Consider the following 60,948-nt stretch of genomic DNA (forward strand, 5'->3'; position numbering starts at 1 on the left):
TCTACCCACACAGACTCCATATCATCTGACCCTATGTCGTTTAGTGCTATTGACTTAATTTCATTCCTAATTAACAAGGCAACCCCGCCCTCTCTGCCCACCTCTCTGTCTTTTCGATAGGCTGTGAATCCCTGGATGTTTAAATGCCAGTCCTGAACCCCCTGCAACCACGTCTCTGTGATGCCTACCACATCATACCTGCCAGTCGCACTCTGGGCCACAAGCTCATCTACCTTGTTCCGTACACTGCACACATTTAAATATAGCACCTTTAATTCTCTATTGACCGTCCCTTTTTGTTTTCATAGTGTGGTGGACCTTGGTTTACTGAGCCTTTCCATACACTGTGTCATATTTTGTGGGATGGGGACTATCGTAACCTCTCCTGTCTTTTCGTGCTTTTTTGTATTCCTAAGCAGCTGCGCTTCCCACTGATTACTTCACCTCTTGGTTCCCTGACTTTCCCTTCCCCCCCAATCTCTAGTTTAAAGTCCTATTGACCACCCTATTTACTCTTTTCGCCAGAACACTGGCCCCAGCTCGGTTCATGTGGAGACCATCCCAACGGTATAGGTCCCCCCTGTCCCAAAACTGATGCCAGTGTCCCATGAAAAGGAACCCCTCTTTCCCACACCACTCTTTCAGCTACTTGTTAACTTCCCTCATTCTTGCCTCCCGATGCCAATTTGCACGTGGCTCGGGCAGTAATCCGGAGATTATGACCGTTGAGGACCTGTTTTTTAATTTGAATCCTAGCTCTTTATAATCTCTAAACAGGTCCTCTTTTCTAGACTTGCCTATGTTGTTGGTACCGACATGGACCACAACAACTGGATCCTCCCCCTCCATCTCCAGTATCCTTTCAAGCCGGTCAGAGATGTCCCGCACCCTAGCACCGGGCAGGCAACATACCATGCGGGACATTTTATCCTGCTCACAAAGGATACTGTCTATCCCCCTGATAATAGAAACCCCTACAACTACATCTTGCCTATTTACTCCCTCCCCTTAAATGGCCTGCTGAACCATGGTGCCTTGGTCAGCTGACTCATCCTTCCTGCAGCCCTGTTCGCCATCCACACAGGGAGCAAGTGCCTCATACCTGTTGGACAGGGTCAAGGGCTGAGGCTCCTGAGTTCCTGACTGCTGTTCCCTTTACCTGCCTGACATACAGTCACACCCTGCTGTTCCTGGCCACTGGCAGGATTTAAACTACTTACTCTGACAGGTGTGACTGCCTCCTGAAACACAGTGTCCAGGTAAGTCTCCCCCTCCCAGATGTGCCTCAGTGTTTGAAGCTCAGACTCCAGCTCATCAACTCTGAGCCGGAGCTCTTCGAGCAGTCAACAGTTACTGCAGATGTGGTCGCTGCAGCTTGCAATGGGATCTGCCAGCTCCCACATCAAGCAGCTCAAGCACATCACCTGACCAGCCATCACTAATTAATTAATTAGTTTAATTTAAGTTTACGAGTTTAGCTGTGTTTTTTTTTAAATTTGGGGCAGATTTGCTATCAACCAATCAGACCACAGCTTCCCTCTGACATCACTTTTGGGGGGAAAAACTGGAAAACAGGAAGTTACCGTTAGGTTTTTATACTTACAGAGACTGCTCCTCCTCCTCCGAACGGCTCCCAAAATTAGACCTGAAGTAAGAGAGAGAACAAAACAGTCGGGAAAAAGCACCTGCTCCCACTCTTCACTGAATTACCTCACTGCACCAAATTACCAAATTCTCACTCTGTCTGTGTCTCACTCACTCAGGCTGTGTCTCCTTGACCAGCGCAATGCTTACTAAGTGCACTTTCTGTCTGTCTTTTATACAGACTTTAGGATGACTCACACTAAAACTTCAAAGAGAAGAATACAATGTGTACCTTTGTGCCCCTTAACAGGCCTCAGGTGACTGCCAGATAACTGCCTCTCAGCAATTAGGGTGGGGGCAGCTTCAGCCAATCAGACACTAATCTACACTGCACTTTTAACTGAAAAACAGCACAATTAGATTAACCACTTACCTTTCCTGGTTACCTCACTGCACCAAATTACCAAATTCTCACTCTGTCTGTGTCTCACTCACTCAGGCTGTGTCTCCTTGACCAGCGCAATGCTTCAGTCATGGTAGACTGAAATTTGTTCTTTATAAAGGATAGCTTTGAAAAATTCCTTTCTGCTTCACAGCTCGTGATAGGCATTGTCAAGTACAGCTTAAGCACAGTAGTAATATTGGGGAATATTGTTGCTCACAAATAAGCTGAAGAACTTCTGCGCATTGCATTTTAGAAGGCGTGTTTTCTTCTGTGTTCTGGGGTTTCCTTTGAACTGATAACACTCGTTTACTGATTTGTGGTCAATACCATCTTTGTAATACGATATTATAAGTTTAATACTGTCCTCATCAATTTCAGAATTGTTCACCAATTCTGAGAGGAACTTGAACCTTTTCGCAATCTGCTCATATGGGTCAATCCTCTTGCGTAACTGGATTATCAAGCAGTCATAGAGTTGATATAGAACTTCTATCCTAAATTTGTCAGCTCCTCTCAAAGAAGCAATACCACTTGTTCCATCTGAAAATTTCCTTGTAACAATGCATTTGGAAGCATCAGAATAACTTGAGGTGATATCTTCACACAAACCTTTTGCTTCTGATTCATAGTGTGCAATCCTATCGGCTGAATTTTCTCTGAGTTCTTTAAAAAACGAAAGTAAAGATGATAGCAGAAGATAACCTTCAAATACAACAAAACCAGGGGTTTGGAGTTTCTTACTTGTTTTGTTGAAACGCTCCAGCACTTCTTCCCAAACGACTGTTAAAATAGCATATTCCAGCTTTACCAACTTGTGGTATAAATTCTTTGCATCTCGTTTACATTCAGGCTTCTCTTCTGAGTCTTCAAAAATATGTTTGAGAGTTTGTAAAATACCCATATATCCATTTTTTATTGCCTGGACTGCTTCATAGTGTGCAGACCATCTAGTTACACTTAAGCTCTTTAGAGAAAAATGTAGAGTGCCCTGTGTGTTTAAAATGCCCCATCTCCGTAGAGACCCAGAAAAGAAAACATACAGCTCCTGCAAAATGCCAAAATAGTCAACAACTTCAGGTACAGTCGACACTGCCTTTTCTCCAACAAGGTTAAGTGAATGTTTTTAAAGAGTGCTTGCAGCCCTTTCTCCGAGCCCTTCATGTTAGATGCATTATCGTAGGACTGACCACGGATATTTTCAAGTGAAAGCTTATATTCACCCAGGACTTGTTGCATTTTGTTGAACAAGGTCGTGGATGAATGGTTTTCTATCGGTAAAAATGTTAAAAATCTCTCACAGGGTTTTCCATTATAGCAGTATCAAACTACAATTACCAGCTGGTTAACATGTGTCACGTCAGGCATAGAGTCAACAATAATAGAGTAGTATTTGGTGTCTCGGTTGTTGATTCACAATTTCATCTTGCACATGTTAATCAATTTGAGTCGTGCGACTATTGTCGCATGGTTTGAAAGGGAAAAAAATTAGGTCTACTTTCTGAGAAAGAGTTTTTTTAAAAACCCCTTCTCAGAAAGTAAAGCGTCGTTTTTTAAGATTTATAATAAATAATATAAATAGGCTAAACTAGGCTATGCTCAAAGGCTAGCCTAAGTTAGGCAAGACTAGGCCATCAAAACTCATAGGCTAAGGTAATGTAACACAATTTACCATTATTTGAACACTTTTCATGATAAACACCTGAAATTTAACACAAATTCACCCTTTTATTACTTTTTCATAAATACTACTTTGGGCAGCATGGTAGCCTTGTGGATAGCACAATTGCTTCACAGCTCCAGGGTCCCAGGTTCGATTCCAGCTTGGGTCACTGTCTGTGCGGAGTCTGCACATCCTCCCCGTGTGCGTGGGTTTCCTCCGGGTGCTCCGGTTTCCTCCCACAGTCCAAAGATGTGCAGGTTAGGTGGATTGGCCATGATAAATTGCCCTCAGTGTCCAAAATTGCCCTTAGTGTTGGGTGGGGTTACTGGGTTATGGGGATAGGGAGGCGGTGTTGACCTTGGGTAGGGTGCTCTTTCCAAGAGCCGGTGCAGACTCGATGGGCCAAATGGCCTCCTTCTGCACTGTAAATTCTATGAAAATTCTATCTACTTGTAATATAGTATTAGCCTAGGCTATGCGGCCGTAGTCTACCTTCCGTTCACCTCTTCATAAAAACAATAGGCTTAGGCTAATCTAACACTATTTCACCTTCATTACTTACCTTACTTTGACTTCCGGTTGCGGCGATGCGGAGCTAAGCCGCACATTTCGGCAGCTCCCGCTATAACAGACCTTTGGGCTCTCCAGAGGAGCCCCAATGGAAATCGAGCAGCATGGGGGCCGGACCAGCAGGAGTTCCTTAAGCGCTGTGTGGAGGAGCTTAAAAAGGAGGTGCTGGTGCCAATGCTGTTGGCGATCGAGGGGCTGAAGGAGACCTAGAGGGCCCAGGCGGTGGAGCGTCGTGAGCTGTGGGATAAAACAAATGAGAACGAGGATGAGATCCTGGGCCTGGCGATAAAAATGGAGGCGCACGAGGCGGTGCACAGGAGGTGGGCCGAGAGACTCGAGGTCCTGGAGAACTGGTCGAGGAGGAAGAATCTCCGGATTCTGGGTCTCCCCGAAGGAGTGGAGGGAGCTGATGCCGGGGCGTATGTGAGTACGATGCTCCATTCGCTGATGGGTGCGGAGGCCTCTCCGAGCCCCCTGGAGCTGGAAGGGGCTCACCGGGTCCTGGCGAGGAGACCCAAGGTTGATGAGCCGCCAAGGGCAATAGTGGCAAGGTTCCATCGCTTCGCGGACAAAGAAAGTGTTCTGAGATGGGCCAAGAAGGTGCGGAGCAGTAGATGGGAGAATGCGGTGATCCGAGTCTACCAGGATTGGAGCGCGGAGGTGGTAAGGAGGAGAGCTGGCTTCAATCGGGCCAAGGCGGTGCTGCACAAAAAAAGAGTCCGGTTCGGCATGCTGCAGCCTGCGCGACTGTGGGTCCCTTATCAGGACCGACATTATTTTGAAATGCCAGAAGAGGCTTGGACCTTTATCCAAACGGAAAAATTGGACTCGAACTGAGGGGCTGTGGTTGTGGGGGGATGTTGGTTGTATACGGGGTTGTAAATATGGGTAAAGAATACTTCATGGGTTGGATGATGGATGGGGATGTGGGTAGAGTTCTGGTTAAAATTCTTTTTTTTTTCCTGTAGACGAGATGGTGCGGAATGTGGGCGTCGGTGCTGGAGGGAGGTGAGACTCGGGGATGAGGGAACTGGGATAATGGCCGCAAAAGGAGCTGCGCCAGAGGGGGCGGGGCTGGCTCAGGAAAGCGCGGGCTTTTTCCCGCGCTGGGGGGGGGGAATGGAGGAAGGTAAGGAGGAAGGGAGACTCCCACACGGGGGAGATCAACGGGAAGGCGGGGGAAGCCGGGGTCAGCAGAAGTCAGCTGACTCACGGAAGTAATATGGGGGGAGCAAAAGTGCTGGATGCGGATCTAGCGGGGGGGGGGGAAGGGGGGAGAGGGGGGGACATTAGGGTTGCTGCTGCACTGTCCGAGGGGGAACTGAACATGGAAGAGATGGTCGGGGCGGGGGTTCCTCGTCTGTGGGACTGGAGGGTGCGGGAGGCGCCGGCACGGGACTGGCCTAAGATAGGAGATGGCTAGTCAGCGGGGCGGGGGGGGGGGGGGGGGGGGGGGGGTTAGCCCCCCAATCCGGCTGATCACGTGGAATGTGAGAGGCCTAAATGGGCCGGTTAAGAGGGCCCGAGTGTTTACGCACCTAAAGGGACTGAAGACAGACGTGGCCATGCTTCAGGAGACACATCTGAAGGTGGCAGATCAGGTCAGGTTAAGGAAGTGATGGGTAGGACAGGTGTTCCATTCGGGGCTGGATGCGAAGAATAGAGGGGTGGCAATATTGGTAGGGAAGCGGGTGTCGTTTGAGGCCAAGAACGTAGTAGCGGACAATGGAGGCCGATACGTGATGGTGAGCGGTAGGTTGCAGGGGACGGAGGTGGTATTGGTAAATGTATACGCCCCGAACTGGGACGATGCTGGATTCATGAAACGGATGTTGGGCGTATTCCAGACTTGGAGGGAGGGAGCTTGATAATGGGTGGGGATTTTAACACAGTGCTGGACCCAGCATTAGATCATTCCAGATCTAGTACAGGGAAGAGGCCGGCTGTGGCCAAGGTGCTTAGGGTGTTTATGGATCAAATGGGGGGAGTAGATCCGTGGAGATTTGCCAGGCCTTTGTCCAGAGAATTTTCCTTTTTCTCCCACGTACATAAGGCCTACTCCCGGATAGATTTTTTTGTTCTGGGCAGGGCATTGATCCCGAAAGTGGAGGGAACGGAGTATTCGGCCATAGCCATTTCAGACCATGCCCCGCATTGGGTGGAGCTAGAGCTGGGGGAGGAGAGGGACCAACGCCCGTTGTGGCGGTTGGATGTGGGACTGCTGGCAGACGAGGAAGTGTGTGGGAGGGTGCGGGGGTGCATCAAAAGGTATCTGGAGGCCAACGACAATGGGGAGGTGCAGGTGGGAGTAGTATGGGAGGCGGTGGTCAGGGGAGAGTTAATCTCCATCAGGGCTCATAGAGTGAAGAGTGAGGGCAGGGAAAGGGAGAGGTTAGTGGGGGAGATTTTAAGGGTGGACAGGAGATATGCAGAGGCTCCTGATGAGGGACTACTCAGGGAGAGACAAAGTCTCCAGACGGAGTTCGACCTGTTGACCACAGGGACGGCAGAGGCACAGTGGAGCAAGGCACAGGGGGCGATATATGAATATGGGGAGAAGGCGAATCGGATGCTGGCACATCAGCTCCGTAAGAGGATGGCAGCGAGGGAAATAGGTGGAGTCAAGGATGGCAGGGGAACTACGGTGCGGAGTGCGGTGCAAGTGAATGAGGCATTCAAGGCCTTTTATGAGGAGCTGTATAGGTCCCAGCCCCCAGGGAGAAAAGAGGGGATGCGACGATTCTTGGACCAACTGAGGTTCCCGAGGGTGGAGGAGCAGGAGGTGGCTGGTTTGGGGGCGCCAATTGGGGTGGAGGAGCTGGGTAAAAGACTGGGGAGCATGCAGGCAGGGAAGGCCCCGGGGCCGGATGGGTTCCCGGTGGCGTTTTATAGGAAATATGTAGACCTGTTAGCCCCGTTGCTGGTAAGGACATTCAATGAAGCAAGGGGGGGGGGGGGGGGGACCCTTCCCCCGACAATGTCGGAGGCGACGATCTCTTTGATCTTGAAGCGGGATAAGGACCCACTGCAATGTGGGTCGTATAGACCGATCTTGCCCCTCAACGTAGATGCTAAGTTGCTGGCAAAAATGTTGGCTACGAGGATTGAGGACTGTGTCCCGGGGGTGATTCACGAGGACCAGACGGGATTTGTAAAGGGTAGGCAGCTAAATACCAATGTGCGAAGGCTCCGAAATGTGATAATGATGCCATCGGTGGAGGGAGAGGCGGAGATAGTGGCAACCATGGACGTGGAGAAGGCCTTTGACCGAGTAGAGTGGGAGTATCTCTGGGAAGTGTTGAGGAGGTTTGGGTTCGAGGGAGGGTTTATTAGTTGGGTTAAGCTCCTGTACAGAGCCCCGGTGGCGAGTGTGGTCACGAACCGGCGGAGGTCGGAGTATTTCCGGCTGTATCGAGGGACGAGGCAGGGGTGCCCCCTGTCCCCTCTGCTGTTCGCATTAGCGAACCTTTGGCCATGGCGTTAAGGGAGTCGGGGAAATTGAAGGGGGTGGTCCGAGGGGGGAGAGGAACATCGAGTGTCGCTGTACACAGCCGACCTGTTGCTGTATGTGGCGGATCCAGTGGAGGGGATGGTTGAGGTCATGCAGATCCTAAGGGAGTTTGGAGACTTTTCGGGCTATAAGCTCAACGTGGGAAAGAGTGAGCTCTTTGTGGTGCATCCGGGGGATCAGGGAAGAGGGATAGACGACCTACCGTTGAGGAGGGCGGAAAGGAGCTTTCGATACTTGGGGATTCAGGTAGCTAGGAGCTGGGGGGCACTGCACAAACTTAATTTGACGTGGCTGGTGGAACAGATGGAGGAGGATTTTAAAAGTTGGGACATGTTGCCACTCTCACTGGCGGGCAGGGTACAGTCGATTAAAATGGTGGTCCTCCCAAGGTTTCTTTTTGTATTCCAATGTCCCCCAATTGTGATCACCAAGGCCTTCTTTAAGAGGGTAAGCAGGAGCATTATGGGATGGGTGGCTACTAATGGGCAGCCAACGTGGCGATGATCCGTAAGTGGGTGATGGAGGGAGAGGGGGCGGCGTGGAAGAGGTTGGAGATGCCATCCTGCAAAGGAACGAGCCTGGGGGCGCTGGTGACGGCACCGCTGCCGCTCTCGCTGACAAGGTACACCACGAGTCCGGTGGTGGCGGCAATGCTAAAGATCTGGGGGCAGTCAAGACGGCACAGGGGAGCGTTGGGAGCCTCGGTGTGGTCCCCGATTAGGGATAACCATCGGTTTGTCCCAGGAAGGATGGCCGGGGGGGTTTCAGAGCTGGCATCGGGCAGGGATTAGAAGAATGTGGGTGTTGATTCCCAAATTTCTTTCTCCGTCAGTCTGGCCTCAATAAAAGTCGAGATGGATTCGCACGTAAAAAGAAGTTATTTTATTCAGCTTGCAAGCTTGATTCATTTCACAGAAACATAAGAGACATCCAGTCTCCTACATCCCAGAAAGCGAATGAACAAAGAGACAAAGGAATCTCTGCAAATCAATTCAAATGGTATCAAGTTTCACATACTCGACGCCCATAGGTCAGCCTATATCCCTCCTGACCTGTTTGATCTATTCTGATTGGCTCACTTCCAATCCCTTTCTCTGGCCCCTATCAATGCAGCATCACTCTCGTAGACACACCTCTTCCTGCTTTCCCCATGTGGTCTAACATCCTTTGTCTCTGAACTAACCAGAGTCAAAGTGGCTTATTTCTACATTACATTAACTAATATCTCTAAAGTAACTATTTTATATCACATTCGTCATTCCCTCCTTTTATCATTCCATGATAACCGGACTATCCAATCCATAGCTACGGTTCCCCATCTAAAAAGATCCGTCGCTGCATTTCCAATTCCTGTCTTAGCCCCCCTTCATCTGCCTCACCCTCATGGATTTTAACAGTTAAGTTTTTAGGGGCGTTGATCTGATCCAGTGCACCCCGCATTCTACCCATCACACATTTAAGGATGGCCAGGCCCACAAAGATGCAGCCGATAGCTACCACTAGATACATGGCCATATTTATCAACCAGTCCTTCCATCCTCCAAATCCCCAGTTACCCCAAGAGCCAGGATCCTGCATCCCGTCCAAGTGATCCCGTATGCGATCCATAAATTTAGTGATGTTAGCGGTCAAGTCCTGAACTCCCATGATACACTTGCCCTGTACTATGGCGCATACCCCACCCTCACGGGCCAGAAGATAGTCAAGAGCATACCGGTTCTGCATTGCAAACAACCGTAGCTGAGACAACTCCTTAGTTATTGCCCCGAGGGCTCCCAAGGTTTAATTTCCCAAGATGGTAAGGCCGCAAATAAAATAATTCCGATCACTGACAGCCAAGAACCCCCACACCTCCCAGTGTCAATACGCTCAGAATGCCCCACCCGGCTGAGTGGCCCCGGTTGGGTGCAAGAACCTGAGGTTTTTTCCAGTTCTCGCAAAATTCAGCAGAGACTGCCCGGCGTGCTAACTGATTATGCAGGTTCCACGCCGAAGGGCAGGGGACTGTGGTAGGGACTAGAGTCCCTATAGCAATTCGGCGGGGAAATGGGGGTGACAAAACGTTGGTCGCTGTACCATTAAATAAAAAGTAGTATCCTTGTTCCGTGAGCAGGCTAGCATCACAATCAGCATATCGGTTGCGTAAGGACCCCCCAGTAGCCCAGTTTATCCAACTTTGAAATGCCCATTCGGGCCGCCCAGCAATGCGGAAAGCCCTAGTCCCAACAGTGATATGAGAGACATTCGCCCAGCCACAGAGGAGCTGGAGGCCGGCGTTCAATGGAACGCAAGTGGTGTTGTAAAAAAAGCATTGGCCAGACGCCTGGGTGATATGGCACCTCCTGTCCGTACAGGTGGGAAACAGACATGTTATATTTGTGTCCACCTCTACCAGCAAACAGCCATATCCTTCACTGCTGAAGCAATTCTCGTACGACCGGGAATCCCTATTGGGAGTGAAGTGGCTAGGTATGTACGCCCTCCACCGTCGCAGCCTATCGTACTGTGAATGGGAATTATCCCGAGGAAGGGGAAGGCAAATAGCCGGTGGTGCTGAACCCGGATCGTAAGGAACAGTGACCTGATCGGGCAGTGATTCGGAATGCTGACAATGAACCATCGTTTGGGGAGTGCCCCAAAGCGGTGAAACAGAAAATAACCTAGACACCGCTGCGGGGTTTGGGTAGCAGACAACCCGTCCCTGGCCATACAGACGGTGGTAAATCTGGTAGAAGAGATTCATACTACCCGGGTTTTCCTCAGTTTGGCCTTTAATTAACTTAAGTGTATCTCCCGGTAACCTACGTTCTAGCTGTACTTCCCTTCTCATACGCCCCGTCCTCTCTCTAGTCCCTTTCTCTTTCTCATAGCCTCTTCCTACACTCTTCTGACAGCCTGATTTTACCTTTATTGTACCACTCTTAACACATCCAAAATCAAATTTACATGTATTCCAAAAACAAGGCAATGTCCATATAATGTTCCCTTCCCATCGCCGGGACCGGTGCAACTGCTTCATGACTCCTGCATTCTCCTTAACTTTGATGACCTTCCATGAGTCGATACCATGTCCTCGTATATGGGGGCAGCGAAGAACATCACCTTTGCATAGGTGATGTATCCTTGTAGATTGGTTGGGCCTACACAGATACATAATATTCCCCTTTTCCATGTCCATCGCCAATAACACGCCAAGCGAAGTGAGGCCAAATATCAGACAGACGATGCGTAGCCACTCCATCATGCTCCACACCTGTAAAATAGCACTGGAGAAGGGAGGCAGGTTAGTATCCGACCTTTTACAGTAGTGGAGATGGACTCAATTTACAGTGATGTAGGTGGACCCAAGCACTTCGCCCCTCCACTTTAACTGCTGTGGGGGTGGTAAGGAGAACTTGGAAGGGCCCGTCCCATCGCGGCTCCGACCCCTTCCTAGTCCAATTTTTGACCATGACATAACTACCGGGCAGGACTGAAAGTGAGCTAGGTACTGGGGGCAATGGCTGGTGAGCCGCGCGGACCTGGCCATGGAGTTCCTTGAGCACTTGCGTAAGGGCTAGAACATAGGTGGTCATTTCTTCAGTCATCTGATGAAACTGAACCCGTCTGGGAAACTGCAGGCTCCAAGGAGTTCTAAGAGGCCTGCCATAAAGAATCTCGGCGGGAGAGAGCCGGGCCGGTCCCGCAGGTGTAACCCGCAGCTGGAAGAGGGCAACGGGGAGCAACTTAAGCCATGTCAGTCCCGTGTCTGCTCTTAATTTAGCCAATTTAGTTTTGAGGGTCTGATTGTGTCTCTCAACCAACCCAGCCGCCTGCGGTCTGTAAGCACAGTGTAACTGCTGGCGTATGCCCAACTGGGAGCAAAACTCCTTGTTAATTTGTCCAATAAAATGAGGCCCATTATCAGAACTTAACTGAGCTGGTATACCGTACCGGGGAATGATTTCCCTCATCAAGACTTTAACCACAGTAGCAGCTTTATTATCGATAGTCGGATACGCCTCGACCGATCTGCTGAACACATCCACAATGACCAAAACATATTTGTAACATTGACACCTTTCCAACTCAATGTAATCCATTTGGAGCGTCTCAAAGGGACCACTGGGCAACGGGGTTTGCCCCTTCCCACAAGGGATACCTTTTCCGGTGTTATATTGCTGACAAATCAAACACCGATTACTGATACTTTGGGCCAACCCCTGCATTTTAGGGTGCCACCAAGTGTCCAGCAACAAATCACTAGTCCCTCGAGCCCCACAATGAGTTGCAAAGTGTACACATTCAATGACCCATAAAGCCAGTACATCAGACATACAAGTCTGATGTGCAGGCATGGTCCATAAAGAGGAAACAGAATCATATGTACAACCTAACCGTTTCCACATTTGTTTATCATTCTCAGGAGCGTCCTCCTGTAACCTTATGACGTCTTGGATGGTTGGCATTGACTTGTCAGAAGCAGACCTATTTATAGCAGATCGTTTAGTCTGACTTAACATCTTAGGCACCATCACTTGCTGAATTTGCGCGGCTGTTCGCGCTGCACAATCTGCTCGTTCATTACCAACGTCAACTGGGGTTGTACCATTCGTGTGGGCAGCGCATTTAATAACGGAAATCTGCGCTGGCATAAGGAGGGCCTGCAGTAGGTCATTAACTAAACCCCGGTTGGATATTTCTGTGCCTGCCGAGGTAAGGAATCCCCTATTCTTCCAGAGTTGTCCGAAGTCATGAACTACCCCGAAAGCATATCGGGAGTCAGTGTAGATATTTACCCGGCGATCTCCCCCAAGTATACATGCACGGGTGAGGGCAAAAAGTTCGGCTTGTTGTGCTGAGTAAGGGGTCTGGAAAGCTGCCGCTTCTAAAATCAGACCATCCTGATCTATGATTGCATAACCGGACAGTCTCCGGCCAGTGGGGCTTACTAATGCACTGCCATCAACATACATAATCACGTCAGGTTGTTCTAACGGAATATCACTCAGATCGTCCCTTATTGTTGTCGTTTCCTGAATCAAGGCTAAACAGTCGTGACCAGGCGTGTCCTCATGGACAGGGGGACCGCTAAGAAAACAGGCTGGATTGATAGTGGTACAGTATTTAAATGTCAGACGTGGATTGTTCAAAAGGTATATCTCATACCTATTCTGACGAGCTGCGGTAAGATGCTGAGTCTGCAGTTGCCCCAATAGTCCGATTACCGAGTGGGAGCTATACACCGTAATATCCTGTTGGAGAGTGATGTTGGCAGCAGCCTGCAAACTATTGTATATCGCTGCCAAGATCTGGGTGCAAACAGGGTGGCCCAACGCCACTGGGTCGAGTTTGGAAGAGTAATATGCTACGGGCCGGTGCTTGTCCCCATGTTGCTGGGTGAGTACCGCTGTTGAACATCCTTCCAGAACAGTACAGTATATCTGGAATGGTCGGTCGTATAGGGGCCTACCGAGGGCCGGTGCTTGTAGCAAGGCCTGCTTCAGGCAACGGAAGGCCTCGAGTGCCTAGGTGGTGAGAATAAAGTTTCCCTCTTTACTCGTGTAAGGCGTCAGCAGCTTTGTATAGACAGCGATGTTTGGTATCCACTGCCGACAATAATTCACCATACCCAGCCAATGACGAACCTCCTTGGCTATTGTAGGGGCGGGGAATTGGCATATTGGTTCAATCCTACTGGGTTCGAGACTTCTTTCTGTGGCTGTAAGTAAAACTCCTAAGAACTTAACTTTTCTCTGAGCCACCAAGACCTTTGCTTGTGAAACAACATAACCCAACGAGGATAGGTGGTTCAATAATTGGATCACATCATCCCTATTACTGGGCTCGTCAGGACTTGCCACCAATATGTCATCTACATACTGCACCAGAGTGGAACCATGCTCCAATGTCAAAGCCTGGAGTTGGGTCTGCAGACATCTGGAGAAGAGTGTAGGTGAATTGACGAACCCCTGTGGCAGTCGGGTCCAGGTATACAGCTGTTCATTGTAAGTGAAGGCAAACAAATATTGACTTTCAGTCGCAAGTGGGAGGGCAAAGAAGGCGTGCTGAAGGTCAATTACGGCGAAGACCCGGGCTTGAGCTGGAATTTGAGCCAGTATGTGGGCAGGGTTAGGGACGAGAGCATGTAACGGCTGTGCGATGGCATTAATTGAACGTAAATCCTGTACTAATCGGTACTGGTCTGGTTTGGCTGGTTTAGGCACAGCTAGTATTGGGGTATTACATTCTGATTGGCAAGGGACCAAAATACCCTGTTTCAACAGTTCTTGAATTAATTTATCTATTGATGGAGCAGCTTGAGATTTCAGGGGGTATTGCCGAATGGAAGGTAGCTTTACATGATCCTTAATCATTACCTTGATAGGTGTAACATTTGTCTTTCCCACTTGTGATGGGTATTCCGCCCAGACCTGTGGATTGACATATTCCAACACATCATGTCCCCTGTGATGCTGCAGTCGAGTGTTAATCGTTTCAGGGACCTCAAAATATTTTATGGTAGTGCCGTCCGGCATGACGGGAAGTGCGTAGTCTGTTGGATCTGAATGATCCACTGCCCTCCTGACCATTCACCCCATATCCCTGGCATGGTACTGGTCGTGGACCTGACGTGTAATATGAGGGCTTACCGGAGCTGACTGTGGCCATAAATGTGGTGATATTGTAACAAAATCGGCTGTACCTTCTTTTCCCGTGACTGTGGCTGTAACCTTGACTGGCCATTCGGTCTCAAGTAATGGCCGGTATTTGTCCTCCAACTCCCTGTTTCGTCCAGTTCTGTCATAGGCCAGGGTAACGTGATGCAGTGACTGTTCAACGTCGAACGTCCACCACTGGGGGGTGATAGAAATATAGCACTGTTGTCTCATCCACCATGATGTAACCGTTACCCCCTCATCTCCGCATTCTAGCTGTAACTGGAAGATACACAGTAAATCTCGGGCCAACAAGTTACAGTCCAATCCAGTAGTCACTACAAACTGATGCTCTGCAGACTTATTCTCGTAAGTGACTGTCACAGGTTCAGAAATAGGATACTCACACACCTGTCCTTGGAACCCTGACAATTGCTGCGTGTGGTCGGATATTGGTAATTTAAGTGTTGATTGCACAGAAGACATAGCTGCCCCGGTGTCGATTACAAATGAGTGATGTTGATCTCCTATCTGCAGAGAGATAATAGGTTCCCTGTCCGATTGGAGAGTCCTTATGGCTAAATTAGCTAGTCAATCCTGTGTTGGGAAAGGGTTTTCCTGGGAGAAGTCAGTGTATCTCATCTGTCCTCCCCTTGGTGGGTACCCTCTCCTTTGGGTCGGATAATCTCCTTCTACTGCCTGTCTTTTAAAGGGGCATTCCTGTTGCCAGTGATCTACACGGCCGCAATTAAAACATGCATTGCTCCCTCTATTTCTGCCCCGTCCTCTTCTTCCAGTAGACCAATGGCCCCTCAGAGGGGGCTGCGGTTGTAGAGCTGTTGATTCGTTCGGTGGGCCATAAAAATGGGGTGAGGGTCCCTTTGGGTGGGTTTGGTATCCTCCTCTTCGCTGATCCACCCACCCAAAGTCACTATATTGGGGCTCCTGCAGGTAAACTACCATTTCTGCCGCTTGTTGGGGTCGCAGATCATCCTTTTTCATTACATACTCAGTCTTAACCTTTGTAACTGAGCCTCCTTCTTGGCCTACACCCTCCTTCCAGTAAAATCTGACTGCCCTTGCCATCTGGGAAGGGTCGTTCTCTGTCCAATTCATGTTATTACATTTCACAGCAGTAACCACAGAAGGTGGTAGGCAATGCATTAACATAGCACAGTATTGAGGGGAATTCTGACCATTTTGATACAGCAAATCGCCTGGCTGCCCCTGGTAGATTTCATTAAAACGCTCCAGAAATTCCTCTGGCTCTTCAGTCTTCTTAGGTTTTAGGTCTAAGATAACAGAAAGATTTATGGGCCTTTGAAATGTGCTATTCAACGCATTCAAGATCTGTGTCCTTCTATCGTCGTCTAACGCATAGGCCTGCTGGAGTGCGGCATGACTAGCATAATTCAGGTGGTTAAGATAATTGCGGTACTCTGCTGGGGTTAAAATCTGCTGGACTAGGGCCCAGAGGTCCCTTGAATCAGCTTGATAAATTGAGATGGTAGTTCTCAAGGAATCCACGAAGGCAGCAGGAGATTTTTTTCTATCTGGGATTGTAGCCATAATAGCCATCATCTCACTGGGTGTCCATGGGAAGTAAACGTCTATCGTGGGGTTCGCTCCCGCAGTCACTGGGTCAGGGTTTCGCATCTTTCTAATCGGTAACTGTCTCCGAATGTCACCAGGGGGCACTCTAGCTATTTCCCCTGGTTTTTCCAAGACTTCAACGTCTCTCCCTGTCACTAGGGGGAGTTCTTTCTCTTCAAACAAAGTTGTTTCAGCTTCCTTTGTTCCCAAATCTTGTGATTTCTCCTTAGTTTGGGGAGACTTAGGTGATATGCTTAATTGTTTCTGGTGAGCGTCAAGCCCCTCTCTCGCTGTCCGAGATCTTGTCCTAGAGCTAACTGGGCTTGTGGGACAGAGTTCCTTTTGCTCTTCCGGTTGTGAAGTTGGTAAATCAGGACCCACACTATCACCCAAAAGGGCTTGAGTTTCTGGCATATTTGAAATCTGGTGAGCAATGACTGGGTATATATTATTGTACTCTGGTGGTTCTGGAATGAGCGCAGACCATGCTATGGGTGCAGACGGAACTTTTACTGACTTTTCCAAATTATTGAATTTCTCTTCTTCTGTCAATTCAAGGCCAGCCATTGAACTACGTAGCTCGTCTCTTGTGTGACCCGGGTCCTTCCTGTCTCTATTTGCTCTTTTTTTAAATGCACATTCCTTTTTCAAGATCTGTAATGTTTTTAGGTTACCCTGTTCACTAATTGGAATCCCCATTTTAAGGGCATTATCCTGCCAGCTGGACAACATAATCTTATCTTTTTCCTCTTGACAATATTGCCTCCATAATCCAATTAATTCTTTAGCTTTCATACCTTGATTTTTTCTCCAAATTTGTCCCTGGATTTTCTTAACCATTTCTAGGTCTTTGGTTCCCCCTAGTGGCCATTCATCTCCCATTTTAGTTCTTAACTGTGCTGACAATTTTCTAAAATCCTTCGCTTTGTCCGGATACTTATCACATAATATTTGCAGTGGCATGCCTGGATCATTTGTGCTATCCAAGGAATTTCCCATAATCTCAACTAGTCCTCGGAACTGCGTTTTTTCGCCACTACAGTCCAAAGAGAAAATTTTAGCTTAATCAACTATATTTTTAACACACACACATATAGAGGTGAACCATTTTCAATTTCAAATGTTACATCGACCTCTCATAACGTAACCCAACCGAATTAACTCACAAATAAAGTTGAACCATTTATATTTTAAATGTCACATCAACAATACAGCCTACCCCAGCCGAATTAACTCACAAATGAAATCCCATCAATTAAAATGCTAATCCCCAGACTGACCTGTGATTTCGTCGAGGCGGTCTTTCTGTGCCAACCGCGAGTGACCAGACTAATCAGACGATAAGAAGAGGGGAACAATCAATGCGCGGTCGTTTTCCAGTTCTACATTGAGGGCCCTTTGTTCCCCATCCTCCTGTTCATAATCAGTCTAATTCTGATTTCGCAGTTGGATCAGGATCGCCCTGAGAAATCCCGGGTTTCGGCACCAAATGTTGATTCCCAAATTTCTTTCTCCGTCAGTCTGGCCTCAATAAAAGTCGAGATGGATTTGCACGTAAAAAGAAGTTATTTTATTCAGCTTGCAAGCTTGATTCATTTCACAGAAACATAAGAGACATCCAGTCTCCTACATCCCAGAAAGCGAATGAACAAAGAGACAAAGGGATCTCTGCAAATCAATTCAAATGGTATCAAGTTTCACATACTCGACGCCCATAGGTCAGCCTATATCCCTCCTGACCTGTTTGATCTATTCTGATTGGCTCACTTCCAATCCCTTTCTCTGGCCCCTATCAATGCAGCATCACTCTCATAGACACACCTCTTCCTGCTTTCCCCATGCGGTCTAACATCCTTTGTCTCTGAACTAACCAGAGTCAAAGTGGCTTATTTCTACATTACATTAACTAATATCTCTAAAGTAACTATTTTATATCACATTCGTCAGGGGACCTGTTCATTGACGGGACGTTTGCGAGCTTAGGGGCGCTGGAGGAGAAATTTGGACTACCCCCAGGAAATGCCTTCAGGCACATGCAAGTGAGGGCGTTTGTGAGGCGGCAGGTGAGGGAATTCCCGCTGCTCCCGGCACAGGGGATTCAAGACAGGGTGATTTGGGGCATATGGGTCGGGGAGGGCAAGGTGTTGCCGATATACCAGGAGATGAAAGAAGAGGGGGAGGCTTTGGTAGAAGAGCTGAAAGGTAAATGGGACGAGGAGCTGGGGGAAGAGATTGGGTAGGGGCTGTGGGCTGATGCCCTAAGTAGGGTTAATTCCTCTTCCTCGTGTGCCAGGCTTAGCCTGGTACAGTTTAAAGTAGTGCACAGAGCGCATATGACGGGGGCGAGGCTGAGTAGGTTCGTTGGGGTGGAGGACAGATGTGGGAGGTGCTCAGGAAGTCCGGCGAACCATGTCCATATGTTTTGGTCATGCCCGGCACTGGAGGGGTTCTGGAGTGGAGTTGCGGGAATAGTATCTAAGGTGGTGAAAGTCCAGGTCAAGCCAAGCTGGGGGCTAGCACTGTTTGGAGTAGTGGACGAGCCGGGAGTGCAGGAGGTGAAGGAGGCCGGCATTCTGGCCTTTGCGTCCCTAGTAGCCCGGCGAAGGATCTTGTTAATGTGGATCTTGTTAATGCGAAGCCCCCCAGCGTGGAGGCCTGGATAAATGATATGGCAGGGTTTATCAAGTTGGAGAGGATAAAGTTTGCCTTGAGAGGGTCTGCGCAGTGGTTCTACAGGCGGTGGCAACCGTTCCTAGACTATCTCGCGGAGCGTTAGATGAAGGTCGGACAGCAGCAACAGCAACCCGGGGGGGGGGGGGGGGGGGGAAGGGGGGGATATCTTTCGTGGGGGGGGGAAGAGGGAGGGAGGGGGAAGGGGGGGGTTTCTGGGGGGCATTTGAGCAAGAAAACACATGAATGATCCGGAAAACTGACATGTACAGGAGGAATCCAATGTACAAAGTTCTGTATCATATTGACTTGCCATGTTCATGTCTTGCTATGCGAGCTTTCTTTCTTTTTTGTTAGGGGGGGGGGGTGGTTTGTTTGTATGGTTGAAAATTCTGTTAAAAAACTCTTAATAAACACATTTTTTAAAAAAAAATTACTTACCTTACTTTTCTAAATATAACATTTATTTTTCAGTAGGGGTAATTAAAATATTGTATCCTTATGAACACTTTATTGAAAAAAATTCTTGTCTAGATTGCTATCACGAGTGCTATCATGTTGAAAATTCACGTTAACATTGTGATTGCCTTTTCAGCGGCTCCCCTTTTTTGTTACGACACGTCATCTACTGTTTGTATTTCTGTCATAAATGTTAATAGTGTTTTAAATTATTTATAATTATTTTATATTAAATATATTTAGAATGAAACATCCTTAATTTGAACGTTTTTTTTTTCGTTTACAGCTAGCCTACATGATACTTTAATAACCTTTTAATTTTTATTTTAATGATTATTTTGTATTGAATTACACTATATTATTATTATATGTTTTTTTAAACCCCTTCTCATACAGTAGACCCAAAATGTTTAAGCAATGTTGACTAAAGTCGCTTCTGGGGCCCCTCCGGGATTAGGGGCCCTGAAGGTTAAGCTTCATTAGTTTCATAGTAGATCCACCCCTGAGTGCAGTTCGAGTTTTTGAGACAGTCATGTGGCGTGTATGTTGTAATGTAGGGTAAAGCGGGCCATGCAAGAGTAATGTGCGGTATGTGGTACAACGTAATGTGGGGAGAGGAGGTGTGATGCAATGCCTTGCGGTGTTGGGTGGGGTGGGATGGGGAGGTGTGGTACAATGTTATGCAGTGTGGGGCGGCCCACTTGATACTGACGAACTCCTGCATTGACTGAGTGACAGGCGGATACCTGGAGAGGGGGCGGGGCCACAACAGGAGTGCAGACAAGCTCGATGAAGCAAAACAAGAAGTTCGCGGGTAAAGGAGGTTAGCATTAGAAGAGCCGGCAAGCAGAAGATAGGTCCATGTTGTGTAGTACAGGGAAGAGAAAAAAAATAGCTGTAACGTTTTCGGAGAGAAACTTTCAACAAAGACATCTTGACTGAGGAGATCAGATGAGTTTGCTCTATTAAAAACATCACTTCCAGCTGTTCACGGGAATCATTCAATGGATCCGGGACACCAACAGTGTGTTGAGGGTAATTCCCTGCAGTTCTCATTTTCTGATGTGTTTAACCGAGAGATGCTTTCCTGTAAAATGCAGCATTGTTTTATTACTTGTATTGCACAAATAATTCGAACCATTTCAAGTAAAACTGTTCCATAATTTGACTTCTGTCACAGGTTCCAACGTTTTCCGGGTTAGGTACATGTATGTTTTAAGAACAATGCCTGGTTTGGCTGAGATGTCAAGAATACAAACAGTGAAATGATGTATACATAACTTTGAAATAAGCCATTTAGCCCGACTAGCCAGCTTTGGTGTCTATCCTCTGAGCAGTAGTCCTGGTTCATTTTGCGTTGCCTGTTTCCATATACCATTATTCTCCTTCCCTTTTAACCACGTGTTTAACCTATTCTTAGTGGTGACTTCAGTCACAAACTCTGTTAATTCCACCACCCCATTAACCTCTTTGTTTTTTTTTAAAAATCACCTTGCACTTAATTTTCCACCATTCTAGATTTCTGGTTAATTGGAAACCATCTATTTCTGTTTGCTCTCTCCCATTCTTTTGTGGTTTAAATGATTAAACTACCATGCAATCCCCTCTGGTCTAATGAAAGCAAATCTAACATTTTTAAGTCCTCTTATTTGTATTCCTTCATGCCATATATTGCCCTAGTGTTTGTGCAGTGTTTTTGATCCAGTGTACTGTTAATGTGTGCTGAGCCCAAAACCTCTCCAAATAGTCCAACTGTGGTCTTGCTAATATGTACCACTTCACAGAAAACCTAGTATTCCATTAAGTTTGATCAAATTAATGTCTGGCATTTACCAGAATTTGGAAAAAAAAAACACTCTCTCGTCAAGCCCACTTCATCCAAAAAACCCATGCAGAAGTTGCACTGTTATCATCTCAATTTTACTTGATTTTTAAAAAATTGAGTACCCAATTCACCTTTTCCAATTAAGGGGCAATTAAGCGTGACCAATCCACCCAGTCTGCACATATTTGGGTTGTAGGGGCAAGACCCACACAAACACAGGGAGAAAGTGCAAACTCCATACGGACAGTGAGCCAGAGCTGGGATCAAACCTAGGACCTCGGTGACGTGAGGCAACAGTGCTAACCACTGTGCTGCCCAATTTTACTTGATTAATGCTAATCATTGATGAAAATTGTTATTCTAAAGTTAAATTTTCTAGGCCTATGAAATACATCTTGACCCCAAAATGAATAAGTGCTCAAAAAAAAAATCAATCTTATAATACAATTTACAGTACTCAACTTTAACTAATTGGAATACACAATAACATTTCCTAGTTTGAGGGGAAAGAACACTGTTTAACATCTGCGACATTTGTTCTCTAGTTCTGTGATCGCAGTTTAAACTAAATAAGGCTGCACTTATGTGATTTAAAAATACACATTGTCTCCCTTTTCAGTTTTCTTTTCTCCTACTGTTGTAGCATCGTAACTTGGATAAATTAGGTGGAGAAACATGTTTATTATTTGACGTTTATTGATATTTTCATTGAACCTGTTCAATGTAATGTGAATCTGTTCCAGTAAATTTGGCATCTGCATAATGGTGGTTGCTAGTGATAGATTGGGAAAATTATTTACAAAGACATTTTAGCACACTGTCCAATTAAACATTGCACTTATTAAATATCAGTATTGTACTTAGCAAGCTAAATGACCTGTTTTACTGTGGATTATTGCAGACGTTTTGAAAGTGGGGATCGTGCCTGCAGGTGAGCCATGGGCGGGTATAAAAAGGGTCACAGTCTTCCCCAAAAGATTGATTGACATTATTTGCTTCTCCCTCCACCCATCAGCTAACACAAGCATTGAGCCTAAGAACTGCAGCACCCTGAAATTGACATAACTATCCCAACTACCAGGTAGGGTCAGCAGGATGGCGAACAGAAAGAGTGCCACGGAAATGTTTTTTGTGAGCAGAGATACGAGAGAATGCATAGCCCAGGAGTGAGAGGGCAGAGTGGACTGGCTGTCTGACAGACAGCCCAACAGCAAGCCAGTTAGCTATTATTTGGAACAATCACATGACTGGGACATCTGATCGTCACCAATCAATCCTTACTTAACTGAAGTCTTTCAATCAACAAATCTTAAATTGAGTAGCTTTTCAAGATCGCCCACCAAAAGATTCAGTCACCATTCCTGTAGAGGAGCTAGAACATACTCCCAACGCACTGGCCTTCCACATATACACACTCATTCTCAGTCCTCTCGTTCAAAGGAACGTTTGGTAAGCCAAACACCAGGTTGGAGAGTTGATGCATCCATTCAAAATGTGTTGAGGGACAACGGGGTTTGGAGAAAACCGTCTTCTTACTTTCTGTCTGGGTGTTGATCCTCACCCGCAGCAAAACCCACTGCGTTTACCAGATTATACCTAGCACCGAACAATTACGCTCGTACTCTTTCACGGCAGCTACAGAAGGAAAATCCTCCAAACCTAACAGAAGCTCACTGCCTTTGTCTGACCACCACCCCCCCCCCCCCCCAAATAAACCCTTGCGTAGTTTACTGAAAGAATTATTAATGTCAGTCCTAAAAGCAGCCTTCTTGAGTTTAAACCTGTGTCCCTCTGTCTTACTCTCTCAATTTAATTTGCACTAATAGAACATAGAACATTACAGCGCAGTACAGGCCCTTCGGCCCTCGATGTTGCACCGACCTGTGAAACCACTCTAAGGCCCAACTACACTATTCCCTTATCGTCCATATGTTTATCCAATTACCATTTGAATGCCCTTAGTGTTGGCGAGTCCATCTTTCCCAACAATTTATCAGCATACTTCATCTTCCCTGCAAGATTATCTTTAAGGGCTATCTATTAAGTCTGATAGATAGACTTAATAAGTAAGTTTCTGTAGTCTTTCCTCTGTGTTTGTCGTGGCTCAATGGGTAACACTCTTGTCTTTATATCAGACAGTCGATTGTGGGTCCACCTCCACTTCTAGGCTATCACCCCAATGTAGTGCGATAGGAGTCCTGCTGTGTTAGAAATGCTGTTGTTCAGATACCATGTTAAATAGAGGCTCTGCCTCATGTGGTTTAAAAGATTCAACGAGACTACATTGAATAAGAGCAGGGAATTAGCCCTGATTTCCTAATTAATAATTGTCTCAATCAACATCACACAAAAAACTGATTATCTGGTCTCGATCACATTGCTGTTTTTGAGAGCATGCGGTGTATAAATTGGCATTACAGCAATGGCTGTACTTCATTGGCTGCAAATTACTTTGTACTCCTGTAGCTGTGAAGTTGCTAGCAAAATGTAAATCTTTTTTCCCTTTAATTCAAACAATGACATCGACCTCATGGCCCTCCTCTGCACTTTAATTATCTCTCTGGTTTCATCGATTCATAAAAGTTTTACAGCACAGAACGTGGCCTTTCTGCCCATCATGTCTTTGCTGCCCATCTGTCACATTAAATGTAAGTGAATATGGCGTTGGCCAGTTGGGTAAGTGGGTCCCGGAAAGAAATGATTGACAAATGATTGGGTTTCTTTGGAAAACAAAGGTAATTTAGGAAGTTAGTTTGTACTGATAAATATTATAAATTAGGTATACTTTAAAGCATGTTTAATTTAATGCTTCTGTGCCTGGAAGGGTAAAACCTATAGTCCGATTCATGCCGGACAAAGGTGTTTGTATGTGTGGGGATGAAGTTCCAACTGTGTTTCTATCGTGCTTAGAGTGGGCTATGCATGAAGAATAAATATAAGACACCGAAGCAGCACGGTATCATTGTAGCAACATGGGCAGCACGGTAGCATTGTGGATAGCACAATTGCTTCACAGCTCCAGGGTCCCAGGTTCGATTCCGGCTTGGGTCACTGTCTGTGCGGAGTCTGCACATCCTCCCCGTGTGTGCGTGGGTTTCCTCCGGGTGCTCCGGTTTCCTCCCACAGTCCAAAGATGTGCAGGTTATGTGGATTGCCAATGAAAAATTGCCCTTGGTGTCCAAAATTGCCCTTAGTGTTGGGTGGGGTTACTGGGGATAGAGTGGAGGTGTTGACCTTGTGTTGGGTGCTCTTTCCAAGAGCCGGTGCAGACTCGATGGGCCGAATGGCCTCCTTCTGCACTGTAAATTCTATGTAAATTCTATGAAGCATGTCAGTGCTACTTAGCAACTGAGGCCTTATACGGTATAGAAGCTTTTAAGTTAGCTAATTTGATTACAGTTGGAGATTTGAGGTGAGAGAGAAGGCAGCTCTCTCAGCTCTGGTTTTGAAAGCTAGAGAGGGAACATATCTATAAGCTTTACCAGAAGAAAAGTCATACCATCGAGTGGTGGCTAAGAAATCAAGTACAGATATCTGAAGAGCAGCTATTTAAGGAAACTAGAGAAATAAAGTGTTCAAGAAGTCTAAAGTTAAGTGAACAGAGACCAAGGTATTGTTCAGAAGAGTTCAAGGGACAGTAAACAAATAGTTCAGAGTTAAAGAGACAGTTGCGGTAACAGATTCAAAGTGGGACAATAGACAACAGCCTTCAAAGATAAAGTAAATGTTGGCTGCCATTTTAATACAGTCTGGGAATCGAGGGTGAAACCAATTGTGGACAGTTGCATAAGCAGTCAAAAAAAAGAAATCCTAAAGAGGTTAGTATGAAATCCTGGACTGGTTAAAAGTGGAGCAGAAGCTTTGTTTAAAAGTGTCATTTGGAAAACCTTGTCTGAATTTCGGAATGCATGCTGATAAGTGAAAGTACACTTGTGAGAAGATTTTAAAGTGTGTTTTGGGGGCGGAGTTTGGAAAATCTCATGACAATTATCTAGGGGTATTCTGAGGAGTCTTCCACAAACATTCACTTGGGGATCTGAGTGGAAAGTGTATTAGCCCACAGTCATTTTGTGTGCTTAAAAGGGACTGTGTTAATGAGACCATAGTAGATTAAGATGTACTTTTTATTGTGTTAATCCTAAACCCTGTGTGTAATTGTTAAACTAAGAACATAAGAACTAGGAACAGGAGTAGGCCATCTGGACCCTCGAGCCTGCTCCGCCATTTAATGAGATCATGGCTGATCTTTGTGGACTTAGCTCCACTCTCCGGCCCGTACACCATATCCCCGAATCCCTTTATTCTTTAGAAAGGCATCTATCTTTTTCTTAAAAACGTTTAAAGAAGGAGCCTCAACTGCTTCACTGGGCAAGGAATTCCAGAGATTCACAACCCTTTGGGTGAAGAAGTTCCTCCTACACTCCGTCCTAAATCTACCTCCCCTTATTTTGAGGCTATGCCCCCTAGTTCTGCTTTCCCCGACCAGTGAAAACAACCTGCCCGCATCTATCCTATCTATTCCCTTCATAATTTTATATGTCTCAATAAGATCCCCCCGCATCCTTCTAAACTCCAATGAGTACAGTCCCAGTCTACTCAACCTCTCGTCATAATCTAATCCCCTCAACTCTGGGATCAACCTAGTGAATCTCCTCTGCACTCCCTCCAGTGCCAATATGTCCTTTCTCAGGTAAGGAGACCAAAGCTGAACACACTACTCCAGATGCGGCCTCACCAACACCTTATACAATTGCAGCATAACCTCCCTAGTCTTGAACTCCATCCCTCTAGCAATGAAAGACAAAACTCGATTAGCCTTCTTAATCACCTGTTGCACCTGCACACCAACTTTTTGCGACTCGTGCACCAGCACACCCATGTCCCTCTGCACAGCAGCATGTTTTAACATCTTACCGTTTAAATAATAATCCATTCTGCTGTTATTCCTCCCAAAATGGATAGCCTCACACTTGGCAACATTGAATTCCATCTGCCAGACCCTAGCCCATTCACCTAACCTATCTAAATCCTTCTGCAGACTTCCGGTATCCGGTAAGGGGGGAGTAAAGGCATATTTTTTTCTGTTTAATACATTTTTTTTTCTTGTTAAAACTAATTAACCATCCTGCGACTCTCTGTTCTGCCATGTTTTTTTTTTAATGACTTCTCTTGAGCCAGCATTCTGGTATATTCCTGCCCAGTTATAACATCAACTGGGATTGTAACAGCAGTAAATCGCTTTTGTAAATCCTGAGGATATGAAGCTTGTTAATATGGTCCCCATGCTTGTTTGATTAAATTAGGGTACACCCAGCACACAAATGGGCAATAATTAGCAAGAACAAATCATGTCAGTAATTACCAAGTCTTGCTGTACTCACCAAAATCCTCCAAAGACCATCCAGAATTTATTTTCCCTCCTGATTTAGGACCACCTGCAACACTTTTTCCCATCCTGTTCACGCTCATTTCAAGTAGTGAGTGTTAAGACCTCATGGATTTCTTTCCCATCAAGATTGAAGATGTCTGTACAGATCAACTCTGTTGTGACTTACCTCCGATAATCCTAGTCTCGATTCTAGTTATGATCTACTTTCTTCCCTGCTTCTCTTAATAAGACAATGCCTTCCATGAGACTGTTCACTCAGTCCCCCTCTCTATACAACTTATGACCACGCAAATAACCCCCTCGCCATGTCTTCACAAGCTGGTTCACGTTTTTAGCATCTCTCTGTGATCAACCACTGCCCCTTTTCAATTACAAAATTAACCCCCTCCACAGAAAATGTGCCCTTAACCTATCCATTCTCTTCAACTACTGCCCTCTCTATTGTCTCAAGTTCTTAATGTCTCATTGCTACTCATTGCTCCCAAAAATCCCTGTTCATAGAATCATAGAATTTACAGTGCAGAAGGAGGCTATTTGGCCCATCCAGTCTGCACCGGCCCTTGGAAAGAGCACCCCCTTAAACCCACGCCTCCACCATATCCCCGTAACTCCACCTAACATTTTGTTCACTGAGGGGCAATTTAGCATGGCCAATCCACCTAACCTGCACATCTTTGGACTGTGGGAGGAAACTCCAGTGCATCCGGAGGAAACCCATGCAGACACTGGGAGAAAGTGCAAACTCCACACAGACAGTCACCTGATGCCGGAATTGACCCCGAGACCATGGAGCTGTGAGGCAACAGTGCCAACCACTGTGCCATTGTGTCTCCCTGTTGCATCCCTTTTATCGGTCTTTCGATGAAAAATCATTGACCGCCTTGGCACTAAGTTAGAAATGATGTGCTGTGTAACTTAACTGATCTTCTAAAGTTTTGATAGTCAACTGTGCCATCATCCTCTTTTTTTGTTGTTGTTGTTGTCCGACTCTATGGGATGGCCCTCACATGGTTATGTTACTACCTATCGAAATGTTGTCAGCACCTCTTTGCCGTTTTTGTATTTCTGCCATTATACAAATACTTCTAGAGCCCCCCCCGATTCTCTCCTCGTTTCCCTTTGCCTCATCTAAATGTGAATGCAGATTGCAACAGTTCATTTTCAAATGAATAGTAACTAGGCATTTTCAAATATATCAACACCCTGCCTAACCACATCTGTTCCCGAGTGTGTACAAAGTCTTCAAACATGAATTAAAATATATGCAGAACAATCTGCATAAACCGCCAAAAGATTGCATTCAAATTTTCCAACCATTTGTCTGCTAAACATTTTACATTGGATATTGAGCTTCTCCTTGTGGTTTGGGCATTGGTGTTTATATTTTGGGACTTGAAGTGAGCTCAATAAATGCTGCCTTCAACAAAAAGTGTATTTTCACACCATGTTTTGATTAATTGCAAAAGGAAATTGAATATTATATGAGGAATATTTATTTTAATGTTTCTAAAGTCCCAACATTAATTTAAACATCATTTGATCACAAGTGGCACAATTCAGGTCTGTGTGACATACCACAACACCATATCTCCTGATGGGCGTAACCATAAGCACCAGCAGCAGTCGATCACAAGTGAGGCATTAAAATGCAACTTAAAAAATTTCACATACTGTGGTGATTTTTGTGTTTGTACATAGGATATAAATGCTTTTATCTTGTAGGTCCCAAGGCCTGAAATATGTATATATATATTCTTTTAAAAGTTGTTTTCCCCTACAGGTTCCTTCATTTCATTAACCTGCCGTAATACGACTCAGTGGGCTTTGTGTCAGATCATCAACATAACCGAAGTAAAAGATGGTCATCTCCACAAAGCACACGAAAAATTCAATGGGACTGACGATGAAACAATAACTTGGCCTGAAACAAAATACAACTTGTACATTGGGTTGGCCTTAGCAGTCACTTCTAGTCTCCTCATTGGGTGCAGTTTTATACTTAAGAAGAAAGGCCTCTTGCGATTGTCTGAAAAAGGGATTACCAGAGCTGGTGAGTCATCCTTGTTTGCATTGTCTTTATTTTCTTAGTGTTGAGTTTCAAGTATCACATATGTGTTATTTGCTAGAACAAGGGGGGGAGGGGGGGAGGGGAGGAGGGGGAGGGGGGGATGGACTGGTTTGTAGCAAGGAGGAATGGAAGGGGGGGGGGGGAGTTTCAAGGAGGGCGGGGTTGTTGGTGTCAACGATTAAGTCCCAGGGGGAGAATTCAGGGTACTGGTGATAGGAGGTCACAATCACAGTTGAAGTGGCGGGGAGGTGTGAAGGAAAAGAGTGAGAATGGTAAGGTGGCTGTTCCAGGGTGAGAGTCTGAAAGGTGAAGGTCTCATCAACTGGGTCATAAAAGGGGGACAAGACGGGTGACCTGAATGACGAGAGGTGGCAGAGCCAAGATGGGCAAGGAATGGGAACAAGTGTCGGCTCTGAGAGGAGGAAAGGCATTTGGAGGTGGATTGTGATAGGGTCCTGCGTAACCTGGAAGGTTCAAGAGAGACACAGGGGAGGAATGCTGATATTGGGTGGAACTATGTGTGATGTAAGTGGGGAGAAGTTGATGGGTGACAGGAGGAGGGTAGAAGGTGGTGGAGTGAGTTTATCAGGAGGAGGGTAGAAGGTGGTGGAGTGAGTTTATCAAACTGACCTTGACCATGCAGTTAGTCAGTCAGTGAGATCGTTGGGTGGGAGGAGGGTCTTTGCAGGTGGATGGAGTTCAAGGTCAGCACAAGTGGCTGAATAAAGAGGCACCCTAATAATTATGAGGTAACTGGGTGTCAAAGATGCTCAGTTGTATTCTCCTCTCTATGGTTAAGCCCACATTGCAGCAAGTTTGTTCCCGACTCATGGGTCTCATAACATCGAAATCTCAGCAAGATGTGGAGCTGCCGTTCATTCTGTGCTATTTGTCATTGACTACAGTCAAAGGCAGGGCACAAAGGAGGGAGGGAGGTGGATGCCTCCAAAGGGCATGATTGTTGGAGGACAGGCAACTTGCGACTCCAAACCTCCATCCACCCGAGTGAATGGCCATGGCTGAAAAGGGATCATGTTTCTATGCTGCTGAGGCAATGATCTCCATAGAGTTTTGAGGGTAGTAGAGATGAGAGGAAAAGTGTCCTAATGTGGGTTTTTGCACATGGCTCACATCATACTAGTCAAAGAGCAATATCTCCATCTGTATTCATGCATGAATGGAAGGAACACCCATCACTGGATCTCCAGGATGTCCTTTACCTGGCAGAGGTGGGATGGGGATGCCATTCTTGATGGAGGCTCGGTGAAAGGCTTAGCTCTTGCCTGCTGGCTGTGAGATGGAGGGAAACCAGTAAAAGACAGACTCATTGAATGTATCCGTTGAGGCAGGCTAGAGGCTTAAAGATTTCAGCACATGTGTGCGAGTACTGTTCTGGGCGCACCAGGAATGACCCTGCTATCTAATGGCATTCTGACTTTAAGCCCTCACGGGGAGTGCCCCACTGAAGCCAAATTTCCTGCACTAAGGAGCCACAATCTCACGACACAATTTCCCCCCACCCAAGCTCCAATGCGCCAACACCTGTTTGGGGGATCCTCGGGGCCCCTCCGTACCCCTGGGCCCAATCTCCAGTGTGGGCAAAATGCTAGCCTGGCAGTGTCAGGCTGGCTCTCAGGGATGCCAGGGTGGCAGTGCCATGATGGCACCAGGAGTCTCAGCTTCCCACCCTGCCCGGAGGCCAATCACACGGGGGCCTCTGATCGCCTGGGAGACCCCCCCCCCCCCCATCCCAGGTGCCGTTCCACTTGTCCACATTCATGGGGACCAGTACTGAATGACACTCGGCTGGGGTCTCCTTGGCAAGGCCATTAGATGCCAGGTAGCCTTTCAATCCGGTGAAGGCCGAGGTAGGTCAGCCTTGAAGCCAACTTCACTCTGCGAGACTGAATCCTGTGCATTATGGACAGGATCCAGATTTCGACGTCTTGCAAGATCTGGTTAGATCTCACGAGGTGTAACGACTGTCGGGAAGCCTGGAGAAACTCTCCCGGCTGCATTGCGCCCCCTTGGATCTCGCCCTATAGCTGTTATTCCCCTGCAGTATTGATGTGTTGCTTCGTCTGTGTAATTTTTAAAAGTGTGATTATGAATCCAAATTTGCTTTCTTTGCTTTTTTCAAAATATACTTTATCCATAATTTATAATGGTACAGTCCAATTGTCATTGTTCACAAAGTACAAGACAGGTCAATTAAGTGAGCTATAGTACATGGCACTCTAGGGAGCCTCTCTCCACTCCCAGTGCAGATTGCATCTACATTTACACTACATTAAACATTTTCTGATACAACAAAGTGGTTTCCAACTTGTTCCAGCTTCTCTGTGGGAGAGTTGTCAACATTGGCTTTGCGACAGCTGCACTAAGCCTCAGTATATCTATCCTTCAGCACATAGAATGGTAATAAGAGCAGAGGGTGGCCATTTGGCCCATCGTGCGCCTGCCAGCACTCTGAGCAACCCGGCTAGTTCCAATGCCCACTTCCTTTCCCTGTAGTCCCACAGAGCTATTTTCTCTTTAAGGTGCTTATCCAGTTTTGTTTTGGAAGCCACATTGAATCTGCGTCCATAACACCTGAGGCAATATTTTCCAGCTCCTAGCCATTTCTTGCATTAAAATAAGTTATTTGTCTTTGCCAATTGTTCTTTTGAAAATCATCTTAGATTGGTCTCTGGTTGTTAACCATCTGACAATGAGAACAATTTCTTTCTCTCTACTCTGCCTAAACACCTCCATGATTTTGAATACCTTTATCAAATCTTCTCTCGGCCTTCTCTTCTCTGGATAAACTGGAGCTGTCCTCCTTAATCTATCCATATAACTCAAATCCCATAGGCCTGAATAATTTTCTCCGCTCATTTCTGCATGCCCACCAAAGCTTTCACATCCTTCAGAAAGTGTGGTGACCAGAATTGGACAGGGTGCTGCAGCTGAGGCCAAACGTATAAAGGTTCATCATCCGCCTTGCTTTTGTAATCTGCCTCAATTTATTAAGCCCAGGATCCCATGTGTACTAACGCATTCAAACACATTACATAACATCTCAAATTGAACAATATATCTAGAGTTTGTTCATTTTTCCCCTTTTAATCCCTAAGCACCCGTCACCCCCAGTGACAAACAGTTCCTTAAAACAGTAGCTGTACCCTAGCAACGAACTTTAGCTCAAAACTTCCAAAGATCCCGAACAAGTACCACCACTCCACCCAGTCGAAGGCCTTCTCCGCATGCATCAATACGATAACCTCCAGCACACTCCCCCACAATGGGGTCATAACCACATTTCAATAATTTCCTAATATAACGAGACAACTGCCACCCCTTCTTGTACCCCGTCTGGTCCTCCTGAGACCACATCCGGTGCATACCCTCCAATTGTCTCCCTAACAACTTAGCCACCACTTCCAAAACTTGTCCTTATTCAATAATGAGATGAGCCCATCAGACCCGCACTCCGTTGGATTCCTGTCCTTTTTCGGGATCAGCAAAATAAACTCCTGCGCTAACGTAGACGACAACTCCCCCTTTCCACCAACTTATTAAACATGTTCAAATTACGGGGGCGGGGTGGGGGGGGGGGGCAATTCCTCCGAGAACTACTTATAACATTCCGCCAGAAAGCTGTCGTGCCTAGGCGCCTTCACCAACTGTGGCATACCCTCCCACTCCATTTCCTCTTGCAGCCCTAATGACTCCTCCAATGCCTGCTGCTTCCCCTCTTCCACCTCCGGGAATACCAACCCATCCAAAAACTTCCCCTCCTTCCGAGATTCGACTCTAATAGAGCCGCCGGTAAATCGTCTCAAACACCTCATTCATTTGCCCGGCTCGGTCACCACCTCATATACCCCTGCTGCCCTCACCTGCACAATTTCCCTTGCCGCTGCCTGCCGCCTCAGCTGATGGGCTATTAGGTGACTAGCCTTCTCTCCATACTCATACTGCACCCCACCTTAGCCGGTGCAGTTAACCCACTGCCTTCCGTTGTCAAATGATCAAACTGCCCCTGCAATTTCTTTCGTCCTGCCAGCAATTCCCTAGTCACAGTCACCAAGTACCTGAGATCCACATTGACAATAACTTCCAACAACCTCTGCCTCTCCTCTCTCTCCCTCTAAAATGTATTTCTTTGGCCTTGTACAAAATAAACCCCGCCCTAGCCACTTTCTTCAATGCATTCCAGAATGTGACTGCAGAGACCTTCCCGTTTTGATTGAGCTCCACATAGTTCTTAATTGCCGTTTTAACTCGGTTGGCTGGACAGCGTGGGTTCAATTCCCATACCGGCTGAGGTTATTCATGAAGGCCCTGGCTTCTCAATCTTCTCCCTCGCCTGAGGTGTGGTGATCCGGAAGTTCAATTACCACTGGTCAGCTCTCCCCTCAAAGGGGAATGCAGCCTATGGTCATCTGGGACTTTGGCAACTTTACAGACCTCTCTATCTGCTAAAATCACCGAAGCTAACCTCTACCCTGGTTTCTGTGCCCGCCTCATCCTAAACCTTACACACGTTGTACTTGTGTCTATGTCCTCTGGTCATCCTGGACCTTGAAATATGTGACCCTGCAACACTTGGTCATAGTTAGCTCTTTGCACTGTTAAGACCAACAAGTTTCAAGCAGACCAAGAAAGTCTTTCACTGAGTTGATCGTTGTCTCCATGTGCATCCCTGACAGTATTCCCCAGAATACAGAGTCCTGTGTGATGGAGCTGCTCAGATGAACCTCGACAAAACCATTACAGCTATTTCTAGACTTCTTTGTAAATGCACATTCCAGAATGAGATGGATGGTGATCTCTTCCACACTGCATCTGCCTCTGACAGTGTACAGTGGCTCTGAGACATTGGATGTGCATAAATTATCTAATTGGAGAACCCTTCTCACCACTAATAGAGCTACATCTTTGTTTATTTGAAAATTCTTCCAAATGTATGATCCTGTCCCAGTTACTACCTTGACAAGAGTCATCATCTTCTTCATCCTTGAGGCCCTGTGGATATTTTTACAAGAGGCAAGTGGCATGGCACTGTCCAACTGAATGTAGAAATGTGCCCAGAACTATCCTTCACGACACTGGGAACAGATAGAATTTTAATGCATTGAGACATTTGACGTTTGCTTATTGAAGAAAGATTTATATATAGGCTGATGCAGCTGCATGCAAAACAGACCATCCGGATGAGAGTGGCATTGAATAGGTTTTGTCCTCTTTTTATCTGAAGATTTATACGTGGTCCATTTCAATCTCCAAATAAAGTAAAGACAGTTCTGGTGACTAGCACTGCATAGGAAAAAGGTCTGGGCCTGACTGCCTCATGTACACCATCAAGAAAGCACTTTTCCACCTGATGACCAGGTGACCAGGCCCTTGGTTCACAATCGAAAGGGAATGTTGCACCCATTATCCCAGTTTCTGCTTTACTGCTTTACTTTAGCTATATGCTCCTCAGAAATCTTGGCGGCTGCACTGACACCCTCCAAATCACATTCCCAGTACCTTAATAGGTTGATTGGTCCAGTTGCCAAAGGACTTGAACTCACTTTCACTAAGACTTAACACTGGCTGCAAGGCCAGTTCAAACGAATTGAGGATGCTCATCCATCTGCAGAACAACAGCTGTTCCAAATAAAATATGGTGACATCACCCATGTACAGGGAGCTCTTAACCTTTCAGGGAGCTGCCTGCGACACCAACCCTCTTATGCCTTATCCTTCCTGATAGACTCAGCAGAAAACCTCAATACAGTGCACTCCTGGAGAATGTTAAAATATATTATGACACTGTAGGGAGCAGGGTGTTCTCGTGGTTCTCTCATTACATTCTCCCTTGAAGCCAACATCACCAAACATTCATTTATTACTCATCTGATTGTTATTTGTGAATTCTTACTTTTCAAACAACGTAAACTTTGAGAGATGTGATTAAGCACAATATAAAAGTAAGTCTTATTTTCTATGTGAATGAACTGGCTATATATTTTGTCCCATTGTTTCATTAGTGGGCTGTTAATGCATACATTACGTTTGAGAGCAAATGTCACAAGTGTATGAACAATATTTGTCATGATCATAGCAGCATTGGGAAGACTTGGATCCAGATTGATTAACCATAATGAAGTAATGATGGATAGCTAATATAATCTTTATTAGTGTCACAAGTAGGCTTACATTAACACTGCAATGAAGTTACTGTGAAAATCCCTTAGTTGCCACACTCCAGCGCCAGTTCAGGTACACTGAGGGAGAATTCAGAATGTCCAATTCACCTAAAAGCACATCTTTGTTGGAGGAAACCAGAGTACCCAAAGGAAACCCAAGCAGTCACTGGGAGAACGCAGACACGGGGAACGTGCAGATGCCAACACTGACAAGAGAACATTAGTTGCAGCAGATTGCTATTTAATTCATGTGGTATCCAGCTGTGCAGTTCAGTTTGCCATCACTGGATAAAAGCAAATTACTGTGGATGCTAGAATCTGAAACGAAAGAGAAAGCGCTGGAAAATCTCAGCAGGTCTGGCAGCATCTGTAGGGAGAGAAAAGAGCTAATGTTTCGAGTCCGATGACTTTGTCAAAGCCTTTGGCTTTGGCTTTGACAAAGAATCATCGGACTCTAAACGCTAGCGCTTTTCTCTCCCTACAGATGCTGCCAAACCTGCTGAGATTTTCCAGCGTTTTCTCTTTCGTTTCAGTTTGCCATCATTTGGATTTAGCAGCTGAAAACATATAATGCTTTGAAGTTTTATTAATTGTGATCTGTAAGTACAATAACTTGACTGGTAATACAAAAATGGAAAAAATGCAATGTATAAACAAAAGACTGCTTTGCATTCTCCTTTCAAATAAAATTTTGATATCTCCTATCCTTCCCCCCTTATCTTTTGGTCTGAAACTGTAAAGGTCAAATCAATTAATTAAAGAAAAGGCATGGAAATTTGACAAAGGTCATGTGTATTCTATTTAAGTTCAACATTACCGTTACTGGATTAATTGATCAAGGTTTTTGGTCCAAGTTCCAACACCACTTTGGCAGCTTTATTCTCTCTTTTACTGGTTGCAGCTTGAATTATAAGTCAAATAACTACAGTAAATGAATAGATCAATTTTATGTACTGTGTAAACAATAAATAAACTTTGGTATAACTTTCTGACTTGTCAAAGTCAATATTGAAAATTAAACTATCAACCTAGTTCAGAATTTCATAGTTCCTTAGAATATTGACTCATTTTGAAGTGATATTTTTATGTTTTAATACCATTTTAAGAAAATGCATTTGTTTAATGGAGTTCTGAAAAACCTTGAATAATAGTTGAAGGGTTTTTCAAAAGTGATAGTTAATATTTAAAAGTCTCAGTCTGAAGTGACAATGTATTTTTACAATCTATCATTTATGTTGGTTTGTCTGTCGATTAATGTTGTGTCTTAGGTAAATTTACAGTGATGAGATTCAAGTTAATGATCCTTAACAAATGCAGTGAGCATTAGTGGGGTGGAAAATCTCTAACATTTGGTGTACCCACTGACAGCAGATGTCGGGACAAAAATGAGCCCAAACTCAACCCATCAATCTGATTGTTTTATAACTGTTTTGCAGGTGAAGGAGGTTATGCCTATCTAAAAGAAAGGCTGTGGTGGGGAGGACTCCTTTCTAGTAAGCGTTTTTTTTAAATACACTTAAAATTTTAACTTGAGCCTCAAACAAAAAAAAATAAAATATTGTATTAAAGAAGTACCAAAAGAGGATTTGCGATTATCCATGGGTACCACTGCACAAGATTGCTTTAGCTGATATGTGTCATATTTTAAAGTTTCATTCAAATGATTGTTTTTTTAATGGTGGGTTATAATGGTCACAATAATTTATCAACTACACACTTTAAAGGATGGTATATCAATGAGAGCCATAAAGGCTGACCAGCAAGGGCTGGAATTGGGGGAGAAGATGGGGGTGGAAGGGGCACTGAGCCACAAAGTTGGAATTCAGCACTCGGTATAGAAACTATACTGTCAATAGTTGGTTGTCTTTTGTGTACCTATGCCAACCATTGACCCAGGCTATGCACTTTTACAATCTTTACAGTTGGGGAATTAGGACCAATTTTTCAAATGTGTACTTTTGACAAGAAGTCTTTCTTCCTATGAGTGCATATTGTTATTTGGCAGCCATGCATCCTACGATTTTCCCAATGTGCATCCCTTAATTTTTTGAGAGCATTCAGGATGGTTTCCTGTTACGTTAAGTCCTAGAACCGATGAGGCTGCATGCCATATTAGATTTTGACATGCGTAATGAGCCAGATGTATCGGCCGGCAATTATTTAATAGCAATCATAATATGATCTGAATTCAAAATTGTGTTTGAAAGAGAAATACAAAACAGCTACTAAGATTCTAGATATAGGTACGGCTGACTGCAATGTGATGAGACTGAGGCAGTGCAGAGGAATATGGGCAAATCCATTAATGGGTAAAAGGCAGTGGGAGGCAATCAAAACAAGTAGTTGATACAGAGCTAGTTTCTACCCCTGAGGGACAAGTGCACTGTGTGCCAGAGCAGACAGCATGCACAAGTAAAGAGGTAAGGGATAACAAAAGAAAAAACATGCATGAGATACCCTCAATTACGACTCCGGAGAGGAGTTTGATAATACAAAGGCTTTAATAATCAGAAAACCAGACAGCTGCCGAGAAGTGTGCTCACTGCCTACTGAACGTAACCTTATATACAGCTTCCTGGGGGCGGAGGCGGAGTCCCCCAGGGTTCCAAACCCGGTCTTAAAGGGGCCTACGCATTAAAGGTACATATGGATACAGATATCATTCATATTCACCCCCTGTTTAAAAAAAAACGCATAGTCCGTCGGGGGTGAAGTGGAATTACAAGTTCAGTCTTTTGGGTGGTCTGATTGCCCGTGTTGACCTTCTCAGCTCCTGCGGTGGTGCGGCGGATACGGTCGTCCTCGGTGATGGTATATCCGGGAGCACGGTTGTCTGAGCCTTTGCTCACGTTGGAGTAGGGGGGGTATCCGGGGTGATTAGTGCCGGCGCCGGGAGGGGGGGCGCTATGGGGGGGGGGGGTGCTGTCTGAGTCGACAGCCGGTGCAGTGTCGGTTGAAGGGGTGGCGTCGGTGGGCGAGCCAGCGGGTGCCAGGTCTCGCAGGGAAACGGTGTCTTACCTGCCATCGGGGTGCTCGACGTAGGCATATTGAGGGTTTGCGTGCAATAGTTGGACCCTCTCGACCAGTGTATTGCATCTGTCTTATGGCTCCTCATGTGCCTCCGGAGTAGAACTGGTCCCGGAGTCGTCAGTCAACGTGGAAGCGAGACCCCAGAGGTGGACTTCCTGGGGAAGACAACCAAACGGTTGTGAGGGGTCTCGTTCGTGGCTGTACAGAGGAGCGACCTAATGGAATGTAGGGCATCGGGTAGGACCTCCTACCAGTGGGCGATTGGGAGACTTCTTGACCGTAGGGCTAGAGGAACAGCCTTCCAAACTGTTGAGTTCTCTCTCTCCACCTGCCCATTTCCCCACGGGTTATAGCTGGTCGTTCTGCTCGAGGCGATGCCCTTGTTGAGTAGATACTGACGCACCTCATTGCTCATGATAGCCCCGGTCACTGTGGATATAAGCGGGGAAACCAAACAGGGTGAAGATGCTGTGCAGTGCGTTGATTATGGAGGCCGAGGTCATATAGGGGCAGAGGACAGCGAATGGGAAACGGGAGAATTTGTCGATGACAGTGAGGAAGTAGGTGTTGCGGTTGGTGGACGGGAGGGGCCCTTTGAAGTCCACGCTTAGTCGCTCAAAAGGGCTTAAGAGGCCTTTACCAGGCGAGCCTTGTCTGGTCGATAGAGGTGCGGTTTGCACTCCGCACAGACCTGGCAGGCCCTGACCATGGCCTTGACCTCCTCGGTGGAGTAAGGTAGGTTGCGGAACTTGATGAAATGGGCAAGCCGGGTGACCCCCGGGTGGCAGAGGTCATCGTGGATGGCCCGTAGACGGTCTTTCTGTGTGTTGGCGCACGTGCCGCGGGACAGGGCATCTGGGGACTCGTTGAACTTCCCCGGATGATATGTAATATCGTACGTGTAGGTGGAGAGTTCGATCCTCCACCTCTGAATTTTATCATTCTTTATTTTACCCTGTTGTGCGTTATCGAACATAAAGGCGCCCGACCGTTGGTCGGTGATGAGGGCGAACCTCCTACCGGCTAGGTAGTGCCTCCAGTGCCGCACAGCCTCCACTATGGCTTGTTCCCCCTTCTCTACTGCAGAGTGTTGAATTTCCAAGGCGGTGAGGGTTCGGGAGAAGAACGCTACCGGTCTGCCCGCCTGGTTGAGGGTAGCAGCCAGGGCGACGTCTGATGCGTCGCTTTCCACTTGGAAGGGAATGGTTTCGTCCACCGCGTGCATGGCGGCCTTGATGATATTGGCCTTGATACGACTGAGCCTCAGCCGTCAGGGGAAAGACCGTGGTCTTACTGAGTGGACGGGCTTTGTCCGCATATCTGGGGACCCACTGGGCATAATAGGAAAAGAGCCCCAGGCACCGTTTGAGTGAAAGTTCCTTAAGGGGGCGCATGCGGTCGGGGTCTGGCCGAGGATGGCTAGCCGGATTGTGTGGAACACTTATGTATGTCAGATTGAGGGCCCGGGCGGTCTGGAGGAACTTCCTCAGGTTTTTGTCATGGTCCTGCTGGTCATGGCCGCAGATGGTGACGTTGTCCAAGTACGGGTATGTAGCCCGTAAGGCGTACTGGTCCACCATTTGATCCATTGCCCTTTGGAAAATGGAGACTCCGTTTGTGACACCGAAAGGGACCCTGAGGAAGTGGAAGAGCCGACCGGCTGCTTCAAAGGCTGGTATAGGGGCGGTCCTCTGGGCGGATAGGGAGTTGATGATAGGCCGATTTCAGGTCGACCATGGCGAATACTCTATACTGGGCGATTTGGTTCACCATTTCTGCTATGGAGTGGGTACGCATCGTGTTGCGTAAAGCGGTTTATGGTCTCGCTATAGTCCACCACCATACGTTGTTTTTCCCCGGAGCGGACTACCAGTACTTGTGCCCTCCAAGGGCTGTTGCTAGCCTCTATGACCCCTTCTTTTAGTAGCCGCTGAACCTCTGACTTGATGAAAGTCATGTCTTGGGCACTGTACCGCCGACTCCTGGTGGCGACGGGCTTACAATCGGGGGTGAGGTTCACGAAGAGGGGGGGTGGAGCAACTTTGAGTGTCGCCAGGCTACATACCGTGAGCGGAGGCAGGGGTCTGCCGAACTCCAGTGTCAGGCTTCGGTGAGTGCACTGAAAGTCCAGACCGAGCAGCAGGGGGGCGCAGAGGTGAGGGAGGACATAAAGTTTAAAACGGGCGTATTTGGCACCTTGGATAGCGAGGTTCGCGACACAATACCCCGTGATTTGGACCGAATGAGACCCAGATGCGAGGGCGATAGTTTGGGAGGTGGGAGCAGCATCTTACTGTGTCTGGATGGATAAAACTCTCCGTGCTCCCGGAGTCAAAAAGGCAGGGGGTGTCGCGGCCGTTGATTTGAACCTGCATCAGTGAGTTTCGCAGGTGCTTCGTCCGAGATTGATCGAGCATGATCGCTCCTAGTTGCGGGCAGTCAGAGTCCTCTGTTGAATCGGACTCGCAAAATGGCCGCCGCTGTCGGTCGCACGTTTTGAGTTTTGAAGATGGCCGCCGCCAAGATGGCCGACCCCCTGACTCTCACGAGGCCGATGACGCGTCGGAACTAGGCGTGTCCGGCCACCGTGAGGCCGCATTGCGGGGCCTGTGGTCCCGGGAGTTCGATTTCTGGACCCGATGGGACTTTTGTTTCTGGCCTTTGGGCCCAGCCAGGCAGACCTTCGCGAAGTGTCCCTTCTTTCCGCATTCGCCGCAGATAGCAGAGCGGGCCGGGCAACACTTGCCCACAGAAATAGCATTGGGGGCCCCCGGTGTGAGCAGGTCGCCGCGCGGCGCAGGCCTGAAGCGTGGCCGAGTCTGGACAGGATTGAGAGGGGTTCGCAAGGTCCGCGGAGTACATGCGGAGATTATGGTGGGCCGCTTCCAGGGAAGAGGCGAGCGTTACCGTGCCTTGGAGGTCCTTCGCTCCGTCTTCTAGGAACCGCTGCCGGATGTACGTGGATCGGATACTGGACACGAAAGCATCACAAATATGTAAGTTCATGTGGACTTCTGCCGTCACCTCTTTATGGTCGCAGTTCCTGGCGAGCGCGGTGAGTCTCTCCAAGTATTCATCTAGCCTTTCCCCAGAGCGCTGGCAGCAGGTCGCGAGCAAATGTCTGGCGTGTACCTCGTTTATCGGCTTTACGAAGCGCTTCCGTAGGATTTCAACCGCCGTTTCGTACATCGTAGCTTTTTGATCACGGAGGATAGTCGGTGGCCCACCCGGGCATGTAGTAAGCTCAGCTTGCGAGGTCCGTCAACTTCAGTCTCTGAGGAATTCAGATAGGCCTCAAAACACCGGAGCCAGTATTTAAACATTTCAGTGGCCTCCGGCGACCGAGCGTCCAAATTGAGCTCCGGCTTTAGACCGCTGTCCATCATGATGTAGTCTGGTTATTAAATTGAGATACCCTCGATTACGACTCAGGAGAGGAGTTCGATAACACAATGGCTTCAATAATCAGAAAACCAGACAGCTGCCGAGAAGTGTGCTCACTGCACGCTGCCTACTGAACGTAACCTTATATACAGCTTCCTGGGGCGGAGCCGGAGGCGGAGTCCCCCAGGGTTCCAAACCCGGTCTTAAAGAGGCCTACGCATTAACGGTACATATGTATACAGATATCATTCATCACAATGCAAAAATGGAGAAAGTAGCACACATCTCAGCAAATGGGAATGATACAAAGATCAGCAAAGGATGACAAAATGGAAGAGCTACAAAAAGAGAGAATGAAAACAGCAGTTGCAAGGGATATCAAAATCAACACACAATTCTACCAGGAAATAGTGGATGGTCAGGTACCATATGGGTTTCTTGAAAACTGATGAGCGATATTGTCAGTACAAATAAGGAAATAATTGACTTGTTGAATAATGACATTGTATCAGGACCAGGGGCACAGCAAAATAACAGTAATGGAGAGAATAATGGCATTATAGAATGACAAATATTCATTTTGGGGTTTTAAAGAAAGTACATCAGAACATTGCAGATGCCCCAACTATGATATAATTTAATTCAATAGTCTTTATTGTCACAAGGAGGCTTACATTAACACTGCAATGAAGTTACTGTGAAAATCCCCTAGTCACCACACTCCAGCGCTTGTTCGGGTACACTGAAGAAGAATTCAGAATGTCCAAATTACCTAACCGCACGTCTTTCGGGACTTGTGGGAGGAAACCGAAGCACCCGGAGGAAACCCACGCAGACACGGGAGAACGTGCAGATCGTCATTTCTGCACTGTGCAGGAAGAGATCAGGATGCCAATCTCCCGACCACCACCCCGTCCCCCTCGCCCCGATGCAACTCCCAGACCCCCCCAACTCACCGCTGGGGGTCTTTGAAGGGCGGGGAGGGGAGTGCTCATATGGGTAGGGCACCCCTGGGCCTGATCCCTGGCGTGGGCACAATGCCTGCCTGTTTTTATTTATATGCCTGCATTGCAGTGCCAGGCTGGCACCTGGGTGGCACTGCTAGGGTACTAGGCTGACAATGCCAAGGTTCCCAGCTGGCACCAGCTGTGCTAGGTGCCACCCTGCCCAGAGGCTGACCTCCTGCCCTGGGAGCCTCCCCAGATATCATTCGGCCTGGTCCGCGTTTGTGCAGACTAGTACTGAACGCCACCCAGCTGCAGTCTCCTCGGCGATACCAATAAATGGCGGGTGGCCAATCGATCTGGTGTCAGCATGGTGAAGTGGGTTCTTAAACTCACTTAGCCATGCGAGATTGGATCCCTCCCATTGCGGGCAGGATGCAGATCGTGATATCTCACTAAATCTAACCAGATCTCGTGAGGTGTAACGGTCATCGGAAATCCTGGGGGCGACCTCTCCTGGGATCTACAACCCGCGTTCTGCCCCGATTCCGGCAGCCCGTGGCCAGTAGATCACACCCTTTATTTAGAGGGCTAGATTACTAAACAATTGTAGTGGTGCTGCAGCCATTGTGAGCAGTCCTGAGCACTGCACTTTAGGAAGAATATTTTGGCCTTACAGGAAGTGCAGTGTAGGTTTACCAGAATAATGCCTGAACTCCATGTGATAAATTACAAGAGATTAGAAAAAGCTATGTTTGTGTTCCTTGGATTTGAATGAAGTTATCAAGATATTAATGATAATAAATAGAATAGTTAGAGATAAATCTTTTATGCTGGGGTGGGGGGGCAGGGATTAGAAATTCTCTTCCACAAATCAAATTGATGCTTGGTCAAGTGTTAGTTTTAAATTTGCAATTGATATATATTTGTTAACTAAAGGTATTAAGGATTCAAAGGCAGATCACAGATCTGCCGCGATCTCATTGAGCAATGGAAAAGGTTCAAGAAGCTAAATGGCCCACTCATGTTCATTTGATTGAGACTCCACAAAGGGGACATGTATTCAAAATATATACCCGAGTTCAATTTCTGATTCCAATTTCTGACATACTGCACAAAATGCTGCACCTTGTTGATCATTGGGCCCAATCGAAACATAAAATATTTGATTTTTTAAAAATGTTGGCACTGTATTGCACGTTTTGCATCAGATTCTTAAGATGCACCATAAAGAGCAGCAAAGCAACCACATTTAACCATAAATGTTGATAGTACATCAAGAGGCCATTTGGCATATTGTGCTCAAGCAAGTTGAAATTAAAGACACCCCAAAGCTCAGCATCTAATATTGGCACAAGTATCTACTGTCAGCCTTCTCTAATCTACAGTGAACATGATATTAGCCAAAAGGAGGCGTGAGAGGAATTGCAGTGCAAAACGCCTTGGCTGGCAAAAGTTCCAAATGAATAAAGGAATGCATGGATCTCTCCAAATATCAAACTTTTTTTAAAAATGTGTTCTTTCATGGGATGTTGGTGTCACTTGCCATTTGTTGCCCATTCCTAATTATACTTCAACTGAGTGGCTACCTAAGCCATTTCAGAGGGATGTGCTGAGGCCATTGCTATGGATCTGGGCCTGGGTTCATGTGTAGGCCGGACCAGTAAGGACGGCAGATACCTTTCCCTAAATGGCATTAGTGAAGGAGATGGGTTTTTACAATTGCCAATACGGGAACTAGCTTTCATTCCAGATTTTATTAACTGAATTTAAATTTCAACGGCTGCTGGGGTAATATTTGAACCCATGTCCCCAAAGCATTAGTTTGGGTCTCTGGATTACTAGCTTAGTGACATTGCCTCTAAATCCCGCAGATCCTTGGCTTCATGGACCCTGAAACGTAGACTCTTTCCAGATTTTACGACTTGGAGTAATAAAAGGTATTAGCAATATGGGAACAAGAGAAGACAATTGAGTCTGCTCTGCTATTCCGTTAGACCATCTGGTCTCAACTGTATCTACCTGCCTTGTTCCTCCCCTAACAAAATTCTACACAGCTCCGTTTTGACACTTTAATTTGCCCTAGCCTCCACAACATTTTGACAGAGATTGCTCCACAATGCCACTACCGTTTTTGAGATGAGGAGCTCGAGTGACATCACTCTTTAAGCTCCAATTTTAAGATTTTCCCTCTTGTTCTGGATTCCCCAGCCAGGGGATATAATTTCTGTTGTTCTGTCCTTAAACACCTCCATTAGATCATCACTTGTCCTTGTCCTTGTATACAGAAGTGAGTTCAAACCGACTTGTCAGGGTTTATTCACCAGAGTCATGCATTTACAGGCAATCCCTAAAGCAAACTATTCCCTATTGTGCACAATCACTACCTCTCATCAAAGGCCAAATGCAAGCTGTTAAGTTCACAGCTTCATCTCTGGGGTAAGACTTATCACTTTTGGCATCTTGCCTTGCAGTGTGTTGTAGTTCCATCTGGTGTTATTCTTCTGAGTGTTCCAACTGCTGCTCCTGACTTTGGATGCAGTATTTTTGCAAGAAGGGTAACCAAATTACTTCAAGGGTTTAAGAAGCAGCTGCAGAGCTTGAAAACAATAGTAAAAATGACTTCTAAAATGCAAATGACAATGTAAGGAACACACCTTGTTCAGACTAGGGCTAACAACCCTCTAAATTACCTTAAAAGTCTCCAGAAACTAAAGATTAATCTCCAGGGCATTTCTTTGAGCAATGCTACAGAATTTTTTCTTTTTTTAAGTTTTCATTTTCTTTGTACACTTATGTTCATTAGTTATTTTTGGAGATGAGGATATTAAAAAAAACTATAAAAAAAGAAACTCCTGTTTGACTATCAACAATCACTCAATTGGGTAATGCGCCATGATGATGGACATGTGTTGTGTGACCAATAGTGCAAGTATGGGGACCAGGGCAGTTGGAAGCAGGAGGCCAAATAATAATTGACCTATGGGAATAAATACTGCCAGAGTTGGCAAACCTAGCTCAGACAATAGACTATAACCTATTAACCACAGTAATTATTTTGTTCCACCGCCGATTTAAGAGCTTGAATAGCTTACTAATTGGACAGTTGAGTTTCTTGGTGGAGGTCCCTGCTGCAGGACCAGGTCACAGTTAGTGTCTCAAACATATTTATTGCCTACTCATCTGGAATGGGCGGCACTGTGGCACAGTGGTTAGCTGCTCAAAGTTCCAGGGACCCGGGTTCAATTCTGGCCTTGGGTGACTCTGTGTGGCGTGTGTGGAGTTTGTATGTTCTCCCCGTGTCTTTGTGGGTTTCCTCTGGATGCTCCGGTTTCCTCCCACAGATGTGCAGGTTAGGTGTATTGGCCATGATAAATTGCCGCTTAGTGTCCAGGGAGGTACAGGTTAAATTATGGGATTATGGGTAAAGGGTGGAGTGGATCGGTGCAGACTTGATGGGCTGAATGGCCTCCTGCATTGTAGGGATTCTATAAGCCAGGTCAAGAACTGCCTGCAGAAGAATCCCTGGGTGCATCTAAGGGGATGTGATCCATCTATCAGATTTGATGTGATAATTCTATCCTCTATGGGTCATGATCATATTAGCAGCACTAGCTGTTGAGAGAGACAAATTACTAGTGTTGAATGGAATTCCCAAAACATTTACCCTGTAGATGAGAGAATATTGTTGAGGGGAATATTGATCCCCGTCACGTTTGTTCTTGCGTGAAAATTTAGAGTTGAAGGAATAATTTCTGGACACTATCTTGCCATCTGATCTTCTACAGATGTGTAAAAGGTTACCAATTTAAACTATTATCACATGTCCAAGGTTCTCATCAATAGCAGGCCCTCTGGTTTGGGGCCATATGAAGGATGATCACCCAGCAGTAGCACTGCTCTGCAGATGAACCCTTTAAAAACTGAGTATATTTCTGCTGTTCATCCAAAGGGGTGGAACTAAAGTTAAAGGGGGTAGAAGTTACCTACACCTGGCCAAAGGTTTCCTGAAGAGCTTACTAGGGATATCTCGATAGTGGGAAGGTACACGATATGGAAGATCTGGCCCAAACTAGACCCTCTTCCTCCTCTGCAAACTTAGCAAACCTATGTGTCATCATCCTGCTATATGCTGGCACTGCTATAATGGGATAGCAAGGGGATCAACAAGAGTTTCTAAGTCCCTGCCCCTTCACCATATTTTAAATATTACAAGGCAACCAAGGGTGGGTGGCCAACATCCCTGCTAACGCGGCAGTGATTTGGTGGTGGGTCTCCCCATTCCTCTTTCTGGGTTGCGTCTCACTAAGACTGCCAGAAAGCAGCTGATTTACTCGAGGAAATCTCAAATCACTTTAAAATGTGTGCAATTCTGCAGTAACTAAATTGAGATTTTTTTTCTTGTATGGAAATACATTTCAATCTGGTCTTATCTCCAAGGAGACTGCAAAGAAAGCATTGGGCAAATTTTTTTCTTTTTAATTTTTCCAATTAAGGGGAAATGTAGCATGCGCTGATCCACCTACCCTGCACATCTTTGGGTTGTTAGGGTGAGACCCAGCAGACGTGGGAGAATGTGCAAATTCAACATGGACAGTAACCTGGGGCCAGGGTCGTACCCGGGTCCTTGGCGCAGTGAGGCAGCAGTGCTAACCACTGTGCCACCATGCTGCCCTGAGCAAAATATAATTAGTACGATGATGGTCTCACTCACCATTTGGAGACCAGTGCAAGCCCCACCTTGCTTCTTTCTGGCGGGTTTGACACAATTGTCAGGTAATAAGGCACTTGTCTGGCCTCCTACTCCATCAAGCCCTCAGTCAGAGGCCGGCAGCACTGGGAGTGCTGATATTACATTAAGGTCTGAAGAAGGGGGATTTGCCATGGACCCCTAGACAGAGATGAGAATGTGTGTTGGGGGTCACAGAGGGGGTTACCAGGGAGGGGGTCAATAAGAAGTAAGAGCAGTGGGAGACTTTCAGTGCTCCCCAACCCCTTCCCAAAGCTGTGTACCTCAATTGGACACACAGTGCCCATGACGTGGTACCCTCCCGTCCCCATTAGCCGGCCAGCAAACCTGATGCGGTTTGTTTGGCAGCCTCCCCAGAAGGTAAATGCAAGTGGCAGCGTGATTATCCCCTTAAGTGGCTATTTAAGAGTCTTGAGTGGTCTGCAGCCTTCGCCCTCCATCCCTGGCCTTCAAACTCACCTCTGGTAGAGATATTCTTTTGCTCATTTTTTCAGAATCGATCCAGTAATAAATTAAATCCGTTGTAGAATGGCAGAATGATAAATGCACTAAAGGAGACCATTTGGCTATTTTCCTTCAGTTGGCTCTTTGATAGAGCTATTCACTTCTCTGCTATTTCCCCATAGTCTTTTGAACCTCCCTCCCTTCGTGTATTTATCGAATTCCTTTCTGAAAGTTACTCTTGAATCTGCTTTTTCCATTACCTTAAATCAATGTCCTCTGGCATACTGATCATTCCGCCACATTATCAAAACCCCACATGATTTTTAGCATCATTCTTTCCAAATTTTGAAAAAAAAATTTCCTTGTTAATGAATGATGCACAATCCTATCTGGAAAATCACTTTACAAGCTACACATGAGAAGATTAAACCATATTTCTAAAGCTTAACAACTGGAAACAAATTCTAATTGTGTATCTGATTTCTCAAAATATTGCTTTTGGCGTGATGTGATTATTTGCGATATCCAGTTTATATTTATTATCTGTCAACCTCCATGATATGTTCTGACAGTCGAGATTTTAACATCCAAGCACCATCTCAATTTAACACATGTATATGTTGATTTTTGGAGTTCCTGGTTTAATTTTTGTTCTTTTCCTGAGTACCATTGAAAGTTATTGAGGTTTTAACATCTAACATTACAAATTCACATGACCAAGATCAACACATATATCGTCAATAAGAGGGGGTTCCAGCCAACAAGTGTAACAATAGCCCCCATTTAACTAAAATACTTCTCTTGCAGACTTTACATTGCCAGACTTGGCCAAAACACACATTTATGGTGGTTTATGTACAGTGTGATTCAGCATTAATTTGCCAGCAAACCGGTCTCTTGTAGCTTCCTTCCCTTCTGCCTGTCTCCCATGTTTCTCTTGGGTACATCCATCGCTTCTCCACCCCCACTCCCTTTCTGTCTCTTCCTTGTTCCATGACTTGCTGTGAGTGTCCCCCCCCCCCCGTCCCCCACTCCCCTCAATTTATTGGTTGCTGGCCACGAACAGGTCTTGAAACAAGTTGGTGAATGGCTTCCAAGTCCTCTGAAAGCCTTCTACTGACCCACAGATGGCAAACTTTATATTCTCCAGCCTGAGAAATTCCGCCCAGTCAGACAGCCTTGGGTGGTGCTGCTGATCGTCAGCTGGACAGGAGTCTCTGGCAAGTGAGGCAAAGGCTTGGGTATGAGCCCCCCCTCTCCATGAAGATCTCTCACTGCTCTGATACCCTGAAAACCACCACTTGTGGCATGGCTCCACCCTCGCTCCCACAATCCTGGACATTGCCTCAAAGAAGGATATCCTGTACCCGACAAGACTGGGGCATGCCCAGAACATGTGGGTGTAGTATTCAGTATTCTTTCTAATAGTGAATGTACTCGTATCTGGGGGTACGTCGTTGTTTCCTTGCGAAGGAATTTTTTTACCTGTATGCACTGCAGATCGTTCCCCCTCCAGAGCTGAAACTTAAAAATCTCTCTGAATTAGGTGCTTTCTCCAAAAGCTGTTTACCAGGATCAATATCAGCTAATTAACTGTCTAGCTTCTAGTCCATCAAGTTCTGTAATGTGAATGTGGTTTTAGCAACCTACAGGCAACAAGCTCAATATTTAGCTCCTATAGTAGTCAGACTTTTATCACAGGGATGGGAAGATAGAATAATGTCAAATTTGCAACAACCATGGGAAGAATACTGGGTCTCAGGAAATAACAGATCTGAAACCTTAGATTGTGTGATTTCTTATATTTTGTTTTGCAGTGGGTGCTGGGGAAGCTGCTAACTTTGCTGCCTATGCATTTGCACCTGCCACACTGGTTACACCATTAGGTGCGCTAAGTGTCCTTATAAGGTATGATTGGTTATTTTTAATGCATTGATTGGAATACTATGAGAAGCAAAACCGACTGGCTTGGATGTAACTGTGACACAATTGTCAGATTATGATGTTTATTGAATGGCGGCCAGCATATGGTTGTCTCGGCTCATTGAAGGTGAATATTGGAAAAGCACCAAGCGTGGCTAGCATCAGTGAGACTACACTCTAGAATGTGGTAATGACTTCAGAATAGAAAGGGGGTGGTTTTCATGGCTTGTTTGTGGGAAATCAAATGATCTATGGTAACCTGAATCATCAACTATCCTGTTCTGACCCTTGCTTATGACTAATGTAGAGCCATGGTGTTGTATTCAATTTATCAATAGAAGTTCATCTTTCAAAAATATTATGGCCAATTTTTATCTCCGTACTTCCCCATTTCCCTGAAGGAATGGGACAATAGTGAGACAAGTGTGGTAGTTATCACTCAGTCTCTGAGTCTCTGACAATATCTGGCCCATTGTGTTCCTTGAAGCTAATTGGAGAATAAGCATCTGATACAAAACTACCTCTTGTTCAGCACAGTTGGCAAGACATTTGCACAAGTTACATGAGAATATTATAAAGGCAAATTAATGGACTATGTCAAATTGTTATATATCTGATCTGTACTGTACTGTCCTGCAGGTGTTCCTCTTGATGCCAAAATGGAAAATGATTAATTACCCATAGCGTGCACATTCATATGTTTAGTCATTTTTGCTGCAATGTGCTATTAATTTTCCTAATTTATACTTCACACAGTGCCATACTCTCATCGTATATCTTAAACGAGCGATTGAATATTCATGGCAAGTTAGGATGCATGTTGAGCATTGTTGGGTCAACCGTGATTGTGATCCATTCTCCAGAAGAGGAACGAGTTTATTCCTTGCATGAGATGGAAGAAAAACTAAAAGCCACAGGTACATTTTAGAAATATTATGATATATTTTTGTAAACTGGGAACTGAAATTCTGGAATGGTAAAGAATTCTTAAGACTTTAATCCTTCATAGAATTTACAGTGCAGAAAGGAGGCCCATCAAGTCTGCACCGGCCCTTGGAAAGAGCACCCCACCCAAGCCCACACCTCCACCCTATCCCCGTAAACCAGTAACCCCACCCCACATTTTTGGACACTAAGGGCAATTTAACATAGCCAATCCACCTAACCTGTGCATCTCTGGACTGTGAGAGGAAACTGGAGCACCTGGAGGAAACACACGGGGGAACATGCAGACTCCGCACAGACAGTGACCCAAGCCGGGAATCGAACCTGGGACCCTGGAGCTGTGAAGCAACTGTGCTAACCACTGTGCTACCGTGCTGTCCTAGAAAAACTGCATGAATCTACTCCATACGATCAATTGGTAATGGTGGATTTTCTTAGTGCAGTATTTTTAGTTTCCTCCCATATCCCTACAACCTGTGTGGTATTCACTGAATTGTTGTAGCACAGAAGCAGGCCATTTAGTCTGCTGTCTGTGCTGGCTCTGCCTAGGAGCAAATTGTCTATTGTCCTGCCTTCTGCCTGTAGACCTGTACATTCTTCCTTTTCAGACTGACCCTGCCTCCATCAGACCCTCGGGCAGTGCATTCCAGGTCCTAACCACACGATACAGAAAAAGGTTTTTCCTCATGTCACCATTTCTTCTTTTACCAATTAGCTGAAATCTGTGTCCTCTTGTTCTTGAACCATCCACCAATGGGAGCATTTTTCCTCTACCTGCTATGTCCAGACCACTCAATCACCCCTCAACTTTTTCATCTTCAAGAAAAACAGTGCCAACTTCTCCAATCTATCTACATAAAGAACAAAGAAATGTACAGCACAGGAACAGGCCCTTCGGCCCTCCAAGCCCGTGCCGACCATACTGCCCGACTAAACTACAATCTTCTACACTAAACTACAATCTTCTACACATAACACATAACTGAAAGTCCTCGTCCCTGAAACCATTCTCGTGAACCTTGTCCACGCACTCTCTAATGCCTTCACATCTTTCCTAAAGTGTGGCGTTCAGAACTGGATGCAGTTCTCTAGTTGAGGCTGAACCAGTGTTCCATGCAGGTTTAACATAATCTCCTTGCTCATGTGCCTATTAATAAAGTCTAGGATACTCTTATGCTTTAATAACCACACACTATTATTTATGCACGCATACATCCAGGTTCTTCTGCTCCTGGACCCCCTTTGTATCCTTTATTTTATGTTGTCTCTGCATTTCTCCTACCAAAATTAATCACTTCACATGTCCCTGCATGAAATTTCAGCTGCCATATGTCCATCTAAACTGCCTGTCCTTTTGAACTTCTACACAATTCTTCTATATCCTTACAAATTTAGAAATTGTACTGTGCACACTGAGGCAGGATTAATTAATGACCTTGCAGTAAAGGCGTCTCTAGGTAGCAATGATCATAAGATTTAATTTTGCATTCAGCTTGAGAGAAAGAAGGGTGAGACGTATGGGTCTCTTATCTTAATTAAAGGCAATTACAATTATGATATAGATGTGCTGGTCAAGTGGGCAGAACAATGGCAAATGGAATTTAACTCTGAAAAGTGAGGTAATGCATTTTGGGAGCACGAACAAGGCAAGGGAAAGCACAATGAGCGGTAGGACACTAGGAAGTACAGAGAACCAAAGAACCCTTGGGGCGCATGTCCAAAGATCCTTGAAGGCAGCAGGAGAGGTAGATAAGATGGTTAATAAGGCATATGGGATACTTGCCTTTATTAGCCGAGGCATAAAATATAAAAGTAGAGAGGTTATGATGGAGCTGTATAAAATGCTCATTAGGCCACAGCTAGAGTACTGTGTATAATTCTCGTCTCCACACTATAGGAAGAAGGAGCTTATAGTAGAAAGGGTGCAAAGGATGATGCTGGGCTGGAATGTCTCAGCTATGAAGAGATGCTGGATAGGCTCGCCTTGTTTTCTTTGGAGCAGAGAAGACTGAGGGGGGACCTCACTGAAGTGTACAAAATTATAAGGGATGTCGATATAGTAGATAGGAAGAAACCTTTCCCGTTTGTCGAGGGGTCAATAACCAAGGGGCACAGGTTTAAGGTAGGTGCAGGAGATTTAGAGGGAACATATGGAAACCTTTTTCACCCTCTGGAACCCAATGCTTGAAAGGATGGCAAAGGAAGGAACCCTCAACATTTAATAAACATTTAGACAAACACTTGCAACGCCATAACATACAAGGTTATGGACCAAGTGCTGGAAAATGGGATTAGAATAGATGGGTGTTTGATGACCAGGATAGGCATGGTGGGCCAAAGAGCCTCTTTCTGTGCTGCAAAACTCTATGACAAGGATATGAGGACAGAGTTCCTATCTACTATATCGACATCCCTTATAATCTGAGGACAGAGTTTGTAAGAGCGAACTGGCAGAATAGGCTCAATGGTGGGACAGTGGAGAAACAACGGCAGACATTTAAGGAAATAGTCTATTTTTTTAAAAAAATATTTTTATTAAGGTTTCTTAACAACACAATTTTTTCCCCTTACAAACAATAACCCCCCCCCCCCCCCCCCCCACGTAACAAAATAACGCAAATTCTCCCTGAGCAAGATATATACATGGCAAGATGGTATATTTACATAGCTTTATACACTGGCTCTCGCCCATTCGTGCCATTTTCCCCCACCCTCCATGTTATCCCCTGCTCATCCGTCCCCTCAAGCAATCTCTCGTTTCCCCCCTTCCCTCCCTCTTTCCCCCCCCCCCCGCCCCCAGGGTTGCTGCTGCTGCTGACCGACCTTCCTCTAACGCTCCGCAAGATATTCTAGGAACGGTTGCCACCGCCTGTAGAACCCTTGTGCAGATCCTCTCAAAGCGAACTTAATTCTCTCCAATTTTATGAACCCCGCCATGTCGTTTATCCAGGCCTCCAGGCTGGAAATAGTCTATAACTCGCAGCAAAGATCTATTCCATTGAGAAAGAATGTTTTCATGAGAACGATGCACTATCTGTGCTTAACTAAGGGAGTTAAAGATAGTATCAAATTGAAAGATAAACATATAAACGGCAAAGATTTGTGATAGGTCAGAAGATTGGACTGAATTTAGAAATCAGCAAAGAATTACTTACACTTAAGTTCTCCCTCTTATTTTTATGGGAGTGAGCTATCTGGAAATATAGAAACTTTGTTCTTACAAGTATTTTCAAAGGTAAGGAGTAACTAAATGGAATGTTGGTCTCTTAGGGGGTGAGACTGGTGAATTAATAATGGGGAAACCTGGAAATGGCGCAAACATTGAATGGGTATTTTGTATCTCTTCACTGTAGAAGACAAACAAAATCACAGAATACTTGAAAATCGAGAGATAAAAGGGAGGGAACGACTTGGATAAACACGAGGGAAAAAGATGACCAGTCCCCTGGCCCTGATGGCTTTCATCTTAGGGTTGTAAAGAAGTGATTGCTAAGACAGTAGATGCATTGATAGTGATCTTCCAAATGTCCCTAGTTTCTGGAAATGTCTCAGCGGATTAGAAGACCGCTAATGCAGCACATGTTCAAGAAAGGACATGTAGAAACTATAGGCCAGTTAACCTGTTAGGATCCCAGATGAGAACTTGACTATTTGCAAAACTGTGAAAAACGGTGACTGCAGAATAGGAGTGGTAACACTGACCAATAGGTATCTTTTATGTTAAAACAAACTTTGATTTAAACGCAGAATTAACCACATTAGAAACAATGAAATAGCTTCACAGTTAACAGCTCTTAAATCAAAGAAGGAACTCTAACTTCCTAAATCTGCCACTAAATATTACAATTAAGCAAACCAATAATACCACTTTTATAAATAAAATTAACAATTAGTCAGGTTTTACTTGCTTTTCCCCGTGCAGAGACCTAGGGGAGAACCTTTCGGGCGCAAACTGAAAGACACTCTCATCAGACTAAAGTCCTATGGCAAACTGCAACTACAGACAGGCCTGACTCCTCCGTTGAATTACCACATTACTACATCTGTGCCCACAACATTCTTCTGTTTCCTCCTACAAGATGTCCTATGCCCAGTTTACCCAGGACCAAACACAATCTCTCTCATAAATTATCTACACCCAAGGGACCGCCAAACCAAAATACTATGCTAGCTATCTGCAAACAAATAAATGCTTCTCAAATCTCCCCCTCCTCCAATCTGAGAAATCAAGGATGATCCCATGTTTACGACACCGTAATCACAGCGTTACCAGATATACTGGCTATATCTATCCTACCCAGGCTTTTTAATAATATTACTGCAAAGAATATAAAATATAACCTATTTTCTATGACAAAAAATATAAAATAACATCTTCTACTACAAAAAATATAAAAGATAACATTTTCATGCATTTATCACAAACCTAGCATCTGCCAAAGGGAAAATGCTAGAATCCATTATTAAGGAGATACTAGCAGGACATTTAGAAATTATAATATGATTAGGCAATTATGTGAAAGGGCAATCATATGTGACTAATTAATTGTAATTCATTGAGGAAGTAACAAGCAAGGTAGATAAAGGAGAACCTGTTGATGTGGTGCATTTGGATTTCCAAAAGGCATTCAACAAGGTGCCACATAAAAGGTTACATGACAAAATAATATTTCATGGTGTAAGGGTAACAAATTAGCATGGATAGAGGATAGATTAAATAACGGGAAACAAAGGCAAATGGAATGTTGGTGTTTATTGCAAGAGGAATCAAGTGTAAAAGTAGTGAAGCAGGCCACACCTGCAGCACTATGTATAATTCTGGTCTCCTTACTTAAGAAAGGATGCAATGAGTAGCAGTTCAGTGAAGGTTCCCTCGACTGATTCCTGGGATGAACGGGTTATTGAGGAAAGGTTGGGCCTGTACCCATTGGAGTTTAAAAAAATAGTGATTATTTTATTAAAACATTAAATGTCCTGAAGGGACTTGGCAGGATGATGCTGAGAGAAAGTTTCCCTGTGGGAGAGACTAGAACCAAGGAGCACAGTTCGAAAATTAGGTGTCTCCATTTTAGACTGAGGCAAGGAGAAATGTTTTTCTCTTGAGGGTTGCTAGTCTACGGAATTAACTTGACCATAGAGCAATGGAGGCTGGGTTATTGACTATGTTCAAGGCCGAGTTAGATAGATTTTTGATCAGCAAGGGAGTCTAGGATTATGGCGAGCAGACAGGAAAATGGAGTTGAGGAGACAATCAGAGCAGCTATGATTTTACCAAATGATGGAGGAGGCTCAAGCAGCTTACACCTTCTAATTCCTGTGTTGTGTACACCAAGGTATAAGTCATTAATATATATCAAGACGAATAAGGATCTCTCAACACAGGCCTCCCGGGAACTCCACTACAAACCTCCCTCCAGTCTGTAAAGCATCCATTAGCTACTGCACTCTGTTTCCTGTCAGTCAGCCAATTTCTTATCTGTTTTGCTACTGTCCTTTTTATCCCATGAGTTATGATGAGGAGGAGAGCAACTTTCATTCGAATAACAATTTTAAAGTGTCTCAAGGCAATATTTTTTTGTTGATCTTTTGGTTGAAATGTTTCAAGTGGAAAAAGTATGTGTCTAGCAGGTACCAGTCATTTATTGACACACCTCTATTTTAATGACTAAGGGCAATGCTACAGCTTGTTCCCTAACTGCAGACACCCATTGTTGAATTGTGCCATCTGCAGCAAGGACATTGTGGCTAATTGAAATATAAAGACACCACTATCTGTGATTGGCAAAGTCGTTCCTGTCCTCAACTTATGCATGTAACACATATTAGATGATGTGTTGCCCGCACCTGTATTGCCCTAACATAGCCAGCACTTGACAAGAATTTTAAACAGTTTGATCTCTGATGTCCTGAGAAAATGAATGCAACTTAGTTTTTAATTTTAATTTTATGTTGCATCTTGACTGTGTACCATGCTGGGAGATATTACGAAGGAGAACTAATGGATAAGCTGTGGGAGAACGAGCTATGTGCGAGTGCTGGATGTGGTGTTGGTTGACAGGCAATGCTGTGAATGGAATATTGGGCAATCTCCCAGATTCATGTAACTACTGGTTAGTTTTGCCTTGAGAGGTCACTGAAAGCATACGGTATTCTTCTACATTCATTCTCAAATCCTATAGGGGCTAATATCTTAGTTGAACCTGGCTGTTGAGCAGTGTTTTGTCTTTTTTTAAACATTCACTCTGGGGGTATGGACATTGCCAGCAGGATCAGTATTTATTGGCCATCCCTAGTTGCCTTGAGAATACTTGATCAACAATCATCCAGCAAGAGCAGAAGCATCACCGCTCTCTTGTCAACTGTCCACATTTCATGCCTTCCCATCTCTCCTTTTTGCCTTCAGCATATATGGACATAATTTTGGTCTTTGCAGTTATTTAATGGCCTAACAAACGACCACTTTCTCTCAAGTGGCTGTATCCCTTTGAATTTTAGGCAACAGTCCTAGCATTGCTTGGTCTCATGATCCCTTCCTGTTTCCTTCTGTGCCAATGGTACAGGAAATGTATTTAATTTATATACAATAACTGGGGCATCCTCAATTGTTACCTTGTGTAGCAGTGCACATAGTACAGTTCCAGGTATTATGAAATCGGGGTTTATCTGTACTCTGGTTCATTCAATTATAAACTAATCTGTCCCTTGGAATCAGATGAGACATTGGTTTTGCACCCCACCTAATGTTACTTTCCATTGAAGTTCCACCCTAACATGTGGGTTTCCTACCTGACAAGTTAATTAGAATCGCCCTACGATTCTCTCCCTGAAGCATCAGTTCTGTTTGGAAAGAGCAATGTGATAATTAGAAATTTTCATGCTGTATTTCCTTGGTTTCTGTATTTTTCAGCATAACATTTTGTTGTTTTCTTTTTTTTTTTTGCATCCCCCAAGCAAACTGCAGAGGGAGCCCCAACCACCTCCCCAATCCAAAAATTGAAAAATCCGGTGTCCAACATAACATTTTGAGACATTGAATTTCAATTAATATTGTCTAATTTGTTAGTATCCTATGAAATATTCAGTTCAACCTTTGTCTCGTGTGCTAAAATATTTGATTCTTCTCCTTGAGGAAAGGTTTGGGAATGTGTTTGGTTTAAGTGTTGTGTTTTAAAGAAAGCAAATTCACACAAGTTTTATAAGACTTAACATGGGTTGCAGGCATTAAAGCTGTTTATCATTGTCAGGTGAGCAGGTCTCTGGAAGTCACAGCTCTTTATTTATTTCTAATTTAGGCACAAAGGCTAATTTCTTCATCCCAGGCACATTTAGCCAGATTGTGCTATATTAACCTAGAGAAATTAAGTTGCCCACAAATTCATACGTAGCCTCATCCGACCAACTGTTTACATCCCTTTTGGAAAAAATGGAGAGTGCGAACAAAGGAAATTATAGAATGCATGATACCCAGTTGATCACCAGGGAATCCTACTGTTACATCCCTTGAATTACTACTGTTTAATTTGATTTTGTTATGATCCTGTTGGGGACCATTAACATTTAGAGAAGTAATCTGAACAATAGCAATGAAATGACAGAACGACACCACAGATTTCATGTTTTTAAACAAGAACAACTTTATTGTATATCAAAAAGACTTGAATAATAAAATAAGTGCTATTAACAATATAGCTAATGAAGACTTAAGCTATAAACTCCATACTATCTTCTCCTTCTTCCTCCCCCCCCCCCCCCCCCCCCCCCCCCCCCCCCCCCCCCCCCCCCGGTCCACCCCACAATTATTTCCTTATAAAATCCTGAAGGTTTATTCACTTTTCCTGGGTCCAACTCGAGGTATGTCAGCACTCTGCAGAATTCACTCTGTATTCTCTTCAATGTTCCGGCTATTTGCCAACGTACAAATTTCATGTGGGTCCTTCCATTATGCAGCAGTTCAAGAAGGCAGCTCACCACCACCAACTTCTCGAGGGAAATTAGGGATGGGCAATAATGCTGGCCCAGCCACGAAACCCACATCCCATGAATTTTTTTTTTTTAATTAAAAATTTGCTTTTGATCCACCAATTTCTTTATAGACCTCACAACTCTTGATTCCACATTTTTAGCACAGGTCTCTGTGCGACTCCTGCGCAGGGGCTTAAAGCATCAGAAAACACCCTTGGTTTCTTGTAGCTTACTGCTATGGTTTCAAAATGCAGCCAAACTGATTACTTCCGGAACTCCAACTGCAGTAGGTTAACTGCCTTTTTTTGAACTTGACTGTAAATTTCTTCCTTTCCAGCTAAACAAATCTTAGTCATTTTTCCCAGCTTTGTCTTATTGTGAATGCCAACTCCCAATCATAGACTGAATCATGGATGATGGATCTAACTTTATTGTACCACCGATCTGGCTTTAACGCTCAACCTTTAAGGAGCTACAAGCTCCATAAAACTCAAAAGCTGACTGAGTATTTTTAGCTGCTTCTCTCAACCAGTATTGCCTGCTGGCTATGTTGTAATTGAATTCACAGAGAAGACTAAGATCTACCCATCTCCATGGCAATGTGACACACCTGTTCCCAGGTAGAAATGCAAAATAAATACCTTTTTAATTCTAATCCTTCCCTTAATTCTGGGAAAACACATGACTTAACTCCTTTTACTACAATAACTGTAAGCGTCATGTCTCTAGTTCTTTAATTCTGTAAACCCACCTGCTGTTTTATGGTTTTATCTTCCTAGCTGTTAATTTCTTAAATCGATGTTGCCCCAGCCTTTTAAGTGTAATAAATTCAACCTAGTATGAATTGCATTTACTTTGGGGCTGCCTTCACCAGTCTCTCAACTAGATATGCACATTCTCTACAGTTAAAACTTTAATTCTTAAAACTATACATTATATTCTAAAACAAATGATTTAAGAACTAGATTTTTGCAACAATATTGACCAGGTATGGGCAATGCTGAATGTAAGATGTTTGGAACATTTCACTGAGTCACCAGTGCAACTGTATCCAGCAAAATACCGAAGGCAAACCTAAAATTTCTAACAAACTGTGTATCATTTGTGGAGAAATTTTGTTTGTTCATAATTTATCTTTTCCATTTTGTCTCTTTCTTTCAGGGTTCATCATATTTGCCAGCATAACAGTCATAGCCTCCCTGCTATTGATGATATTTGTTGCCCCCAAAATGGGACCAACTAATATACTGATCTACATCTCCATTTGTTCACTGATTGGCGCCTTTTCCGTATCTTCTGTGAAGGGATTAGGTATTGCCATGAAGGAGCTGTATGAAAAGAAACCAGTAGTCAACAAACCACTGAGCTGGATTCTACTCGCCACTTTAATTATTTCTGTCAGTACTCAAATCAATTATTTAAACAAAGCGCTTGACACCTTCAACACCTCTATAGTGACCCCTATTTACTATGTTTTCTTCACCACTGTAGTCTTAATGTGCTCTGTTATCCTTTTCAAAGAATGGAACAATGTGGCAATTAAGGATGTCATTGGGATTATCAGTGGATTCTGTACCATAATCCTAGGCATCTTTTTACTTCATGCTTTTAAAGATGTTCAATTCACCTGGGAACAGTTAACATCCCTCATTAAGAAAAATGAGACAGCAGGAAGAAATAGTTTTGATCATGATGACCACCATACATTGCTGGACAATATGGACAACAGTCCTTCTGCTATTTATGATGATGAAATACATTTATTTTTTGACAGAAGAAATGTTGGTTCTAAGGATCCGAGGTAACTAGAAAAACATGACCTTCCAATAAATTACTGCCCCTTGAACATTGAGGTCTGCAGAAACATTGCATACCATCAACACATTACAAGAATGCCAAGATCTTCAGTCTGCTATAGAAAAGACATCTTGGATGTTTTTGTAGATTTTGCAGTCTATTCCTGATTATTCAAAATCATTTTTTGCACTAAAGTGGATTAACCAATAATCCTAATTAATCAAAGCGATGCAAGTAACAAAAACATGTTAAAAGATCTTATAACTTGAAAACATTTTGACTTATAAATAATAGACTTATTTCAATTTGAGACATTTATTTGAGGATTCATATGTGGAGAACTGATGTGAAATGTCAATGTGCTGTCTTCAGATAGTGGAATTCTTGTTAATGCACAATCAAAATGACTCATGCCAGTGTAAAGATTAACATTTTGGCTGCTAGTATAGTGCAATTCGCTTTTTAAAATATTATGAAAGCACTTTTTATAAACTAAATTATTGCATACCATGATTAAAATGATTTGGCTTTTGATATTAATGCTTGTATGTAATTGAAGCTTTACAGGGAGAACGCCACATTCCTTGGTGAATGAGTTGTATTGAATGACAGTGTATTGAGTTTGCTTGTAACTTCATAAACTTTTACTAATAAAGATTTGCTCTCACATTTGAGATGTAAACACCTGCTTAAAGGAATACGTGTTTAAAAATTCTTAATTTGTGACTGTCTTAGCTTTTATAGAAACTGAAATGTAATCAGTAATTTAGTTATGAACAATCTCTTGCACATATTCAATTTTCTTAATACATGTTCTCGAGTCAAAGTTGGCAAATTCCTTTTGTATTCGAGGTACTTTTTTTTGTTTGACATTTTGTTTTAATTCAGTAACAGTGGCTTGGCATTTTATGGATTTGCACTATTTTGATGAGTACTTTTTATTTGATCAGGATGAAGAATCTGGAGAATTGTTCAGTTTTTAAATTTCATTTTAGGTACCAAGATCAGCATCAAATGTTGCCATGAATTGTGAATGTGACCCAATGACTTTAATGCTCCCTGGAATATGACCCATTATTGTAATTCCAATATATTTCCATTTCCCAGGTCAGTCAGCCCTCTGGTCCCTTGAAGCATGATTGTGAATAGGTACCAAACAGTTTTGTGTACATATTGGC

General features: G+C 44.9%; 1 protein-coding gene across 1 annotated transcript; it reads left to right on the top strand.

Moving 5' to 3' along the window:
- The first annotated feature begins 19,934 nt into the window (after positions 1-19,934).
- On the top strand, positions 19,935-60,468 carry LOC140408885 (magnesium transporter NIPA2-like). The gene is made up of 6 exons (XM_072496723.1): positions 19,935-20,165; positions 28,125-28,394; positions 36,028-36,084; positions 48,961-49,051; positions 49,823-49,983; positions 59,135-60,468. Exons 1-6 carry the CDS (start codon positions 20,135-20,137, stop codon positions 59,776-59,778), a joined length of 1,254 nt encoding a protein of 417 aa, XP_072352824.1. The 5' UTR covers positions 19,935-20,134; the 3' UTR covers positions 59,779-60,468.
- The last annotated feature ends 480 nt before the right edge of the window (positions 60,469-60,948 follow it).

This window comes from Scyliorhinus torazame, chromosome 3 (genome assembly GCF_047496885.1).
Source record: "Scyliorhinus torazame isolate Kashiwa2021f chromosome 3, sScyTor2.1, whole genome shotgun sequence".
Lineage (NCBI taxonomy): Eukaryota > Metazoa > Chordata > Chondrichthyes > Carcharhiniformes > Scyliorhinidae > Scyliorhinus > Scyliorhinus torazame.

Excerpts from the sequence above, each read along its gene's own strand:
- LOC140408885 (XM_072496723.1), top strand. The coding sequence starts at position 20,135 with ATGGATCCGGGACACCAACAGTGTGTTGAGG. Across the intron at positions 49,052-49,822 it reads GCGCTAAGTGTCCTTATAAG|TGCCATACTCTCATCGTATA; the intron begins GTATGATTGGTT and ends TACTTCACACAG. Across the intron at positions 49,984-59,134 it reads AGAAAAACTAAAAGCCACAG|GGTTCATCATATTTGCCAGC; the intron begins GTACATTTTAGA and ends TCTTTCTTTCAG.